Source organism: Sturnira hondurensis, unplaced genomic scaffold (genome assembly GCF_014824575.4).
Source record: "Sturnira hondurensis isolate 20B ecotype Veracruz unplaced genomic scaffold, ASM1482457v3 Scaffold0016284, whole genome shotgun sequence".
NCBI classification, from domain to species: domain Eukaryota; kingdom Metazoa; phylum Chordata; class Mammalia; order Chiroptera; family Phyllostomidae; genus Sturnira; species Sturnira hondurensis.
Window position 1 is genome coordinate 813,604 of NW_028088915.1, and position 53,854 is coordinate 867,457.

General features: G+C 42.0%; 2 protein-coding genes across 3 annotated transcripts; one reads left to right on the forward strand and one right to left on the reverse strand.

Moving 5' to 3' along the window:
* Positions 1–3,343: 3,343 nt before the first annotated feature.
* Positions 3,344–34,398, forward strand: MCM10 (minichromosome maintenance 10 replication initiation factor). Its single transcript, XM_037065923.1, has 20 exons — positions 3,344–3,438; positions 4,998–5,081; positions 10,177–10,518; positions 11,309–11,413; positions 11,557–11,694; positions 12,718–12,889; positions 14,695–14,860; positions 16,922–17,089; positions 18,276–18,392; positions 19,598–19,797; positions 21,124–21,224; positions 21,890–22,000; positions 22,087–22,204; positions 23,762–23,990; positions 25,050–25,194; positions 25,798–25,916; positions 27,850–27,963; positions 29,865–30,010; positions 32,560–32,602; positions 32,689–34,398. The coding sequence occupies exons 2-20, from the start codon at positions 5,075–5,077 to the stop codon at positions 32,770–32,772; spliced, it is 2,625 nt and encodes an 874-aa protein (XP_036921818.1). The 5' UTR covers positions 3,344–3,438; positions 4,998–5,074; the 3' UTR covers positions 32,773–34,398.
* A 6,449-nt stretch (positions 34,399–40,847) lies between these two features.
* UCMA (upper zone of growth plate and cartilage matrix associated) lies at positions 40,848–51,512 on the reverse strand. Of its 2 annotated transcripts, XM_037065889.1 has the most exons (5): positions 51,360–51,512; positions 50,981–51,046; positions 50,783–50,878; positions 46,479–46,577; positions 40,848–41,323 (listed from the first exon to the last, which is right to left on the reverse strand). In XM_037065889.1, the coding sequence occupies exons 1-5, from the start codon at positions 51,418–51,420 to the stop codon at positions 41,226–41,228; spliced, it is 420 nt and encodes a 139-aa protein (XP_036921784.1). In that variant the 5' UTR covers positions 51,421–51,512; the 3' UTR covers positions 40,848–41,225. The 2 variants fall into 2 exon arrangements, with proteins under 2 accessions (XP_036921784.1, XP_036921785.1); XM_037065890.1 differs by lacking the exon at positions 50,783–50,878.
* Positions 51,513–53,854: the final 2,342 nt, after the last annotated feature.

The window sequence follows — 53,854 nt, forward strand, 5'->3', positions numbered from 1 at the left end:
TATTGCTTTCTGGGCACATTACATGATGGTCCTCATTTACTATGTGCAGGTCCACTTTAGGTGGTTATCTTTTACAGAAAACAAAGGAGACGATGCCTCTGATCACATCACAGAAGGATATTTGCAAATGCAAAGGGAAAAGTGGTTGAACTGGTTAGAATCATCCTTGAAAGGTTTAGCATAGATTTTAGGAAGTTAATTTAAAGATATTCGGTAAATGTTTTCTGCCTCAATTCAGGGTGAGGGAGTTTTAGCAAAAGCAACTCTCATAGCAGTCTAGGTACAATGCAGGCCTGATTCTCCACGGGTGAACCTATCTGTGGGCATGGGTCCTGTCTGGGCCCATGCCATGCAGAACAGTCTCCTATAAAAGATAAAGAAAGAATCTTAAAAGCAGCAAGAGAAAAGCAGACAGTTACCTACAAAGGAGTTTCCATAAGACTATCAGCTGATTTCTTAAAAGAAACTTTACAGGCCAGAAAGGACTGGCGAGAAATATTTGAAGTGATGAAAAGCTAGGACCTACGACGTAGCTTATTCAACAAAGCTATCAATTAGAATGAAAGGGGACATTAAGTGCTTCCCAGACAAGGTAAAGCTAAAGGAGTTCATCATCACCAAGCCATTATTATACAAAATGTTAAAGGGACTTATTTAAGAAAAGAATATCAAAACTATGAACATTAAAATGACAATGAATTCACAACTACCAACAATTGAATCTAAGAAACAAACTAAGCAAACAAGAATAACAGAACCAGAATCATAGATATGGAGATTATTTGGAAGGTTGTCAGTTGGTAGGTAAAGGAGAAGAATGAGAGGGAAGGTGCAGGGGTTAATAAGTACAAAGTATATCTATTTTGTTTAGATACAAAATACTCAGATGGATCTTAAGAGTGGTATAGGAAATGGAGTAGCCAATGACCTATGGACATGATCTAAGGGGGGGTTGCTGGAGGGAATGTGGGGTACTAGGTGGAGGGGGGCAAAGGGGAAAATTGGGATAACTAATAGCATAATCAATAAAATATATTTAAAATGGAATATTAAATTTATTATGCCATCATCAGAAATCAAGTATATGAACCAATATTCAAATATTTTAGTGGAATGACAAAAGGTACCCAAAATGCTTTGCTATGAATGGTAAATAAAAATTGGAAATAATAATCTTCTTTGCCATCCTTTGACTTACATAGAGTGTCATTTAAAAAATTATTGGAGTAACATTCTGTACTTACTATGAACATTTGGCTATTGGTGAGTAAATTATTTTTTCTAGCTAACTAATTGTGAAGATGTGAAGTATAATACAAATGTACTGATTCAGGAACTCTCAATGAGCTGAGAGATCTATGTATCAATTTTGTCCTTTAAATATATGGAGGCATAATCATAAGTTAGTATGTAAAATATGTATTGTTACTAACCCAGCACAACCAAGAAGACATGTGTTGAACATTTTAATGAGTTAATTGAAACCACCAATGCCAGCGTTTTTTATTGACTTCCCTTTGGAAAACATCAGTTTAGGTAAGTAGGGGTAGGAACATACTCTGTTGTTTACAGTACCCTCTAGACTAGTTGAAAAGCAATAGACATTTATTTGGGCAGCAAAGGCAATATTCTGTTATGAAGATCAGTAGCTTAGGTTTTCCTCTTTCTTAGCAGGGCCATCCATCTCTAAGTGGATGGTTGCCTCTGAACAAGGATAACATTTTTCTCAGTACAAGGTCTTCGTTCAGTTTGTTGGATGAGTTCAAGTTTGGGGTGCAATTCTAGAGAGTTCTGTACTGTGCAGATTGGAAGATGTGAAGACAGATATAAAGAGATTTCTACAGGGAGGTGTGGGGTAGGGTGGGACTGTGGAAACTGGCTATTTCTCTCAATAGGTCTGTTCTGATTTTGAATGGCATTGCCTCCTGCTGGGCCTAAGATGGAAGAATTGATTTAAGCTTCTGGTACATTAGCCAAGTAAACAGACTCAGATATTCTGCTTCTACAATCTCTACTTTAGAGAACTCAACTGTATTAACTAAACTACATCCTAAGCCCTACACTGGAAGCCCTGATATGACCCCCTGGCTTCAAACACAAATCTAAAGGTACCTGCCAAATTTCCACAGCATCCCCTCAGCCTGAACTCATCATGGCTTCTTTCGTACAAAACAAGTTCCTCCTTTAGATTTCTAGCCTATTTCTATAATTCTGCCAGCTTCTCCCAGTTATTGACAGTATGCTCACTGTCCTCTCCTTTTCCTGTCAAAGGTAACTTTCCTTTGGTCAGTTACCAAAGCAGACAAGTTTTCCCTCATGTTTCCTGTTTGTCCCTTCCCTTCAGCTCATATTCTGGGACTACCACAATTTTCCAATGTGCAGCTCTGCCTCCAATTTCTGGTACATTCAGTCCCTGAGAACCTATCTTTATTAGATTGTATCTCTAAGCAATGCCTTATAAAGCAGTACGAATATAAGTTAATACACATGTAATGTTTACATGTGCTGGGCACAAGGTTGTTTTCAAGGTTTTCTCAATTCTCACACTGCCCTGTGAAATAACTATTATTATCTGTTTTGCAGATAAATTGAGGCACTTAAGAATTTACTCAAAGTTGCAGTTAGTATGCGTCAGTTAAAAACCTTGCAGCAAAGCCAATATTCTTAACTCCAGAATCTAAGCATGTCGCCACACTTTCTCTACACAATCTACCTTCCTCCCCCACCTGCTCAAAGATGGTCTTTTTTTATTGCTTATGGAAGACAGTTCCTGACCCAGAGTTCATCATTGTCCACACATTCATTTTACCTACTTATTTTAATGTTTCTCGCTCGTCACTTTTGCCTCCACTCCAGCAAGACTGGTGCTCTTTGGCAGTCGCGTCTTATGTAAACTAGGCATATATCACATCTACCAAATCAGACGTAAATTTCTAGAATATGGATTACGTCCTTGTCCAACATCCTTTATACCTGAGGCTGAGAAATGGATGATAGTCCCGGAGAGTGTTAGGAATTGAGTTTTGATCTCATGTAAAAATACTATGTGTTAATAATGCTTAAGTTTCGTACCTCTGGAGGGCAACACAACACTATTTTACCTTAAAGATGCCTAGGTCTTAACCTACCGGAAGTCCCCTTGCCCCCAATAAAGAGGGCGCCTGGTCACGTGAACCAATCAGCTTGCTCTACGCACGGATCTTTTTTTGCACCTCCTCAGGTCTTTTCCGCCCAGAGGTTTGATGCAGCCAATCAGCGCGATTCCAAGCCGGCGTGCGTCAAACGTCAGAGACGGGGTGGAGTCAGGTTGGAATTTTGGCGGGTCTGGCTGTGGAAAGGAAAGGGTGCGCCGCTGGGTAAGAGGCCGGTTGTGGCTGAATGTGTGAATGGTCCTTGCGCGGTGGGAAAGAGGATCCGTCCCGCGCGTCTGCGGGAGAGGTTAGAGAGCTCTGGGAGCGAGAGGCGCGGAGTCTGGGGGCACTCGAGTCGGCAAGACGGGAAGCGGGACGGCCTTGGGAGAGCGCCGGGCGGGCGCGCTGGGGAGGTTCGGTGGCTGAGAAGTTGCGGGGCACTTACATAAGTATCATGACTTGCCGTTTACTTTATTTAAGGGACCGGTTTTTTCTTTTTAAAAATACCTTGAAAACGCTTGCCAGGTGCATGCCGTTTGGACTTCTCTTACTCATTTTTTAGAAGACATGATTTGATAATAATGACTACGTACCATGTACGGGGCTCCACACTCACTACTTAGGACCTGTGACTCTTGCAGTCTAAAGAGGATGACAGACAAGTGCAAAATAATGCAGTATTGTAGTGAAAAGGGTGAATTGAGAGGTGGTCTGGAAAGGCTTAGAAAAATGATACTTAAGCGGAGACTGAAACAGAAGAAGGAGCTGGGGGAGAACTTTCCAAATAGCCTGATGCCTGAAAACTCATTGTGTTCAAGAAATTGAATGCAGTCTAGTCTTTTTTAAAGTTTTTTTGATTTTAGAGGGGAAGGGAGGGAGAGAAACATCAATATGAGAGAGAACATTTCAATCGGTTTCCTCCCATACTCACCCCTACCCGGGACCAAACTCAGAACCCAGGCAAGTGCCCTGACCGAAATTGGACCAGGGAAGTTTCAGTTTGCAGGCAAATGCCCAACCAACTGAGCCACACCATCCAGGGCAGAATGCAGTCTAGTCTTACTGGAACGTGTTTGAGGGGTGGGTAGAGGTGGGTGGAGTGGACTCACAGAAAAGATAAAGAAGTAGAAATAGGCAAGAGACAGAGTATCCATTGCCTCATAGGCTTTGTAAATTTTGTTCTAAGGGCAATGGAAGATCATTAAAGAATTTTTAATTAAAGGACTACTGCTATTGGATTTGTGTTCCTAAAGGATTACTAAGGAAAGAAAAGATTACTGTAGCTGTTGTGCAGAGAATAGACAGAGGAAACCAGTACAGGAAGCTAATGTAGCCAGTAGTCGGGGCAAAAGATGGCAATGGCTTGGACTAGGCTTTTGATGGTAAAGTTGGGGAGAAGTGAAAATTTTGACCAGTAGTGTGGGATAGAACCCATAGCACTTGTCAGATGGCCCTAGGTATGAGGGTGAGGAAAGGGCGTGAGTTTGGGGCCAAAGGGTGGTTGCTTATAGAAATGAACAAGACAGTTTTCTCCCTCTAGACCCTCAAAGAACCTATAATCCAGCAGATTTCCCCAATAGATGCAATAGTAATACTGTTTACAGTTTGTCTCATTCATGTAATCTATTATCATATTAACTCCTCTATACCTCACCTGAGTTTCTGTAACCATAGTTTGCAAAACATAAAAAGTAGATTGCTTCCATCCTAGAAGGAAGGTGGTATTGATGGTAGGAGTGAGAAATGGTTGGCATTTGGGTGGAGGCTATGGTTAGATGCCCTAGGATTGGTAGGATTCTGGATTTTGGGTTATGCAGTGTGAGCAAGAGAATCAAGGGTGACTTCTCAAATCATAATTTCACACAGCTAGGATTCTGCATTGCTGCCATCTCCTGGACACCTGATCCTTCATCGAAGTCACTGTCACCTGTTCCCTAGACAGCATGGATGGTAAGTCCTGGCAGCATTCTCAATTTTCTTTTGCTTTTAGAAAATCACCCTTTTGTCTATGGAGTTTTTGTCTGTTATACTTGCAAAATAGTGAAAATAGCTGCCCCACCCTCAAGTATTGTATAAGTAGTTCACTTCAGTCACTGAATGTTTCTTCTTCTAATCAGGTGGGTTTTCTCCTCCTGGCAGCACTAATTTTCTTTCATAATAATGATAGCTTGCATGTACTTACAATGTGCCAAACACTGCTCTAAGGTCCTTTATTATACAAACTAACTTAACCCATTGAGCAACTGTATTTTATAGACAGAAGAAACAATGTTTAGAAACTTGTCATAGGTGAAACTCAGAGCAGGGATTTGAACCCAGTCTGACTTCAGACTTCACATTTTATATTGATATCTGTTGAAGTTGTTTTAGTCTAACTCTGTCTTAAATTTTTATTTTTTATTTTTTTAAAGATTTACCCCTGGCTGGTGTAGCTCAGTGGATTGACTGCAGGCCTTCGAACCACACGATCGCAGTTCGATTCCCAGTCAGGGCATATGCCTGGGTCGCAGGCCAGTTCTCAGCAGGGGACTCATGAGAGGCAACCATACATTGATAATTCTCTCCTTCTCTCCTTCCCTTCCCCTCTAAAGATAAATAAAAAAAATCTTTTTTTAAAAAGATTTTATTTATTTTTTGGAGAGGGAAAGGGAGGAAGAGAGAGAGAGAGAGAGAGAGAGAGAAGCATCAATGTGTGGTTGCCTTTCGTGCACCCCCTACTGGGGACTTGGCCCACAACTCAGGCATGTGTCCTGACTGGGAATTGAACAGTCATCCCTTTGATTCGCAGGCTCGTACTCAACCCCTGAGCCACACCAACCAGGGCTTTAATTTTTGTAGTTTTGTTCATTTTGCAGGAAAGTGTGCAAAGCATTTACTTTTTAAAGAAATATGCTATAACTAGCAGAGCTTAGTCAGGGAGAAGCATAAAATTTATAGTGCTGTATGTGAAGAGATACTAACAGATTATTTTTCTGGTTGTGTAATTGAGTTCATTTTCTGAAACTATTTTTAAAAATTCAAGATTATTATACATTGCCTTAAAGAATACAATTAAGTGTTGAAATTCATCACACTGTGATATTATGTGAAATTGATTGCATCTGTAGTATAATGATAGTTTCCTATCTCCTAAAATCATCAAATTACCTACAGGGCACTTTATGTAGTTGAAAGTTTAACTTTTTGCTAAGAAAAAGTCACGAAAATATGTGGTGAATGAGTATGTGTTCTCTAAAAAATCGTCGTACCTAGTAAAATCTCATCGGTTGGTATGGCCTCACAATTTAATCCAGTATAGATGAAATCAAATGTTTCCTGGTGCTGGTTAGTGTTGAACAACATTCCTGCTTACCTTCTAGTAAGGAGAGCAAGATAAATAAGTAGGAAAATATCTGGTACATGGTAGGATAGGAGACACTGGGTTGAGTTTGTATGCTGGGAGAAATGCTCCAGAATATGGCAAAATTGGTGATGTGGGGTAGAGAGAGCTGGTGATTGTTGGCTGAAGTCCTTAGGGAACTGAGAGGCATGTGCTCCAGTTAATAAATGGAAGAACCAGCTGGCCATAAATAGGACTAGACACTTTATCCATTGTCATAGGAGGAAAAGCACAGAATATATATTCAGGTTTAGTAGTAAAAGATGATGAAATCTGATTCTTTCCCTTTTTTTAACCATGAGACAAGATCGTCAGGTAAGTAAACAGGGAGGAGAGCCATCAGGTTTGAGAAGAGACTGAAGTGGTTAGAGAATAGGAAAGCAAATGTCTTAGGGAAGTGTAGGATTTTTGAGCACTGTTGAATTCCTGTTTGTTCTTGGCTGGTATATATTTAAAGTTACACCGATCAGCATGGTGTCTTTCTCCAGGGAGAGTTCACCAGTTGGGGTGCAGGCATGGAGGGGGAAGTGTGTTAGATTTAATCAGGGTTAATGTTTTTGGTCAAGGTCAACATTCATAAAATTTAAAAAATTTTATAAAGACAAGTTAATCTATTCTTGGAGTAGAATATGACACTTTTATTATTAGGTTACCACAGACCTTTAGAACTGAATTAGACATTAGGTATACTTTTTGTATCACTTTATATATATATTTTAAATTTTATTTTGTATTTATTTAATAACAACACATGCCACTATAAAAAAGAAAAGATTTTGTCAAGGAACCTGAGGGCACTAGAGAGAAGCAAGGGAGTGAAGAGTTGTTTGAAGGCAGTGATTATAATGATGGGACATGGATCCAAAGTGAAGTGGAGGAATGGGGAATGAGGGATGGTGAAAATGTCATAGGTGGGTCTGTGGATTGGAATTCTTAAGAAAGATGGAGGGGGGAAGAGGAAGTCATCCCAAAGGACTTCAGTAGAAGACAGCGACCAGGAGGGGTTCTTGATGAAAAAAATCTGTTGTCATGTTCTGTGTTCTGGAAGAAAGGTTGATAGCTCCAAAGTGACAGTGATAAGCAAGAAGATAATCAGGGCCCTCGAGTTGATTACCAAATGTTGATTGCATGCCTGGTGCATGCTGGCCACTATTCTAGCACTTACAATACGAGATAAGAACAATTAAATTCCACTCAAGGGGCAGCCAGATTTCTGTTGTAACAGCCACTAAGGATATGGGGAAACTTGCTGGTAGTAGATTCTAGTTCCAGATAGCAGATCACATGAGTTTGTAAGTAAGGATATCATGGGAAAACAGATGATTTTTGGTGGTGATGGAGATAAGCTGGAATGCTAGGCGTCATGGATTAACCCAACTGCTTTCATGAAAGAAGATGGACGAGGCCAAAAGTATGGAGCCACGAGGTAACATTTTTCACCTGTGACTCCCAGTGGTGTGGGCCAAGGCCTCTTCTTGGGGGGTGTTCTCTGTAGCAGCTGGGAACAAGAGAGAGGAGGACCTCTTGGCTCACTTGCCAGCATGTGGCCATCTCACCTGGAGCATGGGGAGCAAGGTTGTCTCTTTTCTCTTGCCGTACCCTGCAGTCTTACAGTCTTTGTGGACTAAGCACTCAAAACTAATTGATATGCAACTTCTGACTTTAAGCCTTAGACCCATCATCAGTTGCTAAACGTTACGTTTGGCTGTTGGCTCTTTCCCATCTTGTACGGCAGTACAGAGTAATAGAAAGGACACTGGTTTCCTGATCTAAACTCTCCATCCTAACCCAGGCTCCCGTGCTGCCCTGTTTCACCATGTGACCCTGGGCACGCCTCTAGCTTGTCTGGACTTCAGCTCCTGTCTTTCCAGTGAGGGGATGAATCAAATATCTTTAACATTTTTGTTTTAAATGCCTCTGATTTCATGAAGGAATAATGCTCGAAAGAGGGGAAAGTGAGCAAAGAAAATGGACAAATCAAAAGACAAGAAAGCCACTGGCCAATATACATAAGCAATTCTTCATCTCACTAGTGAGCCTGGAAACACAGGTCAACACCATGAGCTGTGTTTTTTTAATCATCCAGCAGCTTGGCAAAACATGTTAGGTGACCTATCAGGTACTGTGAGGTGGTAGGGAGAAATGGTACTCGAATACAGTGCTAGTAAGAGGACAACCACTGTGAGAACTTGGCAGTATCTAGTGAAGCTGAAGAAGGGGCATACCTGACAGTCCAGGGATTTCACTTCTGATACGTGTTTCCAAGAAACTTTCACACATGTGCAAGAAGGTATATACGTGATGGTAGTATAGTTTATAGTGTGAAAAAATTGGAAATAGTCTATATGTTCTTTATTAGAAAGTGGGTTAATAAAATGTGATACAATTATACCAGGAACTACTAAACAGCAATTGAAAGAAATAAACTGAAGTATATGTTTTGATTTGGATAATCTTACTTACATGTAATGTTGAATAAAAACAGAATACCAAGTAATACATACAGTGTGAAATAATCTATGTATATAGTTTTAAAACAACCAAACACTGTATATTAATTATGCATACCTATATATTTATGCTAAAAGCATGGAAAATGGACTAGAATGATATACCAAAATTATGATAGCCATTGCCGCGTGGGGCCTGAAGGTAGTGGTGAGGAGTTTGGGGTAAGATGTGGCATGATAGCCATGGCTGGTGTGGCTCAGTGGACTGAGCACTGGTCTGTGAACTGAAAGGTCACTGGTTTGATTCCTGGGCAGGGCACATGCCTCAGTTGTGGGCCAGGACCCAGGATGGGGATGCACCAGAGGCAGCCGATTGATGTTTCTTTTGTGCATCAATGTTTCTTTCCTTGTTTTCTCCCTCCTTCCCCCCTCTCTTTTTAAACCAACCAACCAAACAAATATTTGGTGTGGTATGGGTTTTTTTTAAAAAATTTTTAAAAAAACTAATGTAGTGGCCAAAAACAAAATGTTAGTGCTGGCTAATTCTGGGTGATGGGATATGAGTACTTTTTATGCTATATGAGGCAAATGCTAATGCAATTGCATTTACCTTTCTATATTTTTAAAAAATTGCTCAGACAATTAAAACTAGGGTAATATATACATCTAGGTCCTAAATATATGTTTAGTGTGTTTTCCAGTTATTCTTTGTGGGTTGAAGTCGGTATGCAGGAAGTTACCTCATTAGCTGATGTGGCGTAGGGAAAAAGATCTAGCCTAGTGACTGGCCCAGGATAGTTATTAAGCAGATATTGGCCCCTTCTTAGCCCAGAGCCCTTCAGAAGACTTGGAAAGAGAAGGTAGAGATAAGACCAGTAATTATACCAGACAAGTTGGTGAATTTGTAGTTACTTTAATTGCTATATTAATGTTGAATTTTTTAAATATTTTATTTATTTATTTTTAGAGAGAGGGGAAGGAAGGGAGGGAAGCATTGATGTATGAGAAAAATATCGATTGATTGTCTTACATGCCCCCAACTAGGGACCTAGTCCTCAACCCAGGCATGTGCCTTGCCTGGAAATTGAACCAGTGACCTTTTGGTTCACAGGCCAGCACTCAATCCCCAGTCAGGGCTAATGTTGAATGTTTTAATTAACTACGCTTGTCATTAGCAGTGTTTCTCAGGTAGGCTTATTTTTTCTCTTTCCCCCAGCGGAGGAAGATGAATTGTCTCTGCTGACCGCGTTGCTAGAGGAGAACGAGTCAGCCTTGGATTGTGATTTACAAGAGAGCCACTCTGCGACCCAGGATGATGGTAAACCTGATGCATTTGATGAGCTCTTCGATGCTGATGGTGATGGCGAGTCTTACACGGAGGAGGCTGATGGTGATGAAGCGGAAAAGACTCAAGACCAAAAGGAAAATTTGGCTATTCTTTTTGGAGATGTGAGGGACTTATCTGATGAAGAAGAAGCTCCTACATTGCATCCAGCTAAAAACAGAGCCCTCCCTGCTCCTGCTTCCACTCAAGGGAAAACTAATCAAGAGTTGCAAGGTGCCCCCACTACTTGCTTTCTCTGGACTAGATGAAGATGAGTCTGATGTTTTCATCAAGATAGCTCTTCAGTCAAGGGTGGAGATAAATGACTTTGTTAAAAAAAATTGTCTGAGTTAGTACATCAAACATTTAAGGCCAGCATTTCAACATGCAAAGTGACAGACAGCCAGTGACATATATATGTATCAGGGACAGCCCGTTGTAACTGATCCTTCACAGGGTGACTCTAATACTTTTCATCCTTATTACAAAAAATGTCTATGTATCTCTGGAATTTATATGCATATGGAGCCAGAGATAAGACTATAAAAGCTACTGCACATTGTTTGAACTGGAGACCATTCTGAATGGAAGCTTTGAGGAGTGCCCTTTTCTTATTCCTGGCATCTTATATTTTCAAATTATAATAAAATGCAGTGGTTGGCAATTTCTTCTGTTATAGGACCAAGCATTTTTTATTGATTATGATATTCAATTTGTGAATTAAGTATAGTTATGTCTTGATTCCTAAAAACTTGCTGTAGATAAATATCTATATCTGTCAGCAGTACAGATTCATAATTAGCTTTGGTATTGGAGGATTGATTACCAGAAATAAGTTTATTTCTCTAAAGAAACCCCTTTGGAGTGCAAAGTTTAATTGTGAATTCTCCAATATATGTGACTATATTGTGGGTCTGGAGGTTTTGGGTGAAGCTGGGTGGATACCAAATATAATTCTAACACTTTAATCATGCATAATATTTCTTCTGGTTTGGTTCTTAAATCAATATTTTTTTCTCCATAGATGAGTTAAAGAAGTTGCAAGAGCAAATGAAGTCCTTACAAGAACAGCTAAAAATGGCTACAATTAAACAGCCTGCAAGTCCAGCCCGTCCACATAAATCCCCTGGTAATCAGACTATAATTCTAGGAATAGTATGCATTTCTGTTACTAAGAAATTATAACATTATTTCTGCATCCAATTCCTTGTAAAGCTGTTGAGCCCCTTTATAAGCTTTCTTTACTAATTTTTTTTTACTTTTAATCTTTAGATAAGTCTCCTCGTCCCCCTCTTAAGGAGAAGAAAGTTCAGAGAATTCAGGAGTCATCATGCTTTTCTGCAGAACTTGATGTCCCTACTCTACCAAAAACCAAGCGGGTGGCTCGGACACCAAAAGTTTCACCTGCAGGTGCAGTACTCAAGGCCACCTGGTTTCTCACTGCTCTGATGCTATTAAAAATATATTTTGGCACTGTTGTGTGTGTGTGTGTGTGTGTGTGTGTGTATGTGAGAGAGAGAGAGAGAGAGAGCAAGTGCGAGAAAGCAAGCTGGTCTGCCCACTAAGTAACTTTCTTGGGAATGGAAACCATATGCTATATTGTGTGCTGGAAATTTCTCTACATCTCAAAGTGCTTAGAAATTTATTTGAAGGTATTTACTCAATACTTAATGGGTTGAAAAATTTTAAACTCTAGTCTGGTTGATTTGAACTGTAGTAAATATAAACACTGGATTGCATTCCCATGCTTGGAAGGTAGAGGTTTAATCTTCTGGCTTGTGAGACTGCGGCACAGAGTCCCTTATAAACTGGGCAGGTTTGTTTTTGAAGTTAGCTTGTATTAGACCAGGTCTATTCTTTAGAAAAGGTTTCTCTTTCAGTAGTTGAGAATAGTACTCAAATAAAAGCCTATTTCAGCACACACATATAACATAAAATGAAATGGAAAAAATTTGTAAGCTCTATTGATTTTGTATTTGCACCAATTTGCCCAAAGTGATTATCCTTTGAAAGATGGAAGACAAAATGGTCTGTAGATAGCAGAGTAAGTAGCATTTTTTTGACTGTGTATTCAAAAGGCCGTTTTGAGTAGCATTGGCATATGGCACAATAATAGAGAATAGTGGCTATTTAAATTAGATTACATTAAATAAGACATTCATTTCATTAGAAGCAATAGTCAGTTATAAGTGATCAGTGGCTACCATATTGGACAACACTGGTGTAAAACATTTTCATCACTAGAGAAAATTCTTTGAGACTATAATGCAGAAACTTTGAGGGTAGTACAGAAATGTCTCGTGGGCTTCCTTTGTTCTCTCAAGATTTGGTTATTGCATGTGTTGACAAAAAAAGCAACAGTTCCATTAACAATGTTGTAGTTATTAGTGTGGTGTTTTTTCCCCCCACTTAATTTTTATTTTAATTTTCTAGAACCCAGAAGCTCACTTTCATGGACAACAAGTACTCCCTCTCAACCACTCCAAATGACTCCGGGGAACAAACCTAGTGGGATGACTAGAGGTCCGAGTGCAGGGGCCCCCAAGAGTTCTGGGGAAACAACAGAGCCGGTCTCCATGGAAGCTTTCTCCGGCCTGAGGCTCAGGTCAGTAACTGACAGTCCCTCCGGAAGCCTTTCCTCCTTCCTGAGGGTGAGCCTTTCAGAAATAGTACGGCAGATCCACACAACACCAGCAGCTGTGGCACTTGACGAAACTTGGCATTGAGTACTGGGTGTGTGTGACTCAGTACATTTGCATCTGAAATATTTTAGGAGGACTTTTGTTTGTTTATGTATGTGTGCATGTGTGTATGCATGCACGCACACACATTTATATAGACATATGGAATTGGCAGATAGTATATTTAATCAGAAGCTGACAGAAACAGTTATAGAGACTTTTTAAATACATAAAGCTATATATAATGTAACTAGGATAACAGTATCTTGTAATTGATGTTAAGAAAAATAACTGTATTCTTTTTTTCTTAATAACTTTTAAGGCAAATTTATATTCTTTGCATCTATTACGTGGAAAAACTAAAATATTCAGTTAACATAGGAATAAATTCCAGGATCAGTTCAGTGAAAAGCCTATACTTTTACAAATTCTCTGTGCTCTGCACCACTGCTCCACTGCGTCTCCCTCCTTACTTCTCTTGAAGCCCAGAGGAGAACCGTAATCTGCTCTGAGACCAGATTGCTTGTAGTACAGTCCATCCAAGTAGCCAAGTGCATGCCCTCTAGAACACTTAAACCTTGTCAATCTAAACTAAAACTGCCAAGCTCTTGAATTGTATATTACTAAGCAGGGGGAGAACAAGTAGCCGCCATTCTACACTATGGTACTGTACATAGAGTAATGCAATAGACGTGCACTGTGAAGACTCAGTACTCCAAAATAAAAAATTCAGTGTCTTAATTATGTTTGAGACAGAGTCTGAGGGGTGCAATGCGATAAAAGCTCTCTGAGGAGCTTCAGTATTCTTTTTCAAGGTGAACATGTCCTTCCTGAGGGGATCCTGCCTGCTCCTAACCAGCTCCCAGCTGGCACTCCCCTTGGATGGTGAAAGATGTTGCTGATGCAAGTGTACCACGTGTGCATGGAACGGACGTAGACCAGGTTGAAACTACTCAGCCAAAGCTCGGTGGCGGCCTACAAATGTAGGGGATTGCAGAATTGTTTGATTACCCGAACCTCAGAACCTAAAAACATTCTGAAGACTAATGATCAGATGATAACCTATTACCATTTTTCTTTGTGCAGAGTTAGCTCTAGGACTTTGTATTCCAGAAGACTTCCGAAAGCATCAAAGTCATGTTTATTTGTGCTTTATTTTGACCTTTAATATTTGTCAAACCTGGAACAGATGTTAATATTCTACTAGAGAAAAACAGTGGAAATCTACCAGGTTTTGGCCAGTCGTTAGGAACAAGGCTACATTAATTGAAGCTAGAGTCAAGGCCTTCGTTTATTATGTGAAAATGTTGGCTTAAAAAAATCTGATTGGAAATAGAACCAGTACAATTCTTGCAGAACTGATGAGATTTAAATATCTTATTTATTTATATCCATTCATGATATTGTATTAAAGTCAAAAGGTATTATTTTTAAATAATATTATAACTTATAATTTATAAGAAAGTAGAGTTTATAATCTTTTTATTTTCTATGTAAGCCCCAATTTATATTCAAGGAAACACAAACTTAACTTTAAAAATTATGTTATTTTTTTTTATCTGCTATAAAAATGTCCACTTAGCCCATACTATGTAACTAACCTTCCTGAAAACAGGTTCTTTAGAGATTTCTGCCTATAACACCTCTTTTAACCATCTTACTACAGTGCCAGGTAATCTTTTCTTAGACTAATTGTCCCCTAATTGCAATTGCTGGTTTCTTGACCCAGGCGGCCTCGAGTGTCCTCCACAGAAATGAACAAGAAAATGGCCGGTCGAAAACTGATCAGACTGTCTCAGCTCAAGGAAAAGATGGCAAGCTTGAAGCTGGAAGAAATGGATTGGGTGACATTTGGAGTTATATTGAAGAAGGTCACTCCGCAGAGCTGTAACAGTGTGAGCCATTTTATTGCTTTCTTAGCCGCTTCTTTACAAACTGGCAGTGGGGACTCATGCTCTGGATTTGTTAATCAGAGCCCATCAGCATTTCATTTTGAAATAATTGTTAGTAGGTTCTCAAGTTGCCACACTGTTATTGAGTTGGTATCCGAGGGGTTATGTGTAAAGAATGCTCGACTTAAAGAAGATCTGGGTGTATATATTACTTGGGCTTCTCGTTGCCCGTATAAGTCTTTTTATTTTTGATAAGGTTTTATTTATTTACTTTCAGAGAGTAGGGAAGAGAGGGAGAGAAACATCAATGTGTGGTTGCCTCTTGTGCGCTCCCTCAACTGGGACCCTGGCCCACACAATCCAGGCACATGCCCTAGACTGGGAATTCAACCAGCAACCTTTCGGTTCACAGGCAGGCACTCAATCCACTGAGCCACACCAGCCAGGGCTCTCATGTAATTCTTAACTGCTTTTCATTTGTCATTGTTTTGTTGACATGTGGTTGTCCCTATGATATTATACTGCCTATTGTAGAGGACAGAAGTAGGTAATCAAAGAGGCTGACTTTTTAGATCCTTTGAGAACTTACTAGATGTAAAGTGTCAATTGCAGAAGTTCTCAGATTGCTGACCTATGCCCCCACAGTGTGGTACATTTAATACGACGGATATTATAAAAGATCTAACAAGTTTTAAAATTGCAGTTGGCTGAGGTATAACAAAACTATTTTGTGTCCTGTCAAGTCAGAAAACCTGGCTTCTAACCCTCATTCTTTCTGTAACTAGCTATGTAGCCTGAGGGTGACCCTTAATCTTTCCCTAAGCACCTCCATTTCCTTATCTGTAAAATGAAGGAAATGGCTTTTAATTATGTGCAAAGCCCCTCCTATTGCCTAAATACTATGATTAGTCATGCTTAATACTGATTTTATTCTCTAATTTAGATACTGCCAACTTTAGTTTTTTTTTAGGGAGTTCTGACACCAGAAGTTGAGTTTTAGATTCTAGCCCTGTTCTGTCTTGATAAATGTGATTAAGTCTGGTTTTTATTAAAGTTTTTAGTTGCATCCAAACTGGGTATAATGACACTTGATGTAATAGGTGTGAAATTTTATATGAACTCTTCCAAGAGAAGAATTGTACAAATCCATGGAAGAATAATTATAATAACTGAGTCCAGGCAATAGCTCACCATAAACTATCATTATACCCACTCTGGGATTCCTCTGTGAAATAGCTTGATTCAGTATTATTGATCTGCCCTGGCTGGTGTGACTTAGTGCATTGAGTTCTGGCCTGCAAACCAAAGGGTCACCAGCTCTATTGGTGACCAATCAGGGCACATGCCTGGGTTGCTAGCCAGGTCCCCAGTAGGAGACGAGCAACAGGCAACCATACATTGATGTTTCTCTCCCTCTCTTTGTCCCTCCGTTCCCCTCTCTCTAAAAAATAAATACATAAAATCTTTTAGAAATAGTATTACAGGTTTATTTTTTAATATGTAAGCATGGAGATTTTTCATAGTCGAGTTGCATTTCTTTAGATATTTAGTAATACTTATGAAATTTTACAGTTAAATGCAACCAGTTTTCTTTAGTGATGCTATTCTTTTTCTAAGCTAAGCAAAGACTTAGAAGCATCAAGCTGTAAACTTATTAATATTAATACTATAGTTAATCAGTGATAAATAATAAATTTGTATCAGTGGTAGTGCTACAGCTTCCTCCTGTCCTTTTAACTGTTGTTCACGCACGAGTGTGTGTCTGTGTGAGTGAGAGAGATTGGAAAGGCAGTGCTATCCCTTTGCTACTTAGACCTGAGAATCCTTTGATTCCAGGCAAGTCTCCACTGACAAGTCTGCTCTGGCTTGCCTTAACTTCACCTGCATCTGTAGAATGAGACGGATAGTACTAAAGCCTAGAGAAAGGATTCATTTATGCTTAACAGACTTTCTGGTGATTATATATTCAGGGTGGATTGTGTATATATTTTTCTACAAACTGTAAATGGAGGCAGTGTAACCTGTCACTCAAAAATCATTAAAATTAATAAATATTTGTTCCAGGGGAAAACATTTAGCATCTGGCGACTGAATGATCTTCGTGACCTGACACAGTATGTGTCATTGTTCTTGTTTGGAGAAGTTCACAAAGAACTCTGGAAGACGGAGCAGGGTACTGTCATAGGGCTGCTCAATGCTAATCCCATGAGGCCCAAGGATGGTTCAGAGGAGGTGAGAATCTGTTTCCATGATTACTGGGGGGGGGGGGGGGGCCTTTGCAACTTAGTCAAAAATATTTGTATTGGTCTACGTCCAGGTAATAAATCATGCTTTTATATTATTATACTGCCATTAATCTGGTTTTTTGCTTGTTCATCCCATGTTTTATATCATCTTTCATTGTATCTTTTCACATTAGTTCCAAGGTTCCTGGAGTTTTTGAACTCTAATGTTCAGGTTACTTAGCTCTCCATAAATTTGCATGGTGCATCAAGAAGGCAAAGTTCTGTAGTTTTATAGTTGAGGGGACTTTGCTGCATTGATTAGTACAGCCATAGCTGCAGCTTAGAATCGAAGTGAGTTTTTCTTCTTAAGCATCAGTAGAGTTTTTGTACTACCCACTGATTCTCTAGTAAATTGTAAATCTAAATACAGTGTGAATAGGACATACCATTTCTTCATCTGACCCAGCAAGAAGCTACGCTTTGTTGTAGACAGATTATTATTATTATCAGGAGGAATAAGAGATACAGTTTTTTCATTCCTTGTTTTCACCAGAAAATGGCAACAAATCTTCACCTATTGGTTCCAATGTGTTTGGCTACAAGTAACAGAAAAATTTCACTATAGTTTCCTTTTAACGGTAAACAGTGGGGTTTGTTTTTCTCACATTAAAAATATATTCCAGACATAGGCGATGTAGTGGTATCAGCACCATTGTTTGTGAGTCTCTCAGCCTTTTCTTCTTGGTCACGAGATGGCTTTGAAGCCTCTCCATCACCCCTCCATTCAAGGAAGGAAGTGAGCCGGCCTCCTCTATCTGCTTTTATCAGTAAAGCAAAAGCTTCCCAGCTTCAGTCTCATTGGTCAGAATATAGTCAACATGACCATTGCTAAGTATAGGAGTGCTGGGAAAACTGGGAATGGGATCTATCCATTCACCTAGTGCTTAGGATTTGCCAGTCTAAGTAAAATCAAGATCCTTAGAGCAAAGACACAGGGGAGAGGAGAGGTGTTGGGTAGAGAATTAAATGTCTTCTACATCTCCCGTTCCTGATACTGTTTTATAGGGCATTGGCTTCAAATTCCTTCAGACTGATAAAGCCTTCCTAACTCACACCAGCCATGCTTTTATCCACTCTAGCTGATGAAAGATACCTTGTTCTGCTTTTAACTCTCATTCACTTCTTTTCTACAGGTGTGCTTATCTATTGATCATCCTCAAAAGGTCTTAATTATGGGTGAAGCTCTTGACCTGGGAACCTGTAAGGCAAAAAAGAAGAATGGAGAGCCGTGTACACAGACTGTTAATTTGGTTGGTTTCAGCCTTGTTAGGGTGGTTTCTGCTAAAGAAAGGAATTAATAGGAATAAATTGCAGGTACTATAGTGGTAACGACCACCTTGGAACTGAGTTTCCTACATAATTGTAAGCTTCAGAGTGAGAAAATTAAATCTGTGGTCAATAATTGCTGGTTTGAAAAGCTGAGAGTAGGAGAATGAATTAACCTCTTAGGAAAGTGATCTTCAATTGCCAGCTGACTAGGAGCTATAAGAAATAATTTTAGTTTACTCCCATTTATAAACTCTCACTAACCATTCTTTTATCCATTCTTTGTAGTACCAGAGATCAAACACTATGATGAAATACACAGAAAACCTTATTTTTGTCTCTACTTTAACTTCGTTATATGTTCTCTTAGAGCCTAAAAATAACTTCATTTAGATATAATTCACATATGACACAATTCACTTTTCAAAAGTGTACAATTTAATAATTTTTAATATAGTCACAGAGTCATACAACCCTCACCTCTGTAATTCAGAACATTTTCAATATCCACTCCTCTCCCCCCAAAGCCCATTAGCAGCCACTTCCCATTCCCCTCTTCTCTGGCCCCTGGTAAACTCTAATCTTCTATCTCTGGATTTACCTGTTCTGATCCTTTCCTACAGTGCAGCGATGTTCAACCTTTGTCATCTCATGGCACAGATAGACTCCTGAAATTCTGCAGCACACCCAAAAGGTGCATTTTTACCAACCTGACAGAAAGTCACATAAAATTCTGATTCATTCACACCAAAAGGCTATTGTGTTGGCTGTTAATTTTTTGACACTCTAAGAGAAAAGAGGTCAGTGCCCCTGACTACATAGTCGGGTATTGCATGTTTAAAAAATTCTTACAGCATACCAGAAAATGTCTGACTTATTTCACTTAGTGTAATGTTTTTGAGGTTTCTCCTAGAACCTGGCTTTTATTTTGAGTGTAGAAAGAGTGCAAAGGGAGTGAACTCTATCACTTTTTCTTCTACCCAACTAGTGCTTTAATTGGAATTTAAGGAAAGACCTTTCCCCTTAGTCACTGCATGGCTACACCGTGCAAGTGGCCTTGGAGGTCAGTAGGGAGAACTCTGCACGCAGAACGGTGCCCCACAAAGCTGGGAGAAAGGGGCCGTGTGTATTTATTTTGTTTCTTGGCCTGTCACCCTGGTCCTGAGGTAGCCTCTCTTCTTTTTGGCAGAAGGACTGCGAGTACTGTCAGTATCACGTCCAGGCCCAGTATAAGAAGCTCAGTGCCAAGCGAGCTGACTTGCAGTCCACCTTCTCTGGAGGACGAATTCCAAAGAAGTTTGCCCGCAAAGGCATCGGCCTGAGAGAGCGGCTGTGTCAGGATGGTTTTTACTATGGAGGGGTTTCTTCAGCATCCTATGCAGCCTCGGCGTAAGACATTCTTGGGCTGCTTCTGGGAGCAGGATCTTGCTTGTCTTATAAGGATAAACCTAGTAACCGTACATTTCTGTCAATGGTCTTGAGAAGACTTGTATAGATTTTATCTTTAATAACTCACTGCCTGGAACAAGGTAGATGAGGACCTCTTTCATTCCCAGGTAGACAGGAAAACTTACTGAATGGGGAGAAATTAAGTCATGTCATGATGGTCTGTAACAGCAACCTCATGCTTCCTGTTTGGGTTCTAATGTGAATATTGGAACTTTGTCGGGACTGATTGCTTGGCCATTAAAAGAGTTTTGGTCATTGTGTTAGCATCTTCTGAATCATTTCCCTCACTGTGGTTAGAGTGAGGTTGCAGACCTCTTGAAATCCATGTTTAATGCAGTGAACGAGTGCAGTGCAGCTTCAGAAAGGGTCGTGGGGCGAAGGCCTCTTGTGATCTCAGTCTCTCCACAGAGTCCCTGATGTAGGTGATTGATGACTCTGTCCCTGATTGTGAAAAGCACATCTGAGGGTGTGACAGGTGGGGACCTGGCACAAGGGAGGTACAGTTGGTCCAAGGACAAAGCATTGATTTTGTCCCATGTCCAACAGAAATTGGGCAGGGGACTCTCACTACTTGCCTGTTTTGTAATATTGATCACATTTTTAAATTTAAAATCATACCTATGTTTTCCCAAACTATAAAAAGCAATACACATATTATTTAAAAATATATATGTATATATATGTTCTTTGTTATGTGTGTTTCTGGGTGGTTTTTATTTTTCCATATGTATAAATTTTTAGTATTTTAAAATGAAATCATACTGTGTCTATACTTTCGAACCTTTTTTAACATAAAATAATTATGTTTTCCTTATAGAATATGTACTGATGTTATTATTTTTAGTGGCTCCAGAGTATTTTGCATGGCTCTCTGATAATTTAAATAATTCCCTATGCTAAACCTTAAGGCTATTTCTAATTTTTAACGTCATAAACAAAGCTTTTGTCAACACCCAGCTTTTTGCATAGCCCTTAGTTATTTTAAGATAAATTCCTACACTACTTGATTCGAGTGTTGGCGTATTTTTTTATTTCTTTTGCTGAGTTATTCTTCTAGTCGGCCTCGGCGGGTATGCAGGTTGGGCTGCCTTGCACCTGTGACCTCCTGCTTTCCCCAATTACGCTGTAGGGCCACGGTAGTAAGAGAGTCGAGTTAGTGCTGTTTTGGGAAGCTGGCAGTTTGTAATGAATGAGCGCTTCGTTTTTACTTCATCAAAGCACTCAAGTTCAGTGGCTTTCCTTTCTTGGGCTGACTTGTCATTACAGTGCAGCAGCTGGCGCCCCTAAGAAGAAGATTCAAACCACTCTGACTAACCTGGTCGTGAAGGGCACAGATTTGATCATTCAGGAGACTCAACAAAAACTCGGTAACTTTGTTTCTCAAGACTGTTTTTCTTTCTCCGGTATAAATGTGTAGTCTTAGGATTGGAAGTGGTCACAGTTTGTACTCTAAATGAATTACAAATACCCACTCATTGTTATCTTAGTAATATGGCCGATGCTGAAAGAATCAAGCTTAGTTGGCAGCATCTTAAGAGAAAAACAGCATATTAATCTTGGCTGTAATTTAGTTTAGTACGCTTTTTAAAATTTCTTGACGTATCTGGATCTAACTCTTTTTGTATTAGAATTAGTAGGATCACACTGCAGGTGAAACCCATCCCTTGTCTTTCGTTAAAACAGGTCTAAGTCAGAGAATGCTGCCTTCACCCTGTTCTAGGGGCTTTATTCATAACAGTGGCCAGGGCCTAGAATGGACCTTTATCCATAGTGCATATTCCAGACATAGTGTATGACTCGACCCCACAGATATGAGTATTCTAATCATTATTTCAGATAAGTTATTTGTCACACCCTTGCACTCCTACTAGTCTCATGTAAGAGGTTAAGGATCCTTTTTTCTTTCTCTTGTTGTTTGGTGTACTTCGTTTACAAATGACTCAGTTGTGAAGACAGTTTAGAAGTGTTAAGTCACATGACATCAAACAATCTAAATTTCTAATCCTCTAAAGCTGATGTGTGCATATTCCAGGAATAGTCCAAAAGAGCTCATCTTGCTCTGAGGAATTCAGGGAATTGATGGACTTGCCTACATTTGGAGCCAGAAACTTGAAACAACATTTAGCCAAAGTGAAGTCTTCAGGTAGAGTCAGTTTGCACCTGTTTAGTGTTCGTACCTGAGTTCCTGCTGCCTCTCAGAAACCCCTCAGTCTGTGGCTTGTGTTTTAGGGATCACGGGGTGCCCGAAACCTGCTTTCCAGTCTATCTCAGCATCAGCTCTGCTGAAGCAACAGAAACAGCATATGTTGGAGATGAGGAAAAAGAAATCAGAAGAAATCACTAAACGGTACGAGTAATATTTAACATCCCTGCTTGGTTAACTCATCTGAGGAATCCCCAGAATGTCTTCATAGATTTCAAAACTGCAGCTTTAGATTTTAGGTGGTTGGCTAACTGTTTAACTTTGAAGGTGTTAAGATAATTTAACATAACCTAAATAGATGGCATTTAAAGTTACATATTTCTGACTTATGGTTAGTGAATCCTGAGACCAAGTGGTACAGGTTACAGTAATTAATATTGCCGTGGAAGAGAGAGGCAATCTGAAAAGGATTTGGGGAAAGGGGAAAGCACATGTTGACCTGTTTGGCGCCTATTTCTTCATTTGCCAAAATTAGGTTTTTAATTAGGTGCCGAGCCAGTGAGTAGATTTTGTAGTTGTTCGGATAAATGATAAAAATGAGGTACTGAAAATGGAGAGTCATTTTAGAGGCAAAATCAAGTGGAAATGTATATGGAAGGTAAACAAATCAAAGATTATTTTTTACATTAATATAATACTTTCAAAATTATACTTGGCATAAAATATTGTAATAGTTTTAGATGTGCAACCTAGTAATTAGACATTATGTAACTTATTAAGTGATAATGCCAAAGATTCTTGAGTTCAAGTTATCTGAATAATATTGTAAAAAGAGCTACTATCAAGCACTGTGTTATGCACTGCATTAATACATTGTCTCGTTTGGTCCTTAGAGCTATCTGTGAGGTCCTGATGGGATATCTATAGAGGTATTCATGTGCCAACACATGACTTAAGAATATATATACATATAAATATAAAAATATATATGAAGCTGTGGATCTTGTGTGAAATAAGAGAGCATCTGTCAGTTTAAAGGGATTATAATTTGTAGTTTTTCAGAATCTTGCTGAACAAGTTAAACATATCTTTGGGCAGGATGTGATAGGCAGTTTACAAACTTGGCCTGCAGCTGGCAGGAGTGGGTGTGTGATAGTGAGAAGAATGCTGGCCTGGGATTAACTGGTACTAGTCTTGTGCCTGTCACTGAACATTTGGGTCTTGGGACTCAATTTCTTCATCTGTAAGGTAAGAGGTTTGGACTAGATGATTTCTGATGTTTGCTGTTTTTAAAAAGCCTTGAAAACCGTAAGTAAAATAGCCAGTGTGTGAATTATAGAACCTTTCTGTTAAGGGCTTCCAAATTTATCACATGAATTCTCTATTCCCAAGAGAGTAAACTAAAATACAGAGAGATTCAGTGAATTCTTAAAGGTCCTAGACTAACCAGAGAGCTAGGAATGTAGTCATTGCTCACCTTTGGAGCTGTGTTCCATAGATAGTACCCACTGAAAAACCAATTGCTAAAAATAATGATCAGTTCTAAATTGGCAGAACAATTAGAGCATTTTCAATGAAAAAAATCAATCAACGGAAGAGTTAGTGGAACTGGCATTCTTCTTATAGCATGCTAATCTGAATTATTAGCCTAGGAGGGGAAACTCTTTTACTAACAGTTTCATATCAGTTGGTGGGCTCCCTGCAGTCCCCCAGTCTGTTATTTGGTACTTGCACAGTTTGTGACTGCATATTTCTCTAAAGATTTTTGCAAAGCTCAAGTGAGATCACCAGCCCAACTGTGCCATCGTCTTCTGGACAACCCTCTTCTCGGTCTCCACCAACAGGGGCTGAGTTCCCCAGGCTACAAGGAACTCCAGCCATACAGGCACCCAAGCTGGGGCGAGGCATCTCAGCAGGAGATGATGTTCTCTTTTTTGATGGGTCACCACCTCCAAAACCAAAACTGAGTGCTTTAGCAGAAGCCAAAAAGGTAACTGGTATTTGTTTTCTTCAACTTTTGAATTTCATTTCTGTAAGACATAGCTGGAGTTTCATACTTTATATACCTATCATCAGGAACGACAGGTACCTAATAGTTATTCGTTGATTGTAGTAATTGGAGTCAAATTTTAATGTCAACATAATGCCATTAATTTAGTCCAAGGAAAGTAGCCATTATCTCAACACTTTTTGTCAGTCTGAAGGAGATAGCTTAGAAGAAAATACTGTTTCACAATTGGAGACACCGGCATTAGGGAAAATATTCTTGGAATTGTTGAGGCAAGACTGTAAAAGGACTCCTTTAAAAGAAATCTTACACAGCAGCCCCGTCTGTAGGCATAGAAGCTGAGTTGCTGTGATTGAAGTGGGGTTGGGCTGCTCAGAACCCCCACTCCTCAGCACGTTCTGCTGCTCCCTGCGTCGCCATCTTGGGCTGTCTTCACTTGGTTCCAGTAGCAACTATAACCGCGTGGAAGGCAAAGGCTAGCTACAAGCCAGAGCCGTGCCTACAGTAGTAATAATTGCATATACTTGTCACTGTTACTCTGTACCTGTGATAGGTGTGTACATGCTGTTTTCTTTGTCCAGGTGCACGCTTTGCCTAGATTATCTCATTTCATTCACAACAACCCTAAAAGATAAGGAAGTGCTATCGTCCCGTTTTATAAATGTAGCAACTGAGGCTGAATGATTAAGTAACTAAGGTTACAAACCAGTAAGTGGAAGAGCTGGAATTTTGGCCTAAATCTGTGTGGTTCTAAAACAACCTTCAAAATGTTTATGTTGTTCCTATATGGATCTAGGAGCCTATAGACTAGGTAATGTTAAACTTACAATATTTAAGTAAGCTGAGACTTTATTTACTAAATTATAGACCTGTTTTCCCATGCTTTTCAATTTTAATAATTGTTATAATACTAAGTAAAATGAAGGCAGATTTTGCCAGTTTATGTTTGAGAGCAGCCAGAATTCAGTGGTTAATAACTGGAAAGGGGGCAGAGCTATCCCAGTTTTAGATTTTTATCTCTCTCTCTTCTCTTTCTTCTAGCTAGCCGCTATAACCAAATTAAAGGCAAAAGGCCAACTTCTTTCGAAGACAGACCCAAACAGCATTAAAAAGAAACAAAACGACCCTCAGGATGTCCTGGAAGTGAAGAAACGTGTGGAAAAGAATACCACTTTGTCTCCTCAAGGTATTGCAGATTTCAAAGTTCACAGTAGAAGAGAGAAACTGTTTATAAAGGAAACATTTAAGCCACAGCGTCCCTGACATCAGGTCATAATTTTACTTCACTGCACCTTGACGTAGAATCCCCAAATAGAATTTCCACAACTGGAACTGTTTGTTTTTTATAATCACATTAATTGAAATTGTGCACAATTTGAAAACTTGAGAAAAGGCTTACTCGTTGGATCTTTGTACCTATGTATTAGTGTAAGGTGTACTTTGAAAGTAGAATTCTTTTGTTTAGAATTGCCCTGTTTTTATTTTTAAAACTCAAAGTTGGCAATATCATTTTAATATTAGTTTGTAAATAGGATATTCATTATCTTTTATCATAATCAGCTCCTGTTTTAACGTAAAAAAGATTCTAATGCAGTGGTCAAATGTGCTACCTTTCATATTCTAGTTTCTATTTCTCAGCTCACTTCTTAGGAGCCGTCCTCTGCTGGTGCCTAGTGGGGTGGGGTCAGTCGGAAGGGCCTGGTGGGCAGAGACAGAGAGTAGGGGAAACTGAGTCAATGAGACAGTAGTAGTTGGGCTGTACCAGCTGGCACTTTTTCTTCTGCTCTAGCTGAAGATGAATTGGAGCCTGCCAGGAAAAAAAGGAGAGAACAGCTTGCCTACCTGGAATCTGAGGAATTTCAGAAAATTCTAAAAGCAAAATCAAAGCACACAGGGATCCTAAAAGAGGTAAGAGCTTGAAAGATCAAAGATGGTAGTGCTGCCCTTCAGACCCACAGTGCTTTGTTGTGGGACAAAAATTTGTTTCTTTTACCCCAACTAGGATGTAGCTATATGTCAGCTGGTTTGAGGTTACTTTGTAGCACAGGAATACTCCCAGTAGATTGCAGTCTTGCCTTCTTTGCATTGAAGAATATCACTTAACGCTATTTAAATAGACTTCAGTGTTATAAAATGATTGCATGTAATTATGGGTGTGAACCTCACGTAAATGGCTCACCACCCCCTACTGTGTTCTGCCTTGCAATGTGAAAAGGGATTTTTCCATTTAAATATTTTTATATTGGCATTTCAAATGCTGTAAATCAGTAGTTATCAATCCAACACTCCCAAATGCCCCTTTTTAATAACAGATATTTTGTATTGTTCCCTTATTATCCTGAAATAGAGTTCATGATGATATAATCACCTAACTTAGTTGAATTATATTGAAAGTGGTAATGTAATATCCTAACTATAATATAAAGAAAAAAGGGAAATGTTTGCATTAAAAATAGGTATTTTATAATGTAAGTACATGGGCATAACTACCATACAAGAAATAATGAAGTAGTCAGAGTGTTGGATTTAAATGTGTTGTAAATATTTGAGACAGATAGAAAGGAAGACTCATAGAGGTTTGTTTTCTTGGTAACTTAAATACCATGGACCTATTTCTTTCAAAATGTGTGTTTGTGTTTTTTTAAACAGTGAATAATCTTGGGAAACTTTGATGACCCCAAAGTACAGCTGACCCTCCATATACACAGGAGTTGCCTAGTTGCACTCTTAGAATATTTAGTGTATATTAAAACCATGCACAAATATTATAGGGTTGTATATAAAGTGGTTAGGTTCAAGGGTTATAATTGGGTTTTTCGTCCACATGTCCCAAAGAACCTTCAGAAAAACCCTTTGTTGTGTGGGGACTGTTCTGTGCATTGCAGATAGCATAGCATCCTTGGCTGCTGGCAGGAGCAAGGGTAGCAAGTCACTGAGGTAACAAACTCCCACACATTTTTTTTTTTAGGAGGGAGAAGAAGGGCGGGAGACAGAGGGAGAGAAATACAATGTGAGAGAAAACATCAATCCATTGTCTCTTGCACCCTGACTGGGAACTGACCTGGCAGCCCAGACATGTGCCCTGAATGGGAATCAACCTGTGACCTTGCACTTTGCAGACTGACGCCCAACCCGCTATGCCACATAGGTCAGGGCAGTGCTCCCACAGGGTTTCAAAATGCCCTCTCAGGGACAGTATTGCCCCTTTTAGTGCCAGTGCTCTGAATGATCTGCTCTTCTTTGGATTAGCAAATGACTAATGAGAACATTATGTATCATATCTTTTTACTGAACTAGAAATCAGGAGAGATGCTCAGAAGACTATAGAGCTGAGCTGCTTCTCTTTCGTGGCCACCAGAGTGGCCCTTGTGTCTTGTGTAGCTGTGCTAAGGCCAGGCCTGTAACCACATTCTGCTGTAAATATCTCACTGCCCTCGTCTCCTCCGTGTCCCACACAAACAAGATTGCTCCTGTCAAGGTCTGAAGAAGAGTGCAGAACAGATCTGGCTGCCATTGCTGGCAGGGCATTGAAGTCACTCCACAGCTGGAGTCTGTAGTGGGGCAGGAGGACAGGTTCCCTCTGGGTGTGCACATGACGTGGTAACCGTGTTAGTAATAGCATTTTTAAGTCCGTATTTAGTGTCTTAAAAATTACCTGCTTTTATACCATTTTTTCATGTTAAGAACGTGTGTGTACTTATTATCATCTTTTGGTTTGCATTTACCAAACTATTACCAAGTGTCCTCATTGGCAGGAAGCTCGTCTCTTCAGTTCTGGTATTGAACTGTGGTCTGAGTGTGTGGGATTGGTCCGAGCCTCCCCTGTGCCTTGTCGTTCCAGGCTGAGGCTGAGCTGCAGGAACTCTATTTTGAGCCACTGGTGAAGAAAGAACAAATGGAAGAAAAGATGAGAAACATCAAAGAAGTGAAATGCCGAGTGGTGACATGCAAGACGGTGAGTGAAGGAAGACAGCTCTGGCCCCGGGCCCTATTTTGTGCTGCTGTTGTGACTCAGCAAAACATGGAGAATCTATAGGATGGCGGGCCATATCTTATGAACAGAGTCATGCTTGGGTTGTTTATTTACACTGGAAACAAAACTGCCTACAGTAGCCCAGGATTTGGCTCCCTGCCGATCTGTCCAATGGACTCTGATGTGGAGTATTTGTAGTGAGGTTTTCCTCTCGTTTGACCTTAGCTCCCAGTTCTGCAGATGAGCCTCCAATGTCTCTTCCCCTTTGCCCATTGAACCCAAGTTACTCTGATGTCTTTGTGACATTTCTCGCACATTCTCAGTTCATAGCTCCTGGGACCTTGCTAAATTGAATCCTAGGGCAGAGTGTGAATTGTATTATTGTCTGTGTTTGCAGAATTTTTATCCTGTCTGTTAGAAAATAGTGTTTCCTATTCCTCAACATTCATTTTTAAATGGCCCCCATAAAGCTCTTGCTGAGGAGTATTCCTTCCATTCCCCCTCATTTTATAGCTGCCTGGCTGGCCACCCTTGTGTTTGCATGTAAGGGGGGGAAGAGACTGAGCTTACCAAGTACAATTTTCTCTATTGTTTCTAAAACCTTAGATTCTCCTTTACATTTAGGGAGTGGCCCTGAACCAGCCACAGCCAAAAGGGCTTCCTTAGGAAAGTTCAGACCTTGGTGAGTAAGTAAAGGCTTTGCCTCAGATGGCAGGTTTTTTTTACTCTGACAGAGTGGCAAGCCTAAGGACATAGCTGGTGTATTTTCCTGCTGCTGCTCTAACAAATGATTGCTGACGGGGAACTTAAAACAACACAGCTTCATTACCCTACGGTTCTGTAGGTCCGAGTCTGTGTGGGTATAACGGGGCTAAAATCATGTGCCCTCAAAGGCCGTGTTCCTTCTGGAGACTCCGGGGGAGGAATGATTTCCTGCCATTCCTGGCTTCTAGATCCCACCCCACATACCTTGGCCTGGGACCCCTTCCTCCCTCTTCAGAGCCAGCAGGTCGAGCCCCCTCATAACATCACTCTGACCTCCTCCCCTTTGTCCCATGTCTACTTTTGAGGACATTTTGTGATTCCATTGGGCCTACCCACAAAATACAGGATAATCTCCCTATCTTAAAGTCAACTAATTAGCCACCTGAATCCCCTTTTGCCCCTAACATACTCATAGGTTCCAGGAAATAGGGTAGGTACATCTTGGGAGAGGAAGGCATTCTGCCAACCACAGCCAGCATATCACTCGGCCCTGCACTTTTTGAGCTTGCCAGAATTAGAAGTTATTTATGTAAACTCAATGTAATTAGCGGCAACTAACATCGAACTCTCTCAGCACCTTTTTCAAGCTTCACTCACCATTTCTTACTCTTTTCAGTCCTTTTGAGAATCAAAATTAAGTGAATTACTTAATACCTTTGTCTTGGTTTTCCTACTTAAGAAAAATAGGAGTAGTAATAAGCTTATCCTTTTCAGATGCCTTGTAAGAGAAAGTGAATGAGGTGCTGAACAACTTCCTAAGTGGACCCCACACCTCAGTGCCCTGTAACCAGGGGACTGTGTGAATGTAGGACAGCCCCGCCAGGCTCTTTAGAGGTTTCCACTGTTGTTCTTCCTCTGCCCTTTCTATTGTCTTGATGTCACAGAAGATTGTTGCGTACTTCATGCCTGACCAGAAATTGAGGCAAATGTGAGAAAGAGTCGTATTGGCATGAGGGGCCCACGAAATCACAGGGCTTGCCGTAGCTAGAAGATAAGGTGGTCAATCCACTAGCAGGCACCTGGGTCATGACCAGAGGACAGATTGCTGTCTCAGTAGCTAACTAGGTCCTTCTTCAGAGTTCTTCATCGCACGTGTGTCCTTCTGTCGGTTTGTGCAGTGTGCCTACACCCACTTCAAGCCTTTGGAGACCTGCGTCAGTGAGCAGCATGACTACCATTGGCACGACGGCATGAAAAGGTTTTTCAGGTGTCCCTGTGGAAGCAGATGTATCTCCCTTGACAGGCTACCCAGAAAGCATTGCAGGTATGAGAACTGTCTGGGATTCCATGTCCCATCTAGGCCTCTTGAACCCTCTTTCACTTCCTGCATGATGCTGTTCCATTGAAACATAGACAGTCCTTTGTGAGAGCCGAGCCTTATTTCTGTGCCTTCTTCCAGCGCCTGGAGAGAGGGACCCTACCCTCTTCGCTGCTTTATCTCCAATACCTGATGTAGTGCCTGAGCATAGTACGTCTTCAAGAATGTTGTGGAGTTAATAAATGCAGTATGGATGAGCTGGATTGGGGAATATATGTATTTGTGAGGGCTAGGAGTTAGCATTTTTTCCCTCCACTCTTAAGTTTCTTTTTACTTTGGGGGGAGCAGCTTCAGATATAGAGGCAGAGCTGCTGTGTTGAGAGTTATTCTCGTAGAACACAGTGCAGATGACACCCCGTGGAGTTCAGGGTGGCTGACCCCAGGTCACTTATACACCACCACAGGTCCGTCCTGTGCTCTCTTCATTTATGTACAGTCACGTGCTCTGTAACGATGTGTTGGTTGGTGACAGATCACACAGAGCATGGTGGTCCCATAAGATTATACTGGAGTCGAAAAATTCCTGTCACCTAGTGATGACGCAGCTGTTGGGGGTGGCGTCTGTTTCAGTGCCACAGCCATCTTGTCGTCAAGCAGGGCACTCCTCCCGTCTTCATCCCGTTGTCGGGAGCCGATTTGTGACTTTTTCACAATTGAGGTAATTGTTTCAAGTGGCTATGTGTATATTGGCATTTGATTTTTCTCCAAAATATTGTGAAAACAGCTTCTGCAAAACATCTGAGTATCAGAGAAAATCTGTTCATTAAGGATAAGCGGTGAAATACAGCTCACAAATGGAAGAACACAATGCCTCTTTGGCCTCCAGGTGGCACTCTTGTATTTGTAAGAACAGCTGCTTTCTCTGGTTTGTCAATTCTTAATCTAGAGCGTAAGTAAGCATATTTTTTCTGTACAAGGCCAGAGTAAATATACGAGGTTTTTCAAGCCCACGGTCTGTTTCACAGCTACTCAGTTTTGCTGTTGTAGCTTGAAAGCTCTTGTAGGTAATACAACAAATGGATGTGGCTGTGTTCAAATAAAACTTTATTTACAAAAACTAGTACAGGCTGCATTTGGCCCACAGGTTGCTTTTTTTTTTTGCCAACCCCTGACACCTAGCACACTGATTTTTTTTTTTAAATAATACCACCATTGATCTACTAGTAGGCTGCGAAAGTTCTCTTAGTAGATATTGAACGGGACTCTAGATGGGGGGAGCGGCGCAAGGCTAAGGCCACGGGCATGCTGACTCTCAGGGCAGGGGGAGTCTCCCTTTGTTTTGTATTGGTCTTAGCCTATTAATAACCGATGTTGTGCCTGGATCAGCCCTAGTTGTTCTTAACTGAGACTGCAAGACACCCTTCAGCAGCAGCCATCAGGGAACTCTGCAGGTTCCCCGAAGATACAGGTTTATTATTTAGGAGACCTGGGTCCGCACAGCGAGGTCCCTGTAGAGAACCTGAGAGCCAGAGCATGCTGGCCTGGGCTGCTGCTTCTTTTACTGGGGTTGAGGGTGGGGCCTAGGGTTTCCAAGGCTCATTCTTTATTGGTGATTTAAAACTTAAGAGGAGGAATTTAAATCACATGAAGAGAAAACATGTAGTCCAAATGGTCAGTTGTTGAAATTAACAGAGATCTCTGAAAGAAAGGACTCTTAATGAGAGGTGCAGGGTTGGGGGGCGTGGATCTAGTCCTGTGGCTGGCAGTGTGTTTGAAGAGGATGTCTCAGCAATCAAAGCTTAAGTCTGGCACTTACATTACAAAAAGAAAAAGACAACCATCAGGGCGTACACTATAAAACTGGATAGGGAAGAAGAATGAGGCAGATGGGGCCATCCCCTATGCCCCAGACCCTCTCAGATCCAAGGGTTAAACATATTTCAGTGTCTTCCCTGCGTTTCTTTTCTGTTTCTCTTTCTCACCCAGAGGAAACACAGTAAAAGATAACCTTTCCCCATGGTAGCCACATCCCTTCTTAGATTGGGGACTCACCCACCAAGTTAAAGAAGGAGAACAAACATCTCTAGACCCTTTGAATAGTGAATAGTAAGACAGTAAATGTGTTTGGGTTATGAAAAAGGAGGAAAAGTTATTCAGACCAGAAAAAAGATTAATCCTTTTTGATTCCAACCTTTCAGTTCCAGGAAAAAAGGAAGGGTGCAAGACTAAGGCTACACCGTGTCAGAGGGCTTGCTTTCTAAACCTGAGTGTCATCCCAGTGACTTGCCTTAAGAATCAGGTTGCATCCGTTACCTACCAAGTGCACAACTCCATCACATTGTCATTAGAAATTCCATCCCCGATGTATCCGGCTTACTGCAGAGTTGAAGACCATTCCTCAGATCACAGGAGTGTGTATTTTCAATAGCATTCTAACATAGCCTGTAATCTGTCACCTTGATCACCTTCTGCTTGAATGGGGGACATTCTTCTAGTGTCTGTATGTGCTGGGCCCACATCTCACTGCTGAGTGAATCTCATCCTCTGTGTTTCAGGAACTGTGGCCTCTTCAGGTGGGAACGGGATGGCATGCTGAAGGTATGGGCGTTGCAAGGTGACTAATTTTAGTGACCCAGGCAAATAATGTTGACCCATTTCTTATTAAACTATTTTCATTTTTCTAGGAAAAGATGGGTCCAAAGATAGGAGGAGAAACCCTGTTACCAAGAGGAGAAGAACATGCCAAATTTCTGAATAGCCTCAAATAGCCCCAACTCACCACAAGATACGCGCAACCTACTTTGCTTCTGGTGATTCTGGAAAGCCGGGGTTGGTTCTGTGCGGCCCGTACTCCTGACTGGCACAGTGAAAACAAATACTTGTTAAGCCTACAAGCTTTGCCTGTGGACTTCCCTTCACTGTGTTGATTTGACACCGAATTTAACATGGACCTTTAAGTGGAAAGTCAACATGCTATTGTCTTTACAATAGTTTTATTCACACAGATTTTTTGCCCCCCAAACTGGAAGGTAAATTGAGAGCTGTGTTTCTGTATCTCTTGGATCATAGGGCGTGCAGTGCTGCTTCTTTATCACAGTAAGGTTCTACTCTAGTGTTTACATGGACTCAGAGGCAAAAGAATTAATTTAGTTCACCCCGGATTAATTGTTTAACTTCTGGGATTCAGTTTCCTTATCTGTAAAATGAGGAAGAGTGGAGCAATGATCCTGAAATGTGTCTTTTAGCATTCAAATTCTACAAATATGTAACTTTTTTATCTAGATCACTATGATCATTGCTCTGTTACAGGTGTGAGTTGGCAGGCAGGCACTCCATCCACTGAGCCACACCAGCTGGGGCTGCCCTTCACATAGTTTCGATATGTTGGTATTATAAGCCAGGTTTCTTTTTTCTGTCCCATTATCTGTTTTGTTTGAGGGTTTGGGGTTGTTTTGTTTTGTCTTGTTTTGTTTTTTTAATTGATTAAGTCACTGAACCTCTGTCATTTTAATTCATATCTGAATGGCTCTCAGTGCCCATACGATATTATGGAGCTTTGAATGGAAATATGTAAAAACTTCATCATTTTAAAATATGATTTAAAAAAACTGAAACCTCCAACCAAAATGAATGCAACATTTGAGAAGCTATGGAACATGACTGAAAAACCAGAAATGTTCCATAAAGAATGGAGTTTGGGATTTGCACATACACCTTGACGGGGCAGCCTGTTCAAGTCCTGGGTCGAGAACATCTTCAGGGTGTTGTGCTGACTGTATTTTTACATAATTATTAATCATGCCTGACCGGTAGCAGGTGGTCCAGTTGTGTGTCACTTGTGTACTTAGGGTAGAAATGGCCTTCGATGATTTACTAAAGGAATGCACTATTCTTTTTTGTCAGTCATGATATCAGAATACCAATCTAAAAGTATATTTGACTTGGTTATCATCCAAATCTACTTACAAAATGTAAAATATAGTGGCCTGCAGTACCACGATTCTGCACTGGGTTTGTGATAACCAACCAAACATGAGCTAATACAATCACAAGCTCTTGCTCCCTGACCTCGCTGCTTCCTAATGAGGTTGCCATTTTTATTGGGGAAAGTTTTAAATCTGGGAGTCTATACACTAAGTGATTCAGACACACTAGTGTACTACTTGATACTGATTATTAGTACCTAAATTAGTGAGAAAGTATCTAGATAAATATTTTCAACTTGGTTTTACATATTAAATTAGTGTTCTTTTCAGATATGTCCCCTCAAACATTGCCATTATAGTAGGAGGCTTTTTATTCGAGAAAGCATTATGAAAACTGCTTAACTATAAATGAACTATATAGATTTTTTTAATTGTGTAAAATGTGTGTAATAGGTAAGGTAGGCACCAATGGTCAAAAATGAATTTTGAAGTTTAAAAAATAGAAATGGCCCTGGCTCAGTTGGTTGGGACGTCATCCCTTGTGCCAAAAAGATAGTAGGTACAACCCCAGGTTGACAGTTTGATCCTCTTTTGGGACTCATGTGGGAGGCAGCCAATTGGTGTTTCTCCCCTCCCTCTCTAAAATCAGTAAATCTATCCTCAGGTGAGGGTTATAAATAGAGAAATGGGAAAATGATAGCTAGATACTTAGATATGCACAGATCACTTGGAGGGTACTCAAAGCTCGGGAATGACTGTTCCCTTTGGAAGATGGGAGGGAACTTTTGTTTTTTGTTTTTTAGAATTTGTTAACTTTGTGTATACATTTGAAATGTTTTTAATTTAAAAAATCAAAACAATACAGAAAGTGGACAGACCTTTTTAAGATTACAGAGTACATTGGAGTTATCAGTTGTGAACTAATCTTCCATATTTAACCAACTTGCTTTTAGACAAATCCCTTAAGAACTTTCAAATGGTAAAAAACTTGCTTAAGAATTAGAACATAATTGGCCCTGGCTGGTGTAGCTCAATAGATTGAGTGCTGGCCTAGGAACCAAAGGGTCGCTGGTTCAATTCCCAGTCAGGGTACATGCCTGGGTTGCAGGCCAGGTCCCCAGTTCAGGGCATGCAAAAGGCAACCACACACTGATGTTTCTTTTCTTCTCTTCCCCCTTCCTTCCCTCTCTCTAAAAATAAATAAGTAAAATATTTTTGAAAAGGAATTAGAACATAATTGGTTGAAAATGAATTAGAAGTGAAATAACCCAACTGAATAAAACTGATAAAAAGTATGTAACAAGCCCTGGCTGGTGTAGCTTAGTGGATTGAGCGCGGACGTGCGAACTAAAGAATCGAGGTTCGATTCCCAGTCAGGGCACATGCCTGGGTTGCAGGCCAGTTCCCGGCAGGGAGTGCATGAAAGGCAACTGTACATTGATATTTCTCTCCCTCTTTCCTTCCCTTCCCCCTCTAAAGATAAATAAATTTTAAAAATCTTTTTTAAAAAGTATGTAACAAGTTTTTTAAATGCTTAAAAATTATTCTCAGGCTCATGAAAATTAGCACCTCCCAAAAAATCTAAATAAACAAAGGTATGTGATAATTAGTTGGCAGTATCCCCCCAAGAGTACACACACTCAAAAACAAAGTGAATAGAAAATAATGAGTTTTCACCAGTCCATCTTTTAACCACCTTCTTTTGGGCCACTTACCTGCAACCCCTAAAGGACTAGGGGGTAGCAATGTAAAAACAGAAGAGTTAATTAAAAGAATGTCCCAGAAATGACACTTGACAGGGCCTGTCTCTAAAAATACAAATTGCTCCATTACTAATTTCCTATGAAATGCGGCTGCCCAGATTTCCAGTCCAGTTACCTTTGTTTTGGCATGCCTCCCTCAGCCCAGGAAATGACTGTGATTGGCTTTTAGGGAAGGAATTCTGGATGGAATTTGAAAACCCTGAAGTATAATGCAGTCCTTGTTAAGGATAGGGGTAAAACAAGGTAATACAATTCTCATTTCTGCCAGAGTTGTTTATCTGGAGCCAATGATCCAAAAGTGGTCATCAAAGAGGTAAGGACAGACTGTTTTGTTCTTTTAAGCTGGCCACACACCCAGACCGTTCTTGGTTGTTGACATCTGTATGGCTCCAGTGGAGGACAGGGGAAGCCTTTGAGATGGTGGTTGCGGGAAGTGGACAGAATCAGAATGCTTTAGCCACCGTCTACCCGGTAGCTGGCCTTGCGAGAAGGCTCTTGGACGTGTTCTCATTACCTGTAACCGACCAGGTTGTGGCTCCTATTTCCTGGCTGAGGGGAGGGAGCAACATGTTATCTTTTCTCTACTGCCTAACAGGGTGTGTGAAAACGCAAACACCCCTTGTAAGTTGGGGTTACCCACCTAAAGGGTTAGTGACTGGGTCTGGCTCTCTGGGCCTGGCTTGGCATCTGGTCTCTGGCCAACCAGGAGAGCAGTGTCATGTGTAGAGTGCAAGCTCACTTGTGTCCCTGGCCCAACAGCCTGGAGTCCTGACTCAGGTCTGAGCTCACAGTGGACAAAACTTTTACTGCTGCCCTGTGTTGGCTTCCTGTCTTACTCTACTTGGTAACCAAGCTAAGGTTAGGCATGTGTTTTTCTTACTACCTGTTAGCTAGAATTTCTAACCTACATTTGGGGTTAAGTGTTATTAACAAAATGTTTTGCATCACAGTTTATCCCCCCCATACCTTCTTACACCTGCACTCACCTCCCTCCACAAATCACCACATTGTTTTCTGTACGCATGAGTTCTTTCTCTTTTTTGTTTTCTTTAATTCTAACATGAGGATAAGTTTATTGATGAAAGAGAGAGAAAGAGAGACAGACACTGATGTGAAAGCGAAGCATCATTCAGTTGCCTCCTGTACACACCCTGACCAGGCATTGCACCATGCCTGCAACCTAGGCATGTGCCCTGACTTGGGATGGAATCCATGACCCTTTGGTGGTGTACGGGACAACACTCCAACCAATTGGAGTGTTGGATACAGCCAGGTTGGATACAACCTGGCTGTATCCAGCCAGGACTTGATACAATTTATACACCCACAGATACCTAAAATATGTATTAGCAACATAATTTTAGAGCAAATACCTCAGTGATCCCCAAAAGAATATAATCAAACTATTCAGGGGTCTTGGCTCCTGATCTTGTTACTTAGGGCACATTTAACAAGAGTGTCAAGTCACTGGAAAATTGGGCAACTGCTTTGACTTGGACTTGTGACAAATATTATTCAATTGACAAATAATGGAACTGAAAATCAATTTTATCTGTTTTTTAGTTTGGGTTACAACTGGCCTTGCTATAACCTTGGCTTCTGACTAATGCAATTTAAAAACCACAGTTAAATGAAAATGAACTCACAACAACCTAAACCTGATGGGACACAGTGAAGGCAGTCCTGAGAGGGAAGTTCATAGCAATACAGGCCTACCTAAAAAAGATAGAAATATTTCAAATAAGCAACCTAACCCTACATCTACAAGAACTCAAAGAACAACAACAAGGACAGCACAGAGCTAGTAGAAGGAAGGAAATAACTAAGAGCAAAATTAAATGACATAGAGACTAAAACCACAATTCTAAGGACCAATGAATCCAGGAGCTGGTTCTTTGAAAAGATAAACAAAACCAACAAGCCTTTAAGCAGACTCATCAAGAAAAAAGGAAAGAGGACACAAATAAATACAATCAGAAATAAAAGAGGAGAGATTACAACTGACACCACAGAAATACAGAGGGTTGTAAGAAATTACTATGAAGAACTATATGCTAAGAAATTTGAAAACCTAGGTGAAATGGACAAATTTCTAGAAAAATATAATCTTTTAAAACTGAAGAAGCAGAAAGCCTAAACAGACCAATAACAGCAGACGAAATTGAAACAGTAATCAAAAAGCCCCCAACACACAAAAGCCCTAGAATGGATGTTTTCACAGAACTCTACAAAGCATTTAAGGAAGAGCTAACCCCTACCCTTCACAGACTATTCCCAGAAATCCAAAATGATGGAAGACTTCCAAACTTTTTTGATGAAGCCAGCAGCATTCTAATCCCAAGACCAGATAAAGACACAACAAAGAAAGAAAACTTGAGGCCAATATCACCGATGAACATAGACACTACAATCCTCAACCAAATATTGGCAAACCACATCCAGCAATACATTAAAAAGATCATACACCATGACCAAGTGAGATTCATCCCAGGGACGCAAGGGTGATACAATATTCACAAATCAATAAACATAATACATCACCTAAACAAAAGGAAAGAAAAATCACATGATCATATCAGTAGATGCAGAAAAAGCATTTGATAAAATACAGCACCCACTTATGATAAAATCACTCAGCAAACTGGGAATAGAGGAAGCGTTCCTCAACATAATAAAGGCCATGTACGAGAGGCCTACAGCCAACATCATACTCAATGGGCAAAAAATAAAAGTCCACTAAGATCAGGAACAAGACAAGGTTGTCCACTTTCATCACTTCTATTCACAGTATTGGAAGTCCTAGCCATAGCAACCAGACAATAAAAGACATCCAAATTAGAAAAGAGGAAACAAAACTGTCATTATTTGCAGATGACATTATAGTGTACATAGAAAATCCTATACATTCCACACACAAAAAAACTGCTTTGATCTAATAAATGAATTTGGCAAAGCAGCAGGATACAAAGTCAATATTCAGAAATTGAAGGGATTTTTGTACACCAACAATGAAATATCAGAAACAGAAATCAGGGAAAAAATGCCATTTGGCATAGCAATAAGAAAAATAAAATACCTAGGAATAAACCTAACCAAGGAAATAAAAGACCTGTACTCAGAAAACTACACATCACTGAAGAAAGAAATTACGGAAGACACAAACAAATGGAAACATACACTGTGTTCATGGATCAGAAGAATTTACATCATCAAAATGTCCATACTACCCAAAGCAATTTATAGATTCAGTGCAATACCTATTAAAAGTACCAATGGCATATTTCTCAGATACAGAACAAACACTAAAAATGTATAGGGAACTATAAATGAGTGCAAATAGCTACAGCAATTTTGAAAAAGAAGAGCAAAGTAGGAGGGATCACAATACCTGATACCAAACTGTATTACAAGGCCACTGTGATCAAAACAGCCTGGTACTGGCACAAAAACAGACACATGGGCTGATGGAACAGAATAGAGAGCATAGAAATAAGCCCATGTCTGTATGATCAATTAATATTTGACAAAGGGGACAGCATCATAAAATGGAGCAAAAATAGCCCCTTCAACAAATGATGTTGGCAGAGCTGGACAGCTACATCCAAAAAAATAAAACTTGACTACCAACTTCCACCATACACAAAAATAAACTCAAGGTGGATAAAAGAGTTAAATATAAGCTGTGGCACCATAAAAGTCCTAGAGGACAACATAGGCAGGAAAATGAAATATACCATGGAGCAATATATTCACTGATATGTCCCCTAGAGCAAGGGACATAAAGGAAAGAATAAACAAATGGGATCTCATAAAAATAAAAAGCTTCAGCATGGCTAAAGAAAACAGCATTAAAATGAAAAAAGAACCAGGCACATGGGAAAACATATTTGCCAATGATACCTTGGACAAGGGTTTGATCTCCAAAATATATAAAGAACTCACATGACTCCACTCTAAGAAGACAAGCAACTCAATTAAAAATGGGCAAAGGACTTGAACAGATACTTTTCCAAGGAGGATATACACAGGGTCCAGAGACATATGAAAAGATGCTCAGTATTGCTAGCCATCAGAGAAATGCAAATTAAAACTACAATGAGATACCACTTTACACCAGTGAGAATGGCCACTGTAAACAAAGCAACAAACAAGAAGTGTTGGGGAGGTTGTGGAGAAAGGGAACCCTAGTGCACTGTTGGTGGGAATGCAGACTGCTACAACCACTATGGAAAGTAGTGTGGAATTTCCTCAGAAAACTAAAAATGGAACTGCCTTTTGACCCAGCAATTCCTCTGCTAGGATTATATCCTAAGAACCCTGAAACACCAACCCAAAAGAACCTATGCACCCCAATGTTCATAGCAGCACAATTTATAATAGCCAAGTGCTAGAAGCAACTTAAGTGCCCACCAGTGAATGAATGGATCAAAAAACTATGGTGCATTTACACAGTGGAATTCTATGCAGCATAAAGAAAGGATTCCTACCCTTTGCAATAGCATGGATGGAACTGGAGAGCATTATCTAAGTGAAATAAGCCAGGCAGTGAAAGACAAATACCATATGACCTCACCTTTAAGTGGAACCTAATGAATAAAACAAACAAGCAAGCAAAATATAACCAAAGATATTGAAATTGAGAACAGGCTGACAGTGACCAGAGGTGAGAGGGAGGGAGATAATGGGGGGAAAGGGTGAAGAGTTTGCAGGAATAATTATAAAGGATACATGGACAAAAGCAAGAGATGGAGGTGGAAACAGAGGAAGGAAGTTGGGATGGTGAGGAGGAGTGGGGGGAAAAGGCAGAAAACTGTACTTGAACAACAATAAAAACAATAAGAATCTTTAAAAAGAATAACATCTACAACAAATAAAAAAGTGACTTCACACACACACAAAGAAAACCCACAACACCACAGTTGAACCTTGACACTCCAGAGAAGCACCTGGGCTCTGTAACCACCTCAGAGAATGCTTTTGTCAAAACAATTGTTTTAGCATTGTTCTTTCTTGTGACCACTGAGACATACTGAGAAAATAGTGAACAGTACTTTTGAGCTCAAGCTTTCAAATGCCCAAGTCAGTATGAGAGACATTGTACCTCAGAGGAGGTAGGTTGGCACCCTTTAGTTTGAGATTGGAGAAGATAATGCATTGTTGACTCAGCATTTTTATTTGTAAGCTATAAGCAAATATGGAATCTTCACTCTTTACTGTGATTCTTTTCATTGTTCTATCAAATGGGACTCTTACTTTGGAAAAAATGGCTAAGCAAGGGGAAACCACTGTAGGTTTGGTGCTAAGGCGGCTCCACGGGCATTTGCTCACCTCAGAATTCATCTGTAAAGAAGCCACAGCCAGGGCATTTTAATCCATCAGAAAGGCCTTATGTGTTTACCACAGCACACCCCAAGTTGAGACTCTTTGAAGGGACTTGTTTGTGCGGGAGAGAGTTGCTCAAACACCTGGGATGGAACATCTGGGGTGAGTACATGCATTGCAAGCTCTGTCTTCTGGGTTTATGACATGAGGTCAGATGTGGTGGCGGTTATAAAGGTATGGCGGATATAGGCCATCATAATGCCACTGGCGCCATTGCTCAATAGCCTCCCGGCTTCTCTCTTCCTGTTCTGGGGAGGAGAGAGAAAATTGTGTTAGTATGGAAAGGACTCTGACCTGAAGAGAGTCACCAAGCTGCCTTGGCTGGTGTCAACCCAACTGCCCGTGCCATGGTGCCATGAATCAACTGCTCTTGTGTGTGTCAGTGAAACATCAAATGTTGGAACTGGCAGCACCTGAGAGAACCAAGAATCCAAAGGTTGTACTATAAGAATCAGGCCCAGGACAGTCACAGCGCAAGCTACCAAGGTTGCAGAGAGCAGGCTCTGGTATCCCAGGTCAGGGATCTTCCCTCACACAACCAGCAAAGGGGGAAGAGCCTTGTGCAGAAACCGGCCCGGAGTTGTAATACCTAAGACATAAAATACCAAGGTAACAAAATAGTAATAAAAATAGACTGTGAGCCATACCATTGAAAAAAATCACTGAAGGAAACAACTGTCAACTTCAAATGATGGGATTATGAGTAACTGTTTTCTCTACCTTGTTCTGTTTTCTAAGTTTTAAAAATGTTTTTAAAACTAATTAAATAAAGGGTAGGATGAAGCAAGTGTGGGGAAATCTTGACAACTGTTGATTCTGGGTGTTACTTGATGGAGGTTCATTATACTATTTATACTTTTACATATTTTTGACATTTTTCATAAGGAAGGATTAAAAAGATCAGAAAGGAGTTTTTAATGATTAGGAAAGTCCTGATTTTACTGTATTTAATAAGGCTTATTTCTGAAGAACACCTGTGTTGATGGTAGAAATAGGCTCCTCAAGCCAATTCAAGCCTGCCTGCTCTTGTTAGGTACCGATAGCACAAGGCCTTCTATGTTTAAAAATCATTCATGTAGCTCCTCAAAAAGTTAAACAATTGCTATCTGAACCAACAGTTCCACTCCTAAGAATATACCTAAAAGAACTAGGTATATACTTAGGAATATACCTAAAAGAAAGCAAGACCCAATGAGTGGGTAAATAAAATGTGAGATATGCCCTCGCTGGTGTAGCCCAGTGGATTGAGTGCCATCCTGAGAACCAAAGGGCCACTTATTTGATTCTAAGTCAGGGCACATGCCTTGGTTGTGGGCCAGGTCCCCAGTAGGGGGCACAGGAGAGGCAACCACACACTGATGTTTCTCTCCCTCTCTTTCTCCCTTCCTTCCCCTTCCTAAAAAATAAAGAAATAATTTTTAAAAAGTGAGATATATATATATATATGTATGCAAGTATTATTCAGCAATAAAAAGGGATTACCTTCTGATACACACTTTGGGTAGCTATTGCCAGAAATGAACCTTGAAACATGCTAAGTGAAATATGCCAGACACAAAAAGACATATTGTGTGAGTCCACTTGTATGAAATATCTAGATTAGGCAGATTCATAGAGATGAAAAATATATTAGAGGTTACTTGGGACTGTGTAGAACGGAGTGTTATTGCATAATGGGGTACAGGGTTTCTGTCTGAGGTGATGAAAGGATTTTGGAAACAGTGATAGTTGCACAGCATTGTGAATGTACTAAATGCCATTGAATTATACGTGTAAAATGAGTTAAGGTGGCAAATGTTATGTATTTTGTCACAATTTTTAAAAGTATTTTTGAAAAATGTTGTTGGGAAGATGGGAAGTCCTAACAAAAGTAGTTAAGATCAAGGTTCAAAAAGTCTGTGAAGCTGACTTTAGTGCCAGTGAAATGCACCCTCTGTGCATGGAGCTAACAGCATGGCCTGGTGGCTTCAGCACGCAGAGAAAATTCACCCTAGTGCCTGCGAGAACCAGAGGACCTCCACAGAAAGGGCCCCTCATTACCAGTGGGTGTTGAGGCCATGTGTCTGCTGGGAATGTTTCCTTCCTATGGGAACTTCGCATTGGTGCTACTCCTGGTGCTGAAAATCCCCTTTAGGTACTTAATACCCCAGAGATCAAGTTCACAGAGTTGGGCTCAGACTGGCACTTTGGGTTGCTATTGGCTGTGCCGACTTTCCTCAGGCTGGGTAGACCAGCTACTCTTTGCCAATCTAGAGAGCGTGATTCTACCCCCAGGCCATGCCAGACTCTTCTTAGGCCATTTTAACTTAGACAAAGGGAAGGCCCTCCTGGTAAAGACCAGAAGACCTTGACCGTGTGGCTTTCCTGTAGGGGACCACTTGTGGCCAGGCATGAATTGTTATGCAGCCAACCTCAGATGGCCTAGCTTAAGCTTTTGGCTTTGCAGGTGAAAGGAAGTGAAGTATGCTACCACTCAGGCCTTAGAAGTGGGAGCTTAGCACACTGTTTATCTCTGAGCTTTCAGAGGCAGAACTCAGTAATTTTTTCCCTGTGAAGCTGGTGGTTTTGAGCAGAGTTGCAATGAGCAGCCATGGCAGAGCTGAGCGAGGCTCTAACCTTTCCCATCTACCTTCCCCAAACCAGGACCATGTGCTAGGTAGGTTGATACAGAGGCCTTTGGGGAGATTTGCAGGTCCTCAGGAAGGCCAGTTTTGATCAGAAATCTCCCTCTAGACCACCTGCCTACGATTCCTCCCCTGGAAATCTAAGTCCTTCTGGTGACCCGTGCTAATAATCCCTCAGCATTTGCTTTTTTGAAGCAAGAATCTCGGGGAAAGGACGAATATCCAACTGCTCCCAATTCTGAGAATTGGTTACATTGTCAGATGAAGATAGCTAACTTAAACCCACGGCAGGTATGGGCAGCTGGGGAGTTGGGGCTTCGGGGAAGAGCTCAGAGCACTGCCCCCCCACCCCCGCCAGCTGGCGCAGGAGTCCGCCACCTGGTCACAGGGCTCCAGTCAATGTCCTCAGGCAGAGGCCGGGAAAGAGGAGAAAAATCAGATTGAGGTTCCCCTTTGCCAACACTTACCCTCAGGTTGCTGCCTGCTCCACCTCTCTGTCTCCTTCATGAAGCTGTGGGAAGACCCTCCTCTGGAGCCCTCAGCTTTACCCTTCTTACTTCATCCTCACGGGCCATTTTCTGCATCAAAGGTCTTCAGGACCTCTATGCATTTGATCATTCTTCATTTACAACAACATGAGCCTTGCTGGCTTCGTTCAGATCCCTTACTAGCCATGTCACCTTGGGGACTCACGTTCCCTGTCTAAGGATGGGTTTTGAAACTGTGAAGTGGAAATTGCAAGACCTCAGAGGCTGGTTGTAAGAATTGGGTGACTCATCCCACTGCCCGGTGAACAAGCACTCACCAATAACAACAGTTGCCATCACTACAGTCCCCGAAGACCTGTGCCCTGCCCTGCAGTGTCTTCATCTTTGTGGGCAAGGCCTGAGGTCCCTGATCTTNCGGGCCATTTTCTGCATCAAAGGTCTTCAGGACCTCTATGCATTTGATCATTCTTCATTTACAACAACATGAGCCTTGCTGGCTTCGTTCAGATCCCTTACTAGCCATGTCACCTTGGGGACTCACGTTCCCTGTCTAAGGATGGGTTTTGAAACTGTGAAGTGGAAATTGCAAGACTTCAGAGGCTGGTTGTAAGAATTGGGTGACTCATCCCACTGCCCGGTGAACAAGCACTCACCAATAACAACAGTTGCCATCACTACAGTCCCCAAAGACCTGTGCCCTGCCCTGCAGTGTCTTCATCTTTGTGGGCAAGGCCTGAGGTCCCTGATCTTAGCCTCCTCTGACTTTGTTGGAGAACCTGTCATCCCTGAGGTGCCTAACCTCTCATCCATCCTAATTTCATCATGAAGTGAAAAATGATGACTGTTTTCCACCCAGATGCTATGGACTTCAATTTGAAATACTTAAAAAGGCACAAAATAAAATGCTGTTATTAATACTGTGAGTTAAAAATAAGATACTGAAGGAATTTTGGAGGCTGCATTCTCATTTTAAAAATATCTCTCTCCAAGCTGTCCACCAAGGTAAGCAAATCTTCAACAGAAGGGTTTGCCTCTGAGCTACAACAGCCTGAGTTGTTCTCAGAAGAGTTGGCTTTGCCAGGATCCAAGCCGAACACCTGTTGCAGGGCTCAGCCAGGTGCCACTGTAGGACAATGGGCATGGCCCACAGTCCTCAGGTATCTGGTGATCATGTCCTTTCATTACAAGATGCCCTGAGAGGGTGTTACTTCCCAAATCCAGCACAGCAAACGAGCCAGGAAGTGACAACTTCAGAACTGAAATTGCTGACCTTCTCTAACAAAAGCTAGCTAAACCAGGGTTTATGTCTAAGCTCATATGCATCCAGGAGCTTACCAGGGAGCACTTTAGTCTTGAAAGACCAAGAAAAGGCTCTGGTTGGTGTAGCTCAGTGGACTGAGCACCAGCCTGTAAACCAAAAGGTTTCAGGTTTGATTCCCAGTCAGGGCACATGCCTGGGTTGTGAACCAGACTATGTGGTTCAAAGATGGAGCCTTCCTTTCCACCCACCCACGCCCACACCCCACTGCCTCCACTGAGGCCTTAATGAAACCAGTACTCCTGGGAGAGGCAAGAGTCCTGTCTGCTCTAGGGTTGAGGGCAGGAATGAGATGTGCCAATTGCCTGTTGAGACACACTGAGGCAAAGAAGACACCTAGCAGGGAAGACACTAACAGCAGGGAGTAAGGGCACAAGCAAGCCATGTAGAAACATGCAGATGCCCGATGTTCTGGGTGTGTTGGAGCCCTTGTATCACCTGTAGACATTGGTGTCGAAGGTGGGGAGGGGCTCAAGGCAGGGCACGTGACCAGTGCTCTCTGAGTTCTCCTGGTTTGCTTCTACCAGTCAGATAAATGCTGATTATAGTGACTAGGTAAATAAAGGCCTTGGTTCTCCAAGATGAGTAGTTCCTAGAGACATCACACTGATACGAATCCAAGACACTTGAAACTGAGTTTGAGATCCTCCCAACCCCACTCTACTAGTGCTGAGCCAGAGAACACCGGCCACCACAGTGATACCCAAGTGGAGGAAAATGCAGTCAGCACCCAATTCCCCCAACCCAACAGTCCCTAAGCTCATGGTAACCAAGGGGTTACCATTCTTTTTCATCCCTTCTCCAGTTTTATGGTCATTTTATGACTTTCTCCCTTATTTTCAAGATTCCTATAGACATAAGAGTAGAGATTCTCTTTCTACTCTAATTAAAATTTTGGCAGAAGAAGTAGAGGCACCTCATGATTTTCCCACAAAGCTCCTCTCCCCAGAGATGCTGGCTGAAGAGCGCTTACCATCATTTTGCTCCTCCACGAAGTTTTCAAACTCATTTCGTTGTTCCTCATGATATTCTTTGCGTAGCTCATCAGCTCGCAGCTTCTGTCTGTCCTCCGCTGTGAAAGGGCAAGAAGAGTGAGAGTTGCCCCCAAGAATAGTGGCATCTGCAGATATTTAGGGGAACACCAGTCATTTTGCCTAAGAAATTTAGTCTGGTTGGGAAGGGGTTGTTTGAGAGGGCTAAAGAAGGGGCTTCACCCAAATGGTTTATTCCTTACATAGACTTTCAAACTTGAAGGACCTAGGAGGTCTTCTCAGCCAACATTGCTTTGTGAAAATGAAGGGACTGAGACCCCACAAGGTGAAGCAATTTAGCTTCACTCATAAGATTAGTGGTGTGTCCAGGTACACTAGGCCACTTAGAAACTAGTAGTCCAGTGATCAGAAATGACTTATAAGAGGGAGTCATCCAACTTAGAGTTCATTTTACATTAATGAATGCCTTCAAGTCCATTCAATGTCCTTGAGCACCTATCATGGCCAGAATGTATGGTATGCATTAGGATAAAAGAAGCAAGGAAGAGAGATTCTGTCTCACTACTAAGAGGCACTGTGGCTGCTGTGATAGAAATCTATATAGCAGTGGCCTTTAGCAGGAGATCTTAGATGACCCCTGATACTCATACCCCTAGGTATGGTAATTCCCTCCCCTCGTGTGGCACCGGCCTAGTGACTTGCTGCTAATAAACAGAATATGGCAAAAGTGATGGAATGTGGCTTCCCAGGTAGGTTACAAACAAGACTGGCTTCTGTCTTGGGTTGGTCAGCCTCTCTCTCAGTTTTGCCCTCACTCGGAGATGCCAGCTGCCATGTTGTACACTGTCTTATGAAGAGGTCCACTAATGGCAAGGGACTGGTTTCCTTAATCAACAGCAAGGACCCAAGGTTTGCCGACAGCCAACGTGAATGAGCTTGAAAACCAACCTTCTCGCCATCAGGCTTTGAGATGACTGCAGCCTGTTGAGAAACCCTGAGCCAGAGGCTACCAGTTAATTAGACCTAAATTTCTGACTCTAGCAATGGGAAAAAATAAATCTTTGTTGTTTTAAGCTGCTAAATTTGGAGGGTAATTTGTTTAAGCTGGTAGATCGGGGGTCAGGTGTTATACAACAACAGATAACTAGTGCAGGATATGGGGTGGTCAGGCAAACTTCCTGATGAAAATACTACCCACAGACATGCCATATTCTGTAAGGCAATTATTCCTGTGAAGTTGGCTGTCAAACTTTTTATGAGGAATCTGAGTTCCATGTTATAAAATTGGAGATACACCTCTACGGTTGGAAGAAATGCTCCCAGTGAAAACTGAAACTGCCCCTGAGTATGGTGGCTGTTCCTTGGTGATTGAGCAGTGAAGCTCACCAACAATACCTTGAACCCCAAAGGGAATCTCACCTGAACAACCACATCCCACCTCATCACAGGTACAACTATTTCTCCCCTGTTCTAATTTAGCCTGGGGGAAAGATCCCTCCCATATTTTAGATTTTTAGATGTAAAAATAAATTAGTTTCCAAGTTCATCCATTTCTGCCCTCAAATCTTCACCTTGACCTCTTTGGTGTGAGAGCTATAGTTGTCTGGTGGAAATCATTTAAAGCACACTCAGCTATTTCAAAGTATTTCTTTTGTCTGAGCTTCAGCTGGAAAAATCCATGTCAGCAAGAAGGTCATGTCTGGTGCAGTGGGAACCAGTTCCTCAGTACGCCTCAACCCCTCCCACAATGTGAGGCCTGATTCCTGACACCTGAACGTAGGGACACTGAGGTTCTATTCCCCCACCAGCTTGGAAGTGCAAGAGGAAGTGGGGGTTTATGATGGAAGCAGAAAACTGAGGAAAGTCGTTGGTTTTTCTGCCCCACCCCACAGTATAAGTGTGCTGGGAGAATCAAGTGGTATTTCTTTGTGAAACGATAATACTGTGAACTGTCTCAAATCCTTCTGGCCCTGGCCGGTGTAGCTCAGAGGATTGAGCGCGGGCCTGCGACTCAGACGATCACGGTTCGATTCTCAGTCAGGGCACATGCCTGGGTTGCAGGCCAGTTCCCTGCAGGCCAACTCCCAGCAGGGGACGCCCGAAAGGCAACCATACATTGATGTTTCTCTCCCTCTCTCCTTCCCTTCCCCTCTAAAGATAAATAAATAAAATCTTTAAAAAAAAATCCTTCTGGAAATGAGTAAATTGATTAAATACGTAAAGAGTAAGTAAACCGACTTAATATTAGTTGTTTATATTAGGTTTATATTGTTTAACTTAACTCAAATAAAAATCAAGTTATTTGAATCGGTCTCAGTGCCGGTTTCTTAGGTAAATACCATGCTTTTCCCACACTTGTCCCTTCACCTGCATCGTTGTAGTGATCCTCAGTCCGGCAGAAGGGACTGGTACACCTGCCGTTCCCCATGTCCCGCCTCTTGCTCCACAACTGTACACTTCTTAAGAGGGGATTCAGATGCAGAGAAGGGCAGTGATCTGATCAAGGTCACGCAGCTGGTCCAGACAGAGCTGGGACTGGGGCCAGAACTCCAGGCACCCACACTTCGATGCTGGATAGACCACACTGTGCACAGCAGAGCGCCCTCACAACCCACCACAAGCCCCAGTGATGCACCAGGTACCAGTAAGCTGCCCTGGCGGTGGGGGTAGGGTAAGGGGGGAGGGGAGGTTAGACTTTAAGCAGCTGCTTCACGAGCCACCGCCAATTCCTAAAGAAGCATTACTCCAGAAAAGCAACTATCTTCCCTAAATGCCCTTTGGGAGCTGCCACAAATTGAACCTTTGACTTAGCCATGAATAAAAACAATTTAAATTCTTGGGACCAGATGCTATTCTTCCTGCATGCATTGTGCACACCTTCTCAGAAACATGCGTTTCATTGGATTTGGCTCCTCCTTTCACCCTAAAGTGACCTGCATCTTCACTCAGAAGCTTAGAGAGGTCAGATGCTGTTTTTCTGGTTTCGAATTCAAGTTTAGCACTTGCCTTTTACTCAACCTGAGACATAAGTGGGCATTGATTTCCTGCTCATCCACAGAAATTGACCAGGTGACAGGAGATGCACTGAGGTGCACCCTAGGTATTCTCCAGGCTTGTCCTGGCCGCCCCCCAACTGACTCACTGAGGTTCTATTTAAGGTGAGGAACCTCTGGTTTAGTCACCCACCTCTTTGTGCGGCTCAGATTCCGAGGATGGAAACTAATTGCCTCTAAAATTCATGCCTGTTCTCCACTGAAAGTCTGCCAAAAAGTTGCTTCTCAGATTTCTATCAAAAACTGCCTAACCTCCATCAGTCTTTTTGCTGTTTCTTGACATTTGCTAACTTTTAAATCCGAAATTGTGTGAGGCCTGGAAATTTTCCCAGTGTGGTTAATATTTATCCATTTTAAAAGGAATTTTATCTTGATATTTCCACTCTTTTCTTCCCCATTATTTGAAAATAGTCCTGTTATTTTTATGGAACAAGTTACCTTACTGAGTGTACTGAGTGATACAAAGGGTTTATTCAGACACACACACAAGTAATGAATCAAGCCATAGACTCAGAGACAGTCAGTGCTCAGAGTCCTTGGAAGAATCTAGTTCAAGGGCGGAAAACTCAAAAGCCTTTGAAAATTGTCAGGTCATGGAAATGAGGGCCCCTGCTAGGCAGGTGACACTAGGAATTCTTCAGGCAGAGAAGTAGACAGGCCTCTGTGTTCAAAGGCCTGCCAAATGCATCAAAAATAAAAACTTTAAAAAACACTGCTGACTGAACATCACACTTTCAGGTGCTTGTAAATAAGGAAACTTGGGCCCCAGGAGAGGAAGTGGCCAAGGCCACTTAGCAGTAAAGCTGTCACCAAACTCACAATCCCAGCTCCGAGTCCCATTGTGCCCCCTCCCTGCTCACAATACTCTTGCTCTCGCATATACGGGCTCACTTTGTAATACTCCAAAAAGCACACACTGACATATATGCTCCTAGAACATAGGTTCTCCCTTTCATGTTTTTAGCATTCTGAAGCCTGGATGCATCTTGTCACTGTGAAGTGCCTGTGGCACTGTCCCTTTTTGTTCCTTACCCTGACAGCGTAGTCAGTCAGAAAGGTCGTGACCTGCCATCAAGGAAATGTGGAATTTCTAATTAAGAGCTGCAGCCGCTTTGATGCCCAAGGACCTAGGTTGAGCCCTCAGTCCCTTGCAGTGGTCCCCACAGTCCAGTTGACTGGGAGACAGAAGGAACCAGAGGGACCAGCAGAAGGCGGGCTACCTGTGACCTTACCATTGACCTCATCTCGGGATTTGGAGGACCGCTTGCCACGCTTCTTGAGGAAATTCGAGGCATCTGATTCCTGCATGAATATCTTCTGTTCCACACCTGAAACCCGAAAGAGGCCAGTCATAACCAGCACGGGCCCACCAGGGCCACCGCAGGGGCTGGCCCATCCACCCTGCACCATGGGGTGGCCCCTGCACTGACCTTCCTGGGCCTCTTGTCCAGCCACCTGCCTGGTGCCCACGGATGCACCTGTCCCCTCTTGCAGCACTGTGGACAAGAGCACAGAGTGAGGGCTGCAGCACACCCAGGGGACCCTCATCCCAGCTAGGCCAGGACAGTCCTTCCCAGGCTCTGTGACTTGCCAGGCCCCAGTGTGGCATCATGGGTCCCACACACACCAGCCCAGAGCTGAACTCCCCAGGAAACCACCAGGCAAGAGGGCTTCTCTGCATTGTATTATGCTATACACACCCCCCCAAGCACAGCCATCTTATAGATAAACACCCCCCTTTGTCTCTAGGCCAGCCACTTGACCAGCCTCACTTAACACCTGTCCCTCCTGGAGCCTCCCTGTACTCACTGGACAGGAGGAGCACAGCAGCTGAGAAACAGGAGACAAGCAGCAGCTGTTTCCAGGCCATCCTTAGAGAGGATGAGGCTCTGTCTGGGAACCACAGGGCAGGCAGAGAGGGTTCTGCAGACCCAAGGCCTCTGGGTCCTCACTTCAGTGTCAGCCCAGGAGAGAGGGAGGAGAGATTCAGGAAGCTGGGATGCTATTGAGGGGTGGAGTGGGAGGGGTCCCAGTCGTGGCTTCCATTGGCTGCTCCTGCCGAAGCACCAGAGATGTTTTTGGCACCTTGCAAACCTCACAGAAGCAGAGCCTGTCCTTGGAGCCTGAGCCGAGACAGTTCCGAAGTGACCTTTCCAAGATCCGCACCCAAGGAGTTGCTGTCGGAATGCCTGGCCTCAGAGTCAGGATTCCAGAGACCAAGGGCAAGTTTCAAAGGGCTTCTGGCATCTGCTGCAGAGGAGGTGGGGACTCTCTTTCTAGAGGCTGCAGCCCGAAGGAGGGAGGGAGAGGGGCTCAAGGGGGACTTTGACTCAGAAGTGTAGCAAGGAGGGACCGGAAAGGCGGGAAGACCCCCATCGGGGTGATGCTTGCACAGACAGGTGGGACATTCTGAAGGTAACCAAAGTACCCCTTGCCATGACACTTTGTCCCCAGCCAACACCCACTGTCAGGCAAAGCATAGATCTGTCGGCCTGTGGCCCCAGAGCCCCTTCAAGGTGTTGAGGAAGAGAGCAGAGTCAGCCTTCCTCTGCAGGGGCAGAGTGTGCACAGAGGGCAGAGTGCCCAGCTAGGCTTACTCCTCTAGACAGAGACAAAGGCACACCCCACATAGAGGAGAAAATAGGTTCCAGAAATGGGGGCACCAACAGCATCAGAGCTCCCCGGGGTCATCGGAGGGCAGTATCTTTGGAGATGCCTTGGTACCATCATGTACTACGAACCATCTTCAATGCTTTGCTACTGGCTGCAGAGTTGACTTTGGACATTACTCAGAATCTCCCTAAGGGCGATCATGCCCAGACCTGGGGCACAGCTCGTGCACCCTCCCTCCCCCTTTTTGAGGCTTACACAGTATCATCCTCGTGTACTTAGACCACCGGCCAGAAAAGGAATGTTAATGGCAGGAACACAACTGAGGCCGAGTAGACCAAATAAATGAGTTGGTTTCCAGTGGAGGAAAGTGCCACCGACACCTGTCCAGGCTCCTGGTGGCTGGGTGCACACACAGGGCTCCCCTTCCACACTGGCTGACCCCAGTTCACAGGGGAGGGCTCTGCATAATCAACCCAGGAGGAGCAACATGCAAGAGGACACAACAAGCATGTATCTGTCAGATCAACTAGCTGTCACGCTAGTTGGAGAGGGAAGGGCCAAAGGACAGGGTGGTTTAGATGGGTATCTTCAGTGAGAAAGTGGGTATGTGAAACACCTGTGACATCCTTGATGCACTAATTCATTCCTCTTGCTGCCGTTTTCAGTTCCATTTATTTCTATCACATGTATTTACTGAACACCTATTTTAAGGCAGGCACCTGTGCTCATCACTGGCCAGCCAGCTTTGGGTAAACCTATCCAATACCTCCAAATACAAGTCTTGAAGGACAAGGGTTTCCAGAGCCCAGTTAGAAGGAAGGCACTATCCAAAGGCCAAGAGGAGTGAGGCCCAGTTGAGGAACTGCAGGCAGTTTTGTAATACCAGCGCATAAGAGACGTGGAGAAGCTGAGGCAGGCAGGGCCTTGGTCACAGAAAAGAGTTCGGCCTCCATCTTCGTGGTGACTGTGAGCACAGCCCTCAGGCCAGGCTCCCCGGTCCAATCCCAGCTCTAGACTTAAGCAGCTGCACAGCCTTGGGTGAGTCATTTTACCTCTGTGCCCAATTCCTTCCTCTGTCACTTGGATTGATGTGAAGGTCAGAGTTAATGCATCCAAACTCCACGAAATGGTGTCTGTCGGGCACAGAGCATTGTGTGTGTGTTTGCTATCACGACACAGTAATGAACCATTGAATGCTTTTGAGGAAGGAAGTGATATGAGGTTTCTGTTACAAACACCACCTTCCCAGTGATACAGACGGTGAGAGGGGTTAGACTCAGATGGGGAGACTGAGAGAAGGCTTTTGCGATAGTTCAGACGAAAGAGGATGGCAGTGAAAGGCAGGAAGAGCAGGAATAGAGAGGACAGAGCATTTAACAAGATTGCAGAAATAGAATAAATGGGACTTGATGACTGATTAGCTAGGGTCAGTGAGAGGGCGGGAGGTGTGAATTTCAGATGGCCCCTGAGTTTCTAGTTTGGTGAGTGGATGAGATCTTTTGGTGAGGCGGAGAAAACAGGGAAGAGAAAGCTCAAAGGGCATGTCCCTGGAAAAATCAAGCACACAACACCTGTAGGATTCAAACCAGGCCTTCCGAGGTCAAATCCAGTTCTCTTTCCCTTTCCTCATAACCATCATTTTGTAAATGTATCCAGGGGTGTCCAACCTTTTGGCGCCTCTGGTCCACACT

Coding starts and splice junctions, on each gene's coding strand:
- MCM10 (XM_037065923.1), top strand. Junction 21,225..21,889: donor GGAGACTCAACAAAAACTCG/GTAACTTTGTTT, acceptor TGCATATTCCAG/GAATAGTCCAAAAGAGCTCA. Junction 25,917..27,849: donor ACACAGGGATCCTAAAAGAG/GTAAGAGCTTGA, acceptor TTGTCGTTCCAG/GCTGAGGCTGAGCTGCAGGA.
- UCMA (XM_037065889.1), bottom strand. CDS start 51,420: ATGGCCTGGAAACAGCTGCTGCTTGTCTCCTGTTTCTCAGCTGCTGTG. Junction 50,879..50,980: donor TGGACAAGAGGCCCAGGAAG/GTCAGTGCAGGG, acceptor TTCGGGTTTCAG/GTGTGGAACAGAAGATATTC. Junction 41,324..46,478: donor CGTGGAGGAGCAAAATGATG/GTAAGCGCTCTT, acceptor TCTCCTCCCCAG/AACAGGAAGAGAGAAGCCGG.